Raw genomic sequence first — 72,089 nt, 5'->3', positions numbered from 1 at the left:
TGTGTCCTGCAACTTTACCAAATTCATTGAGTTCTAGTAGTTTTTTCTGTGGCGTCTATAGGATTTTCATAATATCATGTCAACTGCAAACAGTAACAGTTTTATTTCTTCCTTTCCAATTTTTTTCCACATTTAAACTAGATTGAATTTTTTTTTTTTTTTTACTGAAGTATAGTTGATTTACAATATATTATAGTTTCAGGTATACAGCATAGTAATTCAATATTTTTATAGATTATACTCCATTTAAAGTTATAAAATATTGACTATATTCTGTGTGCTGTACAATATATTTTTGTGGCTTATTCATTTTATACATAGTAGTTCATACCTATTGCTCTCCTACTCCTATCTTGCCCCTCTTTTACCTCTTCTCACTGGTAACCACTAATTTGTTCTCTATATCTGTGAGTCTTTTTCTGTTTTGTTATATTCATTCGTTTTATTGTTTATGTTCCATATATAAGTGATAACATACAGTATTTGTCTTCCTCTGTCTGATTTATTTTGCCAAGCATAATACCATCCAGGTCCATCCATGCTGGTGCAACTGGCAAAATTTCGCTTTTTTTATGGCTGAGTAATATTCCATATATATATACCACTTCTTCTATATCCATTCATCTGTTTATTGACACTTTAGTTGCTTTCATATCTTGGCTATTGTAAATAATGCTGCTATGAATATTGGGGTGCATATATCTTTTTGAATTTTTTTTTGTTTCCAGATATATGTGTGTATATATATATATATGTATATACACACACACACACACAGACATTTTTTTAAAAGAAGACATACATATGGTCAACAGGCACATGAAAGATGCTCAACGTCACGAATCATCAGGGAAATGCAAATCAAAACCACAATGAGATACCACTTCACACATGTCAGAATGGCTATTAACAAAAAGACAACAAATAATAAGTGTTGGTGAAGATATGGAGAAAAAGGAACCCTTGGGCACTGTTGGTGGGAATGTAAACTGGTATAGCAACTATGGAAAACAATATGGAAGTTCCTCAAAAAATTCAAAATAGAACTACCATATGATACAGCAATTCCACTCCTGGGTATTTATCTGAAGAAAATTAAAATCCTAATTAGAAAAGATATATACACTCCCATGTTCATTGCATCATTATTTACAATAGTCAAGATACGGAATGGATAAAGAAAATGTGATATATATATGACATGACATAAAAAAGAATAAAATCTTGTCATTTATGACATCATGGATTGACCTAGAGTGTATTATTCTAAGTGAAATGAGTCAGACAGAGAAAGACAAATACTATATGATTTCACTTACATGTGGAATCTAGAAAAACAAATGAACAAAACATAAAAGAAGAGAAACAGTTACAGATTCTCTGTATCTATGACAATAATGGTTGACAGAGGGGAGGGAGTTGGGGGGAGAGAAATAGATGAGGGAGATTAAGAGGTATAAACTTCCAGCTGCAAAATAAATGTTACAAGTATGAAATGTACAGTGTGAAGAATATAGTCAATAATTATGTAGTATCTTTGTATGGTAACAGATGGTAACTAGACTTATCATGGTGATCATTTTGAATTGTATAGAAATATCAAATGTAACAGAAACTAACAGTGTTGTAGGTCAATTATATTTCAGAAACAAACCAACAAACTCATAGGAAAAAAGATCAAATTTGTGGTTACCAGAGACAGGAGTTGGGGGAGGGGGAATTGGTTGAAGGCAGTCAAAAAGTACAAACTTCCAGTTATAAGATAAATAGGTACTAGGTATGTAATGTACAACATGATAAACATAATTAACACTGCTGTATGTTATATATGAAATTTGTTAAAAGAGTAAATCCTGAGTTCTCATCACAAGGAAAAACAATTTTCTAAACTTCTTTAGTTTTGTATCTATATGAGTTGATGGATGTTCACTAAACTTATTGTGGTATTGAAAAAAAAATTAGAAATAAATAAGTAAATTTCTGACATGGCTGAATACATAAAATAGGCATTTAGGGGAACATTAGCAAAAATTTTTTTGAAAATCTAAAACAGTGTGAAATTATGTAGGTTAAATGTTAACCTCTTTGGTTATTGCTGTTGCTATGGATGTTGGTCTTTTTTTTTGATATAGTTTAAAGCATGAACAAACTATTTATCTTTCCATTAGAATTTAATGTTAAAATTTTTACCCATTGGAAAATAAACTTCACACCTGTGTGTACCTAGCTTATTTGCTACTCAGATAAAATAATCTACTTATTTTTTTGTCTTCTTTTCTTGTTCATTTTTTGTATTTTTTGGTGCCAGTTAGTATTTCTAGCTCACGATGTGAACAAAAAATAAGATTTTAGATTTACAATGTTTTGTGACTTTTTGACAGCTTTTGTGAGGTATTTGAACCTTTGGACAAAACCGAGATTTGGCATATTTAGTGAATGTAATTAATTCATGTAGTCTTCGCCTCCAGGTCATTTGGATTTGTACAAAGCTGCTTATAAATGCAGAATATTGGCTTGCCATTCTCAAAGGAGTATGGCCCTAATTAAACTGCAACATAGTGTTATTATTCTTTTTGAACAAATTTTCCCCATGTGTTGAATTTTTCTTTAGTAATTTTGCAGTACTAAAAATCAAGAGAAAGGAAGAGAAATCTAATCTCTTATTCCATTGCATTTCATCTGACAAAGAAGAAATGACGGTACTCCAAACAGAAAGGCAGCCATCTGTTGGAAAGAAATACGAGGAGCTGAATTGTCAAATTCTCTATTTTAAGCTTTCTTCAGCAAAATTGGTCATCAATCATGTTTTAAAATAGAATGTGGGCACAGGAAACATTCGGGGGAAAAATATTTTTCCACATTATTGTTTTCTGTTTTATTCGTGGCACCGTGCCTTACAGGGGTTATGTTCATTCTAACCACAAAATCCAGCATTCTCCAAGCAGGCTACTCTACTTTAAGTGATCGCATATTGGATATCAGATAGCAAGTTGCCAAGGACTATGTTCAATATCTGGATAGATGAAGAGGATAATGTTTCCTTTGTGAAAAGTGAATTCTATTTATTAGTTCATGCACTCATTCATCTACTTATTCAGTCCGAATGCAACAAATATTTTTAGCTTTTATTCTGTGCCAGGCTTTTTGTTAGGTATTGAGCATTTAAAAATGAATAAAATACTATACTTTCCTCAAAGAGATCAAATATTCCATTCCCAGTTACTCTCCATCCAACAGGCTATGCTGAATGTCAAGTGAAAAAGTTACCACAGTTCCAATTATCCATAAAGAACAACTCATTGTTATTTCCACCACTTGTCTAGCTTAATCAGCACTCAAGTCTTAAAGCTGTCAGGCAATATTAATTTCAGTGATATCTAAAAGGAGCACAGACCTAAAAATCCTGCTTGAATATAAAGAACCCCTCTGTTTTCCTACTCCACTATTGGAAAATGCTTTGTTATTGTTGGAAAATGAATTAACTTCATAGAAAACAAATGTCTATTGCCATCATGGAGCCACACTATACTTTCCATTAATCCCCACTTTGGGCCATTAATAAAATTAAGAGAAAACGGATAGAGGTGAATTGAAGAGAGTTAGGTTTTCATTTTCTGGTCACTAAAAAAAATGCTGTGTTTTTATGAGAGTCTATTTATAACTTATATGGCTAGTTTGAAAGTATGACTTAGGTTGCAACCATGGCAGCCGATGCCAAGGTTTTATGCTGGGCGTGTAAAGGATCATGAATTTTGTAGTACTGTAGATTTTTATTTTCAGGCTATAATGCATAATTTTTCGACATTTAACTGAATTTATTTTAAAGTGTTTAGGTTCCCAGAAGAAATGCCTTATCACTACAAAGCGTAATCTACCTCCATTTTTTTCCTTTTGTTATTTTTGTTAAAATGTTTTTTGTTGGATTAAAATGATTAAATGGTCTATTTAGTTGTAGTAACAATACAAAATTGTATAAAATATTCTTTTTAAAAAGTTATATTTTTCCTTGTGGGAATGATATCAATTTCTAATTGTTGCCTACAGAGAAAACAGTAATGACACTTAAAAACTTCTGCTCCTAGACTGGTAAACAGCTTTGACCAAATGTGTACATCTAACCCTTAGAATTAAATGAATTAAAAAAAAAATTAAATGAAGGATTATGGGACGCTGATGAACAGTAACAGAGTAAGAGTAATGACAGAAAGAAACACCTGTAAATAACATCTACAAAAAACCCAGGTGACAAGAATTTCTCCTGAACCTAAAAATACAAACTACCAACAGCTACGACACCATTCAGTATCATCATCTATGAGGTAAAAGCAGCATAAAGGACTCGGTGCCTCATATGGCCCTGACAGTAGAACAATAAAATTGCCGGTAGGTACTTAATGGAAAGTACAACAGGTCAATCTGAAAACACAGACAAATGTGGAAGAAGGGGCTTCAGCAGCATACAAATTTCAAGTTAGTGTGAGGGGACAGTGAAGGATATCTGATGTTGCTGGAGAGTATGGATTTTAGAAAGTGTCAAATGCAATCTTTTTTCTCAGAGGGTAGAAACTGCTGGGAGTTGAACACAGATTGAGCTGGGGAGGAATGATGGTTACTCTTCATTGTTGATGGAGGAGAGTAGATTGTATCCCTCTTGCTTCACCTCTACACTTAGCACATGCTTCTAATATTATTCTGTATTCCTATCACGCTGAATTCCATAGCCTTCTCTTTTATGCATATTTCTCTCAAACTAAAGCACTAAGAACCTCAGGGCAGGGATCATATTTTATGATATTTCCAGTATAATATCTGTGTATTCCACTTTCTAAGATATTACATGTAAAGTCTGAAATCACAAAAAATAACATTGAAATTGGACAAATCTGAATAAGTTTTATATTGTTGCCTACTTATATTTTTCAGCCTGCTTGAGATATTTTTGAACATATTGTAAAAGAACTGTGAATAAAACCATATTAAAGTGATAATGTAACACAAATATTATTGGTTAGCATTACAACTTCATGGACCTTCCCCACCCTCCCTGTGATATATATCCAACCATGTGAAACACCATAATTTAACCACTGAGGTCTATATATCACTATGCTGAAGAAGATCCTTGACTTAAACGAAAAACCACACACACAAAATTATAGCATCCTTTTATATAGTCTTTAAAGAGGAAGCATTTCTAATAACATAATAATAATAGCAATTATTACTTCCAACATCACTTAGATTACTACCACTTATATACTTACCTCTGATTCATACATATGAGTATTTTGATCAGTCAATCTCCTATTTTATAGGAGATTGAACATATTGGGAGCTTTGAGTTAATTACTATAAGAAGTCTGTATGCCTGAGTGTGTTTGTGTGGCCATAATATTGAATATTGTTCACGCATGGATACCATCACCTCCTATAATCAACTCTTGCATTAAATGTATATAAAGCTGAAAATGACGAAGTTACTTTAAGCTTGGCCTCCTGTACAACCTCTACATTATTTGTTCTTTTGAACTTAGGCAGAAGCCCCTGTATAAATGTGAACATTATTTGAACACCATGGAACCTTAAGTTCTTGTTGGTCATTAGCATATTAACTTGAATTCACTATCTAATTAGCATAGTATAGGAAAGCATGATATATGTCTGTAGGCCCATGCATTTATTGAGCAACTTAAGCCAGAGACTCAAGCTCATGGGTTTGGAAGGTGTTCATTCTAAGAGTTGGGGAGTAAGGCTTCTCTGTTCAATACACCTGCATTAGGTTGGCACCTCAAGGCCCCAGGAGCCAACTCAACACAGCAGATTGCTGTTTGGAACACCTAGAGACCTCTGCGAGAAAATTTCAGTGTGGGGCTTCTCTAGGCTTCTCTTTTCCCCTGTTTAACTCCAAAAGAGAGGTGGTTCTATAGCCAAGAGAAAGGAAAGGACTTCCATAGAGGAAAGACAAGCACCGCATCTTTACCATCTCCTTATATCCACATCCAGTGGGATGGCACGCTCTGCAATTGTTTGGTGAATGTGGTAATGGATGCCACCACTTACCTTCAGTCACTGCTCTGCAACTTCAACTTCAATAAGTAATTTCCAATGTTTTGCTTCAAATTCATCTTCTATAACATAGCAGGAATTATCTTGAGGGTCTTTTTTTCTTTTTTTCCAAAAATGAAGAGGACACTTTACAAACTTACTATACAAAGATGAGAAATAAAAGATAAGAAAACAGACTTTGAGTTGTAATATATTAAATAATTTCAGCTATTTACATGCTAGAGGCTAGAAAACAGTGTCAGTTATCTAATACACATAATTTTATTCCATAAAAGGAATAAATCTAAGCTGAAGGAATATATAGTTTTCCCTATTAAATATAATGGAATGATTTCCATTTTTAATAGGAAAAATAAATGTGACCTATAAATATTTCATATTTTTACCTAAGTTCCCTCCTTTGAAGGATGATTTCTAGTGGGACCGTGGAAAGCAAATGGGCTTTGGGGTTAGCTTGGCCTGAATTCCGATTTGGCTCTGCCCCCTAGTGTACTATGTGAGTTAATCAAGAAGCTCCCCAATATTTGGATTCCTTAAAGTATGTGAAATTACTTAGCACATGGCAAGTTTCAAGACTTTTGTCTTTCTTTTTCTTGGTATTTAGCAGAACAAGTGATATTGGGTGACAGAAAGAGGGAAGACTCTAGATGAGACCACGAGGACAGGCACTGCTTAGGAAGAAAACTATAAGCAGGAAAGGGCTCAGGGCAGTTCCTCTCGGCTCAGTGGGCTACAAAGAGGGCTAGAGAGAGGAAAAGAAACGTCTTAACGATATATGCAAAATAAGTGCCTTTCTGTCTCTCCAGGGACGTGTGAGTAGACAGACAGATTGTCATCAATTTTGAGGGTTACTTGGGATGATCTGAGTAATATAGATTCTATGGAATGAGAAAAATCCCCTTTGTAGAGTGTACAAACTGTGTGTGTTTAAGAGCTGGCCCACCAGAGCAACAGCGAACAGTCTTCTTAGAGGCTCTAGGACTTGGTGTGAGGTAGGGCTGTCTGCTCTCTGCTCTCTGCAGACAGGGGGTATCTGCTCTAAGGGGGTCCCAGCAGGGTTCATCTATTTAAGGACACTGGTATTTCCCACAGCCACTTTGTTAGTGTACCATAGGTGTCAGTGCAGCGATGTGATGCGTCGCCACCCACTGCACCCGTGACCCGCGCACGCATCATGAGAACTCGTAGAGGTGGTCAGAAGCTGGGTGGAATAGTGGTGAAGAGGACAGGATCTAGGGACAGCACGCTGAGGAGTGACCCCGACGTTGCCTCTTACTAGCTTAGCCATGTTATTTAGGTCTTCTGCTCAATTTCCTCATCTTTAAAATTGGCAGTAATAACAATTCTTATCTCATAGGGACATTTGGAGGGAGTTCAATGCGACATCAGTGTATAAGTCACCTAAATTTGGTTATCCTTCTGCCATATGTGATCTGAGTCCTATAGCAATTAACACAGCAGAACTATATTTGCATAAGTAACTTTATACTCTCTACTTATATGCTGAGCAGAACTGATTCGTTTCACACATAATTTGCAACTTGTTACAGAGCTTTTTCAATACTAATATCCAAACATGTTAGACAAAGAAAAGAGGATGGACACTTTTGTTTCTTTGATTTCCACTGATTTTGTAGTACTGTATTTTCAACTTCTTAGTGACATTGGCTGTATTAAAGGTCTGTGTCACACACCCTGCAGTTAATGAGAAACCGTTTTTACAGTTGCAATTACAATGAAACCCCTATTTGCCTTAAGAATAATTTTATTGTTCTTGCAATATAAAATTATACTGATAGATCATTTTAAAGTAACACGTTTTTCTTAAAGAGATGAGATAAGGAAATAAAGTGGTAATAATGTGTTTAATTTATAAGTAAACCCTAGGAATACAACTTATTTCATTTTGTTACTATCACAGAGAGTAAAAATTTATCATGTTTTTAACAGAGTATTAACAAATCCCATTATTAACACATCCCATTTATCTCCTGTTTATTCATTTGTCATGTAGATGAAATTCCTTGTCTTCTCCATGTTGGAGACTAAGTTGTGATGATCAAATAGAACAATATAAACAAACAATTAGAAGATTAATTTGCTACAAGCCTCCCCAAGATGTCAGACACATATTATCTAGTCATGTATATTCAAGGCCCGGTTATCAATAAAATATAGGCAGAAGCTATGAAAATGGTAAGAAATAAGATATATTACTGTGTAATCTTCAAGTCCAACTTTTTCTTCTTACTCTCTCACACATCATTCAATTCACTAAAGATTCATTGCTCGTTATATACGAAATAGAATATTTTAGATATAAAATGAATAAAGCAAATTCTCTACCCACAAGGAATTTGCAGCAGAAAAAGAATAACACTGTCATGTGATGCAATCCAATGAATACCATATAATGCAGTGACAATGCTATAAAGGATCTGAAACAGTGCTGTGGAGAACACACGAAGAGCTCCTAACCACTGATTCTCACTGCTGGAGAGAAACAGAAAAGGTCCAGAGAGAAGAACCATCACTACTGACCCCGGAGGATTAAGCTGGGTGCATCCTGTGGAAAAGAGGAGGGCATTCCACAAAGACCATGTGCAAAGGAAAAGAGGTAGAACTGTTTTAGGAGATAAACAGGATTTGGGTTGAAAGGAACACAGAATGTATGACAAGGATTAGTGAGAGAAAAATTTGGAATAAAAAATTGGGGCCGGGCTTCCCTGGTGGCACAGTGGTTGAGAATCTGTCTGCCAATGCAGGGGACACAGGTTCGAGCCCTGGTCTGGGAAGATCCCACATGCCGCGGAGCAGCTGGGCCTGTGAGCCACAATTACTGAGCCTGCGCGTCTGGAGCCTGTGCTCTGCAATAAGAGAGGCCGCGATAGTGAGAGGCCCGTGCACCACGATGAAGAGTGGCCCCCACTTGCCACAACTAGAGAAAGCCCTCGCACCGAAACGAAGACCCAACACAGCCATAAATAAATAAATAAATAAATTTTTAAAAGCTACATTTAAAAAAAAAGAAGGCGTTCGCTATGCAAAATGTGGGAGCGGCAGGGAGAAAGGGAACAGCCGGGGGCTTGGGAAAAGTGTCGGTCCCTATCTTAAAAAAAAAAAAAAAAAAATTGGGGCCACATGGTTAAAAACTTTACATATCATGTAAGAAACTCGGACATGATCCTGGAAGCTTTAGGGAGCCACTGGATAATTTAAAAGGGAGTGTAGTGGTCAGAATTTTATTTAAAAAACAAAATCAAAGCAAATAATAAAACTGAGGGCACTTGGGATATAGCAGAATGTAGACACAAATGGATCAAGCATAAAAGTTGGAAACACGTTTGACCAAATTGCTGAATTGAGCCATGCTAAACAAACAGTCCATACATTTGCATGTATTAAAGAGAGCCTAATGTTCCTGAATTACTATTGTTCACTTAAGCTAGAATCACTACTGTTTTATGCACTCAAGAACAGGTACAAAGACAAAACAGACACATTGAAAGTTATCAGTTTTGTACAAGTAGATTCTTTTATTCTTCAGTCTCTTGTAGACTTCTTAAGATGATAAGAGCACTGTCAATACATGATATATAATATAATATATAAATTCTTAAATCCATATAGAGTGTAAGGAAAATTATACATTTATATATATATAAATATATATTCTTTACTTACAACTAACTTGCAAAATCATTTTGTAAGAGCTGATCCATGTTCAGAAATATTTCTCAAATTTTTATAGTTATTTTTAAAATTAAATGTACCTTGATACACCTACCTGCAAAGAAAAAAAAATTAAAAATATAAAGCAATTTTTGAAAGAGTAAAAAAAAAAAAGCATATTTTACTCTGGGAAGATTTGAAGCTAATTCAAAGTCTTAAATCCATGAAGTTTAAGTTACTTCAAACTGGCCTTGTGTGTCTTCGAACCCTTACTCATTGCAATCCAGGAAAATTGCTTAGAACTAGACTAAAAGTAAAATTGTTTGGGATAGGTTATTCTTTCTTTTATGCAGTAAAATCATAACATCTAGAATACTATGTGCTTCCAATGTTCAAATTATGTTTCTCAACCTTAGTATTAAAATTTATTAAAAAGTAAAGGTTAATGTAATGGTTTTGAAAGGCAGAATATAGGTAAAATGGAAATATATTTTAATGGAGAAACAAAAAGCTTTTAAATAAGACACACATCTCATTGTATTGAGAAAGCAAAACGTATTAAGAATTTGGCATAAAACAGTTTATAAAATCATATGAGCAAGTATTTTGTACATTTCTAAGATTTTCCATTGAGTTATTTAGCAAATCAGTTTGATTTTTCAAAAGAAGCATGAATTTTAAATTTTAGATGCAGACATAGCAAGACCTACAAACTATTTTGACTTTCAAACCACCAGCTGTTTGTGTTGTCAAGTAAACAGTTTTGACTCCCTTCAAATGTTTCAACTTTCTAACACCATTTTATTCATATATTTAGTCATACCTACACTCATTCAAAAGCTACGTATGAAGCATTTATTATCTGCGAGTTATTGCGTGACTCACCAGATACACTGCTGAGCAGGACCAGCTTGGACTTTGCCCTCACAGATTTTCAGTTGTGTATGAGGGGAACCTGGCATTTAAAATGCAGGAAACAGGGCTCCCCTGGTGGTGCAGTGGTTAAGAATCCATCTGCCAATGCAGGGGACAGGGGTTCGAACCCTGGTCTGGGAAGATCCCGCATGCTGTGGAGCAGCTAAGCCCACGTGCCACAACTACTGAAGCCCTTGCGCCTAGAGCCCACGTGCCACAACTACTGAGCCCACGTGCCACAACTACTGAGCCTGCACGCTAGAGCCCACGAGCCACAACTACTGAAGCCCTTGAGCCTAGAGCCCGTGCTCTGCAACAAGAGAAGCCACCACAGTGAGAAGCCCACGCACTGCAATGAAGACCCAATGCAGCCAAAAATAAATACGTAAAAATAAATTAAAAAAATATAAAATGCGGGAAACAGCTGAAGATGGCGGAAGATTCAACTTACACAAAAGCTTGAGCCTCATTATACACTTATCGTATTATAATACATTAGTATCTAAATGACACGCCCACAGCCGCCATGACAGTTCCTGGAAATCCCCTCCCCTTCCCCCAAATAGTTGGAATAATCCTCCCACTTGTTAGCCTGTGAATTGTACCCTGGGGCCTCTCGCCTTCCGAGATGGCCCACACTCTGTCTATGGAATGTGTATCTCCCTGAATAAATCTGCTTTCACTCTAAGCAAATAAATACAATAAAAATAAAATAAAATGGAGAAAACAGCATGGCATAGATGAGTATGTTTGTTCGTGACCTCTCGATCGAGACCGCCTGCCCTGGCCAGGCACGCTGGCATGCGTCGTCTCACAACAGGAGGTCCCAATAAGGAACACGGCACTGACAAGCTGCCACCAAAAACGACTGGAGAATTTCAGGAGGGGCCAACCTCCCAGAAACCCTCACGCTGGAAACCAACTTGACTGAGAGATGTGTGTGCCAGGAAGGGCCCTGAGTTGGACCAAATATGGGCACGAGCAAGATGATTGGCCAGAGACAACCCAGAAACTAGCCCCATCACCATAAAACCTGAGGCTGGGAGCCACGAGGCAGAGCAGTCCTCCTGGGTTCCCTCACCCTGCTGTTCTCCCCTAGAGCACCCCCTTTCAATAAAGTCTTTTGCCTTATATCAGTACGTGTGTCTCCTAGGACAATTCATTTCCAAGTGTTAGACAAGAGCCCACTCCTGCTCCCCCTCGCCCCGTAACACCTCGTGACACACATATTTACAGAATGGAGAGAAGTTGGATGTGATTAAGTACTACAGCTTGTGAACGAGACCAGTAGGATGTGAAACTGAAAAGGTAAAGTTAGAGTCATTCATTCATATTAACGGAGTGGCTCTTATGTCCCAAGGCACTGTGCTAAGATTATAGTGTAAATCCATTAGGTTATTTTATTGGTCCATGAGGGATCTGTTGGTAACTTGGACTAGAATGGTGGTGGTGGATAGAGGTGTGGAAAGCAGAAGAGGAAACAAAATTTTGACCATGGTCTAGAAAAACAAATATTTTATTACATTTCAACCCAGTGTGTGCATGCACATGTAAGTCTATAATGAAAATACATATTTGTGACTTAAAATTGATACTCATCTCTTTCAGCTTTAGTTTACTATATTCCTTTTCATTAAAAGAAAAAAAAATGATGGTCCTGACCCTTTTAACTTATATCAAAACTTGGGACTTGCAGCTTGAGAATCCCTGGATAGATAATTATGAATGATAACTAAATCCTTAATTTACTGGTTAAGGCAGTAGGGGGTGATGAGGGAAAAGTATCGAGCCGTGCTCTAAAGCATTTTGCTTCTCAAAACAGGATAGCAAGTAGCAACTTATATTAAATAGACTAGGCTTTGGAATGAGTTTATGATTTAGGTTGTGGACAAGTTGATTTTGAGGATCTTCTGCAACATTCAAGGACATGTGTCAAGTGGGCAGTTTGATCATAGGGTCCAGGGCCCAGTGCAATGGCCTAGTGTGTAGATGCTGATTTCTGAGTCAACTGTATGTACATGGTCATTGTTCTGTAGATGTGGATACAATCACCTAGGAAGAGATCAGAGACCAGAAGAGAAGGCTGAGCCCTAAGCTTTGAGGAGCTGCCGACCTTTAAATGGTTGCTTGCAACTGAATCAACCCAAGGGAGACAGTGAGGGAGCATCTAAGGAGACAGGGAAACACCAGGCAGAAGTTGTGTCAATAAAAGCAGCAGAAGAAAGTGCTTTAGGAAGGAAAAGTGTCATTGGTGACATTTCAGTACAATAATAAATGTGGAAGGCAGATTGCCTTGTGCTAAGCAGTGAGTGTACGGTAAGAAAAAGGAGAAAGCACAAACAGGTCTCTTGAGAAATCTGGTGTGAGTGGAAAAGGCAATGACATCGGAGGCAGTTGGGTACAGACCCTACAGGGCCTTGTTAGTTATGCTAAGAAAATTGGAATTTGCCCCATTATCATTGGGAGTTAACACATTTTTACATAGGAGTATGAAATAATACTTTTCGTGAAATAGATAATTAACTGATAAGAATGTGAGGTAGATGGGCCATGTTTGGAAACACACTGGCAGTAGGAAAGCTATTTAGAAGTTGATTGCCACAATCCAGGTTAGAGAGGGCAGCAGTTGAGTATCATTTAAACAAGATATGTTATAACTGTAAACTGAAAGTCTGTTTTCTCATACTTTGCCCTCTCATCCTTACATCAAATCAGTTTCTTCATTTCCATTAATATACGGTACTAAATTTAAAATAATCCCTATAGAAAAGACTTTTTCCCCCAAGGGCTTTTAAAATGAAGTGTAATGTTCTCAGTAAAATAATCATGGAAAGAAGTAGAGCAGTTTTAAAAAGAACTAGTGGGAAACAAAAATAATTAACTTTCAAAATTCAAGGCAGGAAAACAACTGACATGTTCTCAATCTACTCAGGATTTAGGTTCAGTTCCCATTAATAAGTCATTTACCAAAGGAACAAAATTATAATACATTTCAGTACATTAAAAAATTAATCTTATCTACTCTAAATTAGGACAATAAAATGCTTTCTTTTAATTGACACAGAAAGCAAGTAGCTCTTAGAATACCCTATGTTTTTCTCATTTTTAATAAATAGTGGAGCAACTAAAAATCATAGTCTAGATAAAATCACGCTTTCCTGTTCGATGAAAGTGTTAAAACTTTGAAATGATTAACCATTATAAGTAATTTTAAAAAATCCACTCCAAGTAACTGTTTTCTGTTTTTTTCCCTTTAGCTTTCCCCTAGACAATTTCCTGTAACACGAGGATATGTCAAAAACACTTTTGAAAATTGACAGTGTTTTAGAATTAATGAACTACATTCCAGAAATACAAATTTGACTTAGCTAAAGGGCATAAAAATAAAATTTTCATGACAAGCCCAAATGATGAGTAATGTAGTTAACAAATAAAGCAGAGAATAAATGGACAAGCTATGATTTAAAATATGAAGGTTATTGTATATTTAATAATTTTACCTTCTTAATATATTGATATGATGCCAGGCCCTGTCAACAAGGCATTTAAGTTCCACTGCAGTAGTGGACATTGATTTTTACTGCTACTCCTTAGAATGGAAGAAAGAAAGGTAAATAGTATTATATTATTCAAGAGACAAAAATGCTTTAAGAATGATTTTTATTGATACTCCTTAGAATGGAAGAAGGAAAGGTAAATAGTATTATATTATTCAAGAGGCAAAAATACTTTAAGAATAGGGAAGGTGTGATGGAAAGAATATAGATTTTGTGGCTTTCTTGTGTGTGTGCTTAATAAGATGACCAAAATATTGAAATCAATTTTGATTAAAAAAATCTACTACCTCCCTCAGGAGTCATTAAAGATGAAAAAAATCAACCATATGGAAGCTGATATTAGAATAGTTGGGAGATTTCTCCTTCTGATTGACAGCTGTGAAGTCAGCAAGAGAAAAAAATTAAGTGGCTGAACAAATTTGTATTGTTAATATGGCTAAATGTTCAATTTCATATATTTGTTTGAATACTCTAAACACTTTTGATCGTAAGTGTTGGGAGAGTGGAAGGTGGAGAATAAAACCAGTGGACTTGGTCATGTTGAAATTAAACATTTTAATCATATCCATAAACACTTCTTATGTTTTGTTACATTTTCTAAAAATTAATTTATGCCGTGTAGTGGAACAACACAATAGGGATGAGAAAAGAGTAACCACCTCGCCCAGTCTCTTAATTACAGAACAGATTCTTATAGGAAATGCAATTACTTTGAAATATTTCTGTTATCAGTATTTTGTGATTATCTTCAAGTTATAAAAATATCACTATTTATTGATGTTCATACATTCCTGTTCCAATAGATAAGAATTTTGTTTATTCAAATACCTCAATAATTCCTCCTTCTACTATTGTATTTTGATTGTTATATTTCTGATCTTAGTTCCTTTAATGGATACCTTTGTAACTACATGGATAATTATGGATAATTTTGTACATTTAAAATTCATCAACACTCCATGGTGTCTTTTGAGATGCTGCTTTTTAAGATGAGAACATTAATTTTCTGAATATAACCTCTCCTCTACTCAAGTTCTACTTCCAAATTCTGTCACATCCTATTTCTGTTCTATAACAAAAATTAAGTCCTTCATCCTGATTCTAAAAGTTGACAGCCAATAAAATGTTTACATAATGATGATCAGGTGAATATTTTTTACCAAGGATGAAGCAGTGTGCTATTGTTACCCTTCCTTCTCTTCAGTTCTGCTGTTATGAGCCTTATGCCACACACAAAAGCTGGTATTTCTAATATCAAAGAAAATTATTTCCCTGTCATTCTTGCCTATCAATTGTTTATATTAAGTCGCATTCTATTTTGTTTCATACTTAGATCATGCTTTTCTTGGACATGTTTTTGTTTTTCCTGGAATTTGAGATTGCCTTCTATTTTTTTCTTATTGAGAGAGAAAATCAATACCACATTTATTTCTAACTTCTTCCAAGTTCCTACAAATTTTAACCTTCTTTTGTACTATACTCTTCTCTTACATTGAAAACATGCTTCTTAGAAGCAACTGGCTTCTAGATCAAATTTGGAAAGATTAATTGTAGGTCTCCAGCATGGCTAATAATTTTTTAAATTGGACTCTTAAGGAAGACCAGCATTTCTTGTATGCAGCATCTTTTTCTTTCTTGTTTCCCAGCCTTGTTTTGCTAGTGTACAACTTCAAAACCTTCCTCATGAAGGATGCTTGTAAGATAAAACTTACAAAGCTTAAAAAAAAACTTTATTCATACTCATGCTTGATGCATGTTTTGGCTAAAAATATAATTTCAATTTCTTAAATATATCCCTCCCTCCATACTTTAAAAAATTCTGTTCTCTATCTTCTAGGATATATCGTTTTTGTGAAAAAATTAGATGCAAGACTGATCTTGTTTCTTTTAAAAGATGTTTTGTTTTGTTTTTCTCTGTGAAACTTTCTAGCATCTTGTTTTGATATATTCAGTACTTTAACAATTGATAATAGTTCTAAGTGTAGGTCTTTCACAAATTCTTGCTAAATGGCACTTAAAGTGTCCTTTAAATATGAAAACATAAAGTAATCTGTTCTATTTAAGATTTGGGGAAATTCTTCCATTATTTCTTTGATAATTTTTTAATTGTTTTTTTTCCCCTACTTTTTTTTCTTGAAAACTAGCTAGTCAGATATTAAATTTTCTGGATTAACACTTTATGTCCTTTAGCTTAAGCTCTTGGAGAGGTCCTCATTTTATTTTCCCAGTGTTCTATTGATCTTTTTGTTGTGTTCTATTGATTTTAATTAATCATCCTTAAAACAAATCCTGACTCTTTTTTCTTATAGTTTTTTGGGTTGTTTCTTACTGTTGACTTTTCTTCCTTCACATATTACTTACTGAAACTTTTCTGAGTAGAGGTGGGTTTTCTTGATTTTTTAAAATGTCCTTTTCATTTCCATGAATACTTGCTTCTTTTGAGGTTAATTTTATCTAGGTCTTCATTTTCATGCTGGAGGCTTGTTTCAAATATCTAGTCATCTTTAATTGTTGTTTTACATTTTATATTGAGAGATGAGGATGACAGAGAAGAAGCCTGAAGATGTTTTAAAAAAAATTGCTTTAGTATGAGTGAGAAAGAAGTTGGCCTTACCCTTGAGGTTCTCAAAGATGCCAGAATTATTAGTGCTTTATTCTAGGATGACAATATCCATCTAAGGTGTCTTAGTTTCCAAAACTCTTTGACAGTTTTTGTAGAGAACAACTCTCCATTGTGCTGCCTGGAGGTAAACTCCTGGTCTGCACAAGTTGGGATGAGGCAGGAATCGATAGGGAATCTATGATTTCCTCTATATTTTAAAGGAATTAATTTATCCTTTAATATTTCACCGTGTTTTCACTCCCACCCTCTGTTCTCTGCATGTCTCATTAAACATGTTTTCTTGTCTATGTAGTCCCCACCTCTTGCATTATAGATTTTGCATTTTATTTCGGTTTAATCATTTCCATCCTTTTATCTACTTTCTATCTTCACCATGAATTCCTTCTTTTTGTTATTATGGATTTATAACTTTTAATTCATTTACTGTTGTCCTTTTAATAGTGTCTCAGAAGAGGTGAGAAAAATGTATATGTCGAGTCAGAGACCTTGAGCTAGAAGACCTCGGCTCTGTAGGGACACTTTTTTAAAACATGATTTTGAGCTTGTAATGTCTCTGTATTTTTGATTATACCGATAGCTTAAATTCACCTGTGAGCACAAATGCAATTTGTTCTCAAAGACTCTATTCACTCAACTGCTTCTCATTGACTTGTACTTTTATTTTGCCTGCTTCAACTTTAGCTTTGATTTGAAGAACTTTGGAGAAGAGAAAGGCATTCCACACCAGGTGATGCTGGAAAAGGTGATATTCTCAGTTAATTCCTAGGGACATAATCTAGTCCCCTATGGCCTTGGAGGTAAGTCTTTTCCCAGCTGCAGAGTTCTCTGGAGCTCCAAAGTGAAGCATGTTCCAGAAGCACTGTGTTTCCAGACAACAGCAGTTATGCACAGAGGTGATGGTCTAGGATAGGAATTCTAATTGCTTGTGGCAGCAGGACTGACAGTGGAGGAGACTTTATCAGTGGTGTTTTCACTGTGTTCACATAAGCCTACCTCAGTGGCTGTCAGCCCTGGAAGACATCACGCTTTTAGACTGGCTCTTATCTAACTTTAATCATCCACCCCAGAAGGGGATGAGTGGAGGCTTTGTGGAAAGAGATAGTCAGATTGCCTTCCTCTCCCTGGCTGCTTCTTAAAGTAACATATGTTAAACACATTTATCAAGGTTGTAAATAAGTAAGCAAGTGCAAACACAGGCCTTCGCCCCCATCCTTTCCCCTCCACCCCTTCCTCATGAAGGGAGAGCTGCAGGCACAGAAGTGTGTGGCTGGATGGAGGCCCAGAAATCTGGAAAGTGTATTATGTGGGATCCCCGTGGAGAAGCACTTGGCTGCTGGCAGCCCTGGCTCTGGTTTCCACACACCATCAATCTGGTGCCTGGCGGTCACTGCTCCCTCCTCACCTCACCTCATGCAGAGAGCAGACAGCTCAACTATTTGTCTCACGCTGCAGCAGCCAAGCCATTTGAGGAAGGGAAGAAAAGGGAAAGGAAGAATGATGGGGGTGGGGAAAAATAACAACCTTCCAACAGGCCACCACTCCTTTTAACTGTCAGCTGGTTCCTGAACAGCTTCAACTCGGACCTTCGGACGTAGACGGTGGGAGGAGGAGAGGAAAGCAGAGGTGACTCACAGTGGAAGGGCCAGTATCTCGACCAACCTTTGGGGTCAGTTCACAGTGGACAGAAATGAAACTTCAGGTGTTCTCGGGAAGCAGGGTGGATTTGGGAAACAGTGCTTGAGGCTACTTTGCAAGAATAGGAGAACAGGAGCTAAGTCTGTCACTAAACCTCTGGAGTTCTGATTTATTCCCTTTGTACAGAACGGGAAACTGAGTCAGGCAGAGGTCGGTTCAGCCATGAAAATCCCACACATATTACCAGGACCAGTAACATATATGTGAGGCATCCTGTTATTCGAATAACAGGTATGTGTTTTCTTAGACTTCTGAAACTGCCTTGACAGTCTTAAAAAAGAAATAAGGAAAAGGGTATTTCTGTAGAAGGAGAATTTTCTCAGGCCTTATGATGTCTATTATTTGAAATGTTCTCACTTCTGGTTTTTCTAGAAGAGTATTATGTATACTTGTACCTTTTTGACTACTGCCCCAGCAGTGGCAGGAAAAAAGCCAGATGATGATTTAGGGTCTTGAGGACATCTAAACTCTCGCTCCTGCTAGCTTCAACTTTGACCTTAACCTCAATCCTAATATTTTCTTGCAATAGGAAGGGACCCAGGCTTGCTTGATCAGTGTTTCCATGTCTGGTCTAAGGTCTGAGAGCTGGATCCTACTTGACTAGTGAGTAGAGTTACTTGTGAGCCATAATGAACGCAAATTATAACAGTAAGAAAATTTGCAATAGATGCCAGAGACTTGTAACAACCAAGGATAAACATTTCTATATTCGCTAATTTCCTTTACTCAGACTGGAAGCTTGTGTGAGAAAATAAAATGTTTTTCAGTGATTTAAAGGAACCACAAAAGCATAGATTTATCCCCGAAATAAACTGTCTCATGTAAATGTATGCTCAGTTTTGTTTTTTTTTTTCCCACTAAAACTCTTGGGTTTGTGCTTTCTGGCCACAGCCTATGAGTGTTTGTTCTCAGTCATGACACCACTCAAGTTTTCTCACTCTTCTGTGAATGCAAACCCTGTCTTCTACTTTGGAGCCTCTCATTTTTATATTGACAGACTTGGGTGAAATTTCAATGTCAGCAGAAAACAGCTTTATTCAGCCAATGGTTATTTAGAATCTCTTGAGATTAGGAGAATTGCAATACCTGACTTAAACATTAAACACTTCACTCCCTGGGCTCAGTGTCTTTGGTTTCCAAGAATATTACAGAAGGTTTATTATACGTTCAAGCTTGGCAATGCTTTATGCACAGGAGCTTTCAAACTGGCAGTGGATCTGGAGGTAATGAAACTGCAAGAACAACACATAGCAGGAAATGGTTCACTGGTTTTGAGGCTTCATTTATTCCAAAGAAAAGAGCAATGTTACTGTAACGAAGGTTAGCAGTATTTGTGTTAGAGCAATTGCAAAAATCTTATCTTCAACATGTGCATAAAATGAGAATGAAAATTAGTTTAACTTTTAAAGGGAAAAAAGTCATTTAACCAGTGAGCCTGTTGTATTTCTTTCATAAAGGTATTTTAATACAACATATTTTTGTGCTTTATACGAAAACAATCACAGTCTAAATGCTCTGCCTTAATCAACTAAAGACAGTAAAACATTATTTCATTCTTTATTATCAAAGGATCAAGGAGATTAGCAGTTCAAAAACGATGAAGATACTGATATTTATTTATTCCCAACAAAATTATTATAGCTGTTTCCTAAACCCTAGTTTGCCATCTCCTTTCCCCTAACTTTTCAAAATCTGAGCCTCTGTTAATATTTTGTCTCATAACATTCATTTTCTTAATTCTTTCCTAGTTCAAGGAAGAGTATTTTTGAAGCCTAATTCAAAAGGATTGCACCCTCCTCATCACACCTGTTGGACTTTAAACAAATCACACCCAGAGAATGAGTAGAAATAATCTCCTTTTTTGTCGTTAGGAGAAGGGGGGTAGATGGATGCAAACTGAAATAAAAAATAAATCCTAGCTCTATAATCTAAAATCTCATTGGCATGATTGCAATGCCAAGATCCCTTTCTATAAAGCTTGCTCTTGGGAATATGTGATTATTATAAAGGTCCATGCCAAAACATTTTATTAGAGATAATTCTGTACATTCTGATTCCAATCAATGGGCTCCTTGAGGCCAAACGTCATATTCCCTCTAGACTGTCTCCTTTATTTCTAAGTGACTAACACCTAGGTCAGAGGCTGTGGCATTTTCACTACTCAGTGACTACTAACTGGTGTTTTTCTGACTGAGAACATTTGTGAGTTTCTTATTTACCTCTGTCACCCAGAACAAGAGTAGTCAGCCAATAAACACTTACTGATTTTATTTATATATTGGTGCTCTTGCAGATTACTGTTAAATTGGCAATACTAGAATTAACTTCAAAGAGTACATTCTAGGTTTGGTTCAGACAAACATGGAAAAGTTCAGTTGTTGATGTGGAACCTGCTGACTTGATGAAGTTTTCCTAAGAAAAACACTTAAATAGGTTCCCCCACTAAACTTTTTTTCATTACTGTTTATTGAAATTTCTACCTCTAATCAGTTCCATTTCAGAGAATAAAAGGAAAACTTCGATTCCTATTCAAGAAGTTCACGGCAAATGGTTAGATTGATTTAAGAAGGTTAATGATTAGAAGTAATTGGGGAAGATTTTCATTTATCCCTAAATGAAGCACCTTGGTCTTCTAAGAGTGGACCCTAGAATTAATCATTCTTTTCATTATTAGGTTAAATAGTCCATTTTATTTGACTGGATTTTCCAAGCACAGTTTTGTCCTCTAGCTAATTGTTGAGCTCAGCACAGGGAAGGTAAGTAACACCCAGCCTGCTCCATATGCAGGTGTTACTTTGGTCTATAGAAATACCTGGTTTAACTTGGCCTGATTGGTTCTTTTATTTGGAAGATCTAGTAAAGAAAGCTGGACTCTTTCCTCAGTTGCGTTTGATTGCTTTCATTAAAAATAAAATAATCACCCTGATACCAAAACCAGAAAAAGATATCACAAAAAAAGAAAATTATAGACCAATATCACTGATGGACATAGAGGCAAAAATCCTCAACAAAATACTAGCAAACAGAATCCAAAAACACATTAAAAGGATCATACACCATGATCAAGTGGGATTTATCCCAGGGATGCAAGGATTCTTCAATATGCACAAATCAATCAATGTGATACACCACATTAACAAATTAAGGAATAAAAACCATATGATCTGATCATCTCAATAGATGCAGAAAATGCTTTTGACAAAATTCAACACCCATTTATGATAAAAAACTCTCCAGAAAATGGGCATAGAGGGAACCTACCTCAACATAATAAAGGCCATATATGAGAAACCCACAGCAAGCATCATACTGAATGGTGAAAAACTGAAAGCATTTCCACTAAGATCAGGAACAAGACAAGGATGTCCACTCTCGCCACTCTTATTCAACATAGTTTTGGAAGTCCTAGCCACAGCAATCAGAGAAGAAAAAGAAATAAAAGGAATCCAAATTGGAAAAGAAGAAGTAAACCTGTCACTGTTTGCCGATGACATGACACTATACATAGAAAATCCTAAAGATATCACCAGAAAACTACCAGAACTAATCAATGAATTTGGTTAAGGTTGCAGGATACAAAATTAATGCACAGAAATCTCTGGCATTCCTATACACCAACAATGAAAAATCAGAAAGAGAAATTAAGGAAACACTCCCATTTACCACTGCAACAAAAAGAATAAAATATCTAGGAATAAACCTGCCTAAGGAGGTGAAAGACTTGTACTCAGAAAACTATAAAACACTGATGAAAGAAATCAAAGATGACATAAACAGATGGAGAAATAGACCATTCTTGGATTGGAAGAATCAGTATTGTGAAAATGACTATACTACCCAAAGCAATCTACAGATTCAATGCAATCCCTATCAACCTACCAATGGCATTCTTCACAGAATTAGAACAAAAAATGTTACAATTCGTATGGAAACACAAAAGACCCCGAATAGACAAAGCAATCTTGAGAAAGAAAAACAGAGTTGGAGGAATCAGGCTCCCCGACTTCAAACTATACCACAAAGCTACAGTAATCAAGACAGTATGGTATTGGCACAAAAACAGATATACAGATCAATGGAACAGGATAGAAAGCCCAGAGATAAACCCACGCACATATGGGCATCTAATTTACTACAAAGGAGGCAAGAACATACAATGCAGTAAAGACAGCCTCTTCAATAAGTGGTGCTGGGAAAACTGGACAGCTAAATGTAAAAGAATGAAATTAGAAGACTACCTAACACCATACACAAAAATAAACTCCAAATTGATTAAAAACTTAAATGTAAGATCAGACACTATACAACTCTCAGAGGAAAACATAGGAAAAACACTCTTTGACATAAACCACAGCAAGATCTTTCTTTTTAAATAAATTTATTTATTTATTTATTTATTTATTGGCTACATTGGGTCTTCATTGCTGCATGCGGGCTTTCTCTAGTTGCAGCAAGTGGGGGCTACTCTTCGTTGCATGGGCTTCTCTTGTTGCAGAGCATGGGCTCTAGGCACGCGGGCTTCAGTAGTTGTGGCACGTGGGTTCTAGAGCGCAGGCTCAGTAGTTGTGCGCATGGGCTTAGTTGCTCCACGGCATGTGGGATCTTCCCGGACCAGGGCTCAAACCTGTGTTCCCTGCATTGGCAGGCAGATTCTTAATCACTGTGCTACCAGGGAAGTCTGAAAGATGTTATTTCTTAAACCAATTTTGGCGGAGAAAGCATAACTTGGAGGATTTATCTTGCTGAGGCTCTCAGATTTTATTTTTCACTTAATCATTTTTAAGCATTTTTAGAGAATATTTGAATGTTAGGAATTGACATTCTCTTCACTGTTACGGTGTTTTGTGAACTAGGGCTTTACTGCTGTTTATTATAACTGTTATAACCATAGAATCCTTTATCTCATGTTCTATATCTTTCCACTCCTGTTATTTGTGTTCTCTTTCACACTACTATGCCAACTCAATATATCCTCTTTCTGTCAAATTCAATAGCAACTTTTCAGTCCATCCCAACGCAGCATCATTAGAGCATCTGGAACTATTGACTATCCTATGAGTTTGGGTTCTGAAACTAGAGCAGGCATCTATGAATCTTTGTTCAACCTCATACTAACAATGTAACCTTGGGAAAGTTACTTAAACTCCATAGCCTCAGTTGCTTTGTCTGTAAAATGGACAGAATTACAGTGCCTACTACAGGAAATTGTTTTAGCATTAAACAAGATGATGCACATAAAGTATTTCTTAACAGATATAAAGTAAGTGCTTAACAGATACTGGCTGTCAGTCTTAAACATCCTCAACAATGGTCTTTGCTGGTCCATCTCCTCCTTTGTCTTCACTTCGCCTCTGCCCCATAAATAGCTCCTCTTCATTCTTAGGTTTCACTACTCATCATTTTACAAATTCTTACTAGACAAGCCTGTGCAGTCAACTTGCCTGTTGATTACTTACAAGTTTCTATCGCAACCCTGGTATGGTTCTTGAGTATGAAGACTTGTTTATTCAATTTTCACAGCATGTTTATTGGTTTTTCAAAGATAAAAACTATCTCTTCATTTCTGCATTTCCCTGCAAAGCACTTCATGCCTAACTGGCTATTCAGAAGTGCTAAATTGATATTTACTGAATGAATAGGCCCATCAAACTCACTCCTTCCCTATTGTTTTTTCTCTAGCTTTTGTCTTTACTTTGGTTTATTGTTCTGGGTAAATTCTTAGGGGCAGACAGCTATTTCTGACTTAGTATTTTGTTTCCTACACAGTTCAGAACCAGGCCAGGGTCCTTGATGTTACCAAAGGCAAAAGCATTTTAACCTCCCAAATTTTCCAGAGGTTTTGAGATGTATATTGAAATGTAAGGATCTCAATAGAAGGATAATCTTAAGAAATATAAAGTGTTAATCAACTGAATATGAAGGAAACGTGCAAGTAAAAAAAATGGGAAAAAAAGAAAAATGAATCAGAAAAAGTAACTGATTTACCTTCTCCACCTGAATCTACAAATGATTAACATTACAATTCTTTCTCTTTATTTTAAAATGTTCACACAGAAAAATAGTAAGATGGTAAATCAACTTACTGACATATTGAGTCCTTGGCCAGAAAATTCACCCATCCATGGAGAATTTAATAAGAATGAAACAGAATGATACCTCATACCTGAAAATTAAACTTTTCTTGCCCCTCATTTATTTCTGAATTCCTGCTTTACCATTTTTGGACTCCTAAGGCCAACATCCTACTGCACGTGTTTTCAGGTATTCCTGATACATCACCTGAGGGACATTGTGTCCTGACATCCTTGGCATTATTGTCTAAGGCAAAGAAATGAATGTTAGGACTTCTTGCCAATAAGCTCAAAAATAAACTGAAAATGATGGCTTGGTCTTGGGTTTTAGGTTTTGGTGCCAAGTTTCAGCATCAAAACCAATTTTGCAGCCAATTTCTAAACCTCTGAAAATTGGGGTCAATGGAAGGGCAAGAAACCAAAATGCTAATTCAGTTTTGGTCCACAGGGTCAAAGCTACACAGATAGATTAAATGGAAAAACCTTCATCTGTATATTATCTTCCTACAGAAAAAATTCGTTTAATAACTAGTCATGCAAAGTATGTCTCACTAACAATTTGATCTACTTAACAATGTAAGTTGTTTGAACTGACTAAGCCATTTGATTTATTTAATCACATACTTCTTAAATCTTTAAAAATAATCTTCAAGAACAAAGCAGCAGGGACTTCCCTGGTGATACAGTGGTTAAGAATCCGCCTGGCAATGTAGGGGACACGGGTTCGAGCCCTGGTCTGGGAAGATCCCACATGCCGCTGAGCAACTAAGCCTGTGTGCCACAACTACTGAGCCTGTGAGCCACAACTAGTGAGCCCACGTGCCACAACTACTAAAGCTTGTGCGCCTACAGCCCGTGCTCTGCAACAAGAGGAGCCATTGCAATGAGAAGCCTGCGCACTGCAACAAAGAGTAGCCCCCGCTCGCCGCAACTAGAGAAAACTCACGCACAGCAACGAAGACCCAACACAGCCATAAATAAACAAACAAACAAACAATTTAAAAAAAGAACAAAGCAGCCTTCTTTAGGAAGATACAAATATGCAATTTTTCTTTTAGTTGTAATTTAAAAAAATTAAGTGTTATTGTAAATAACGTTAAGCATACAGAAAAATTTAAACAATTTTACAGTGAACAATCAATATCTACTCCTTAGATTATACCAATAGTATTAAAATATATTTGCTTTATCATGACATTTTATATCCATCAATCAACCCATCTTGTTAATGCATTTTTGATTCAAATAAGTTACAGACATTATTACACATTCCCCTAAATACCTTAACATACATATCATTAAGAAGAATTCCATAATTATTTGTAGTTTTTTTCTTCTGAGGTAAAACTTATATACAATTGTGGAGAAAGACTGTCTCCTGCCATTTCAATAAACAAAGGGTGTCATGGCCACCAAGCCATCGTCCACTGCAACTGCACCCTCACCCTCTACCCCCCAGCGGGTGTGCCCTCAGAAGAATTCAGGACAGAGGAAAACACGATACTGGCCCTATAGTTAGTTAAGGTACATAGCAAAGGAATAATTTCAATGAGCGCAGACTCTTGCATCTTCCCATGTATAGAGAAGCACTAAAAACATTAACCTGAGATATCTGTTTTTTGTGATTAGCAGTAATCTTTTACCAAGATGTAAATTCAACTACATGTATTTCCATAGCCAAAAAAATAATGTATATACTGGCTCTTCCCTCTACCTCTTTGAAACAGTTCCTCAAAGCTACCTGAGAGGCTTCCATGCCAGGCTATAGTCCTCAGTAATGCCCCAAATAAAACATAATTCTCAACTTTTAGGTCATGCATTTTTTTCAGTGGACACAATAAAAAATCTTAAATGTACCCTTGATGAGTTTTGACAAATGCATACACCTGAACACAAACCCCTATCATAACATGGGGTATTACTATTACTCTAGATAATTCTGTTATGTCTTAATTGTCATTTTAAATTAATAGAATTTTAAATGAATGTTCCATATTGAGGGATCAGAATTTCTGCCCCTACTAACTTTGAACTTTCTAAAAAAAAAAAATTCAGAAATTATTTTCCTAGGGACTTCCCTGGTGGCGCAGTGGTTAAGAATCCGCCTGCCAATGCAGGGGACATGGGCTCGAGCCTTGGTCCCGGAAGATCCCACATGCCGCGGAGCAACTAAGCCCATGCTCCACAACTACTGAGCCCGTGCACACAACTACTGAAGCCCAAGCGCCTAGAGCCCTTGCTTTGCCAGAAGAGAAGCCACCATAATGAGAAGCCCGTGCACCGCAATGAAGAGTAGCCCCCGCTCACAGCAACTAGAGAAAGCCCGCGCACAGCAACGAAGACCCAACGCACCCTAAATAAATAAATAAATAAATAAATAAATAAATAAATAAAAGAAAAGGCATTATTTTCCTAATCAGTAAATAACAGTAGCTGTGCTTGAGGAAGACAATATTGACAGGAAAGTGCAATTCATTCTCCTTGCTGCAAATAGAGAAAATGTAATTGAAACAGTGGACAGTATCCTCTTTCGTGAGGAAAAATGCTTTATACCTGATAATCATCAAAGATGTATATATATATGGTACATATATACAATGGAATATTTCTCAGCCATAAAAAAGAATAAAATAATGCCATTTGCAGCAACACTGAAGGACCTAGAGATTATCATACTAAGTGATGTAAGTCAGACAGAGAAAGACAAATATCATATGATATCACTTATATGTGGAATCTAAAAAAATGATACAAATGAACTTATTTACAAAACAGAAACAGACTCACAGACATAGAAGACAAACTTATGGTTACCAAAGGGGAAAGGTGAGGGGGAGGGATAAATTAGGAGTTTGGGATTAACATATACACACTCCTACAGTAAGTCCCCTATATACAAACGAGTTCCATTCTGAGAGCACGTTTGTAAGTCCAATTTTTTCGTAAGTCCAGCAAAGTTAGCCTAGATACCCAACTAACACAATCAGCTATATAGTACTGTACTGTAATAGGTTTATAACACTTTTCACACAAATAATACATAAAAAACAAACACAAAAAATAAAACATTTTTAACCTCACAGTACAATACCTTGAAAGTACAGTAGTACAGTACAACAGCTGGCATACAGGGGCTGGTAGCAGTACCAGCTACATCACTGCTGCTTTTACACTTGCTTCCAGATATCCTGGGCTTGAAATAAAGATACTGTACTACTCTACTCTATACAGTATTGTACAGTAAGATACACAAAAGCACAACCACTTGTAGAGGATGCACGCGTGTGACAATGTACACCAGACACGTGAACTAACTTATATGACTGGACATGCAAACGCACGTTCGCATATTTGAAAGTTCGCAACTTGAAGGTTCGTATGTAGGGAACTTACTGCATATATAAAATAGATAACCAACAAGGATCTACTGTACAGCACAGGGAACTCTACTCAACATTCTGTAATAACCTATATGGGAAAATAATCTGAAAAAGAATGGCTATATGTATACGTATAACTGAATCACTTTGCTGTACACCTGCAACTAACACAACATTGTAAATCAACTATACTCCAATATAAAAAAAAGTGAAATTTAAAAAAAGAAGACAAAATATTGGCGATTCACTTAAAAAGTATTTTGTTTTGACCTTTGCTGATGAATTCAAAATTGAAAATATTATATTTCCTGAATTGTCAAAAAAATTTTTATGGATAATTCTCTGTAAACAGCCAGTCAATGTTTTTATTTTATTTTATTTTATTTTGTTTGTTTATTTATTTATTTTTGGCCGTGTTGGGTCTTTGTTGCTGCATGCGGGCTTTCTCTAGTTGCAGTGAGCGGGGGCTACTCTTCGTTGTGGTGCGTAGGCCTCTCATTGTGGTGGCTTCTCTTGTTGCGGAGCATGGGCTCTAGGTGCGTGGGCTTCAGTAGTTGTGGCGCACAGGCTCAGTAGCTGTGGCTTGCGGGCTCTAGAGCACAGGCTCAGTAGTTGTGGCACACGGGCTTGGTTGCTCCGTGGCATGTGGGATCTTCCCAGACCAAGGCTCGAACACATGTCCCCTGAATTGGCAGGTGGATTCTTAACCACTGAACCTCCAGGGAAGTCCTCAATGTTTTTAAATTAGTAAAATTAATGAAATAATATTAATCCATACACATACGTCAAAATAATTAGCCTTCATTAGGTTTAGTTCAAGTGCCAAAAATGTTACTGTGAAGATAAAGCCAAACACTTTTTACTAAAACCTCAAGTTTTAAATCAATTGGAAAGTAAAGTGCCTTGTTACTATATGGGTATTAATTCTTACACATTTTACTCAGTTTATTCAGACTTATGAATGGATAATTAAGGTTCTCAGACTTGGGGACTAGCCATTTAGGCATAAATTCTAGATTTCTTGAAGCTTATCTATTAATTAATGAAGACAGCACACCAATACTCAAATTCAGAAGTTTTTTATTGAGATATCCTTTAAGAGACTAGGTGGGTTTTTCCCACCTAGTCTCATGTCTAAAGAATGAGTTGAAGAGCAAGATTTTAAAGTTATCTATATTTACACATATTTAGAAATGTCTACAGATATCTATTTCTCCCCAAATCTCTGAATCACTAGACCACAAATATTAAATCCCTGCTCTTGCAATTGTAGCAAATGTGTATCTAAATGCTATAAATCTCAGTTCAATTATCCTTTAACTTACTATCTTTTTAAAATTATTATGATTTGCACTGTAGGAAGAAACCAAAAACACATAAATCTTGGTATTATTTTCCCTGGCAGTAGGAGATGCCTCAGAATAAAAGAAAGCCATACATACAGAGGAGTCTCGACAGAAAAAGGAAATTTTCCCCCTTAAAAATGTTCTATAGGGACTTCCCTGGTGGTGCAGTGGTTAAGAATCTGCCTGCCAATGCAGGGGACACTGGTTCGAGCCCTGGTCTGGGAAGATCCTCCATACCGCTGAGCAACTAAGCCCGTGCGCCACAACTACTGAGCCTGTGCTCTAGAGCCCGCGAGCCACAACTACTGAGCCCATGTGGCACAACTATTGAAGCCTACATGCCTAGAGCCTAGGCTCCACAACAAGAGAAGCCACCACAATGAGAAGCCCATGCAGCGCAACAAAGAGTAGCCCCTGCTCACCACAACTAGAGAAAAGCCGGCATGCAGTGACGAAGACCCAATGCAGCCAAAAATAAATAAATAAATTTATTTTAAAAATGTTCTATAACTTAGACTCTCTTTATTAACCAGTACTTGGGAGTAGATTTTTTTGAAAAAAAATCAAAATATTGAAAGCAAAGATTGAATAATTAATAAGTTGATGTTATTCAAATGCACTTTTGTGAATAAACAGAAATTGCAAATATTTACTTAGTTCATCTCTTCCTCTGTAGTACACAGAGTTTCTTTGGGGCAAGCCTAAGTCCAGGGTTATCTTTTCTCAGATTTCAAGCTATTGATAATGTCTTCACTGAAAATTATAGGTCACCAAAATCAGCAATGAAAAGTTCCAGGGATGGTGAAACAGAACCTTGTCAATATATTCCATTTCACACTATTTTTCAAAACTATGAAAGTTCTTTTTAGAGGACCTACCAATTTTAAGAATAAATTCCAAGAATTAAGTAGCTAAAAGGCTCCGTATTGCCCTCTTGTATGCAAGTAACATTTACTAAATTCTTCTCCATCATTTTCTATATTTGCCTCCCGGCCACATCCTCCTCAACCTATTCCTTCTCCAAACAGAAAGGGAAAAAGAGGCTGGATAGAAGTATCAGAACTGAATTATAGTATTTAAGAGCTGTTCAATAACTTTTAATGTTCAATATACGTATTTTCACAATTTCTGGATCCATAGAGATAAGTTATTTTAAAATGTATCCTCTTGAATGTGAAGTTCAATGTAGATTTGGGATGTAGATTTCATCTACCTCTTTATATAACATTTATGAACTTTAACTTAGCAGACATTGACTCAATCACTATGCCCTGTAAATAAATACAAGCTTCTTCTTCTTTTTTTTTTTGTCTGCATCAGGTCTTAGTTGCGGCATGTGGGATCTTTGTTGTGGCATGCGGGATGTTTTGTTGTGGCGTGTGGGCTCTTCGCTGAGGTGCGCGGGCTTCTCTCTAGTTGTGGCGTGCGGGTTTCTCTCTAGTTGTGGTGCATGGGTTTTCTCTCTCTGGTTGTAGCGTGTGGGCTTCTCTCTGGTTGTGGTGTGTGGGTTTTCTCTCTCTAGTTGTGGTGCCCAGGCTCCAGAGTTTGTGGGCTCTGTAGTTGTGGCACGTGGACTTAGTTGCCCCATGGCATGTGGGATCTTAGTTCCCCGACCAGGGATCGAACCCACGTTACCTTCATTGGAAGGTGGATTCTTTACCATTGGACCATCAGGGAAGTCGCTGCAAGCTTCTCTTTCAAGTACTATGTTCAAATTTATAGACTACTTAGCTATTTAGTCTAATTTTAAAGCAACTCATTTCAGAATACCTCTATCCACTTGCCCACATTCATATCAGATAATTTTGCCAACAAATGTCTCTATCAAGCACAAGGGCAGAAATTAATCATTGAAATCAAGCTCAAGTGGCATGCTGGCCAAAAAGGTATCTCATTATATGTGTATAGAATATGGGACCAAAGGAATGTTCAGTATTATGCTACAGTCATTGTTCTTTTCTATCTCTAAGAATAAGACTAGATAGCTGAACAGTCTCCTATATGGCAACTCAAAATTTGGATGCATCCATCCACTCTGTGCAACTCAGTGTTTCCTTGTAGGCCCCCCAGTACCACTCTAGGCAGGAAAAACTAGGTAATTTCACAGATTATCTATAAGATTTCCCAAGTGTAGTGTACTTCAATGCATTTTCAATAACTGTGCTTTTAATTACTGTATTATATAAACAGAACACCTGGGGAAGTGCCCTAGTATCAGCCAAGTCCTTTAAAGAAAGTGGAAATCATTCTAAGTATTTCAACTGAGATAATTTAATTCAGGGAGCTGCTTACATAGGCATTTTTATTCAATCACAGAACTACCCACAAAGATTGAACATGACCTCAGAATCCTTGGATACATAGTACTCAGGGCAGCTACCACCAGTTAATTAGAGTTGGCACTGGATAAGCAGAATTTAAATTTCACACATATCTTTCTCATTTGTAAAATTTATTTTTTTCTTGTACTTTGCTAAAAGGTGTCACCCCATAAGTACTACTTACTGATCACAGAATAAACCCAACCCCTTTCTTTATTAAAGGTATGAAAACTTTCTAAAAAGGCTATCATACCTAATACATTTGCATTGTTCTAAATAAAACAGCTCTGTTTCTTCATTCTTACTAGAAAAAAATATGATTGTGCAAGCCTTATTTGGTATATATACGCTAGCTTTGCTATTTGTTTCAACAGTTCATCATGGTGTTTGGAGACCCATATACTCCTTTTAAGAACTCAGTCAATATAAAGACATTTGATTTGGTGTTAAGCTGTCATTTTTCCTTAAACGCTAAGCATGAAAATCTTCATATTTCTGTAAGGGAAAGAAATAAGAAATGAAGGAAAGAGGAAGAAAATAGGGGAAGAAAGAAAGAAAGGAAAGAAGGAAGGTAGGAAGAAAGGAAGGAAGAAAAGGAAAGAAAGAAAGAAAGGAAGGAAGGAAGAAAGAAAGAAGGAGAGAGAGAGGGAGGGAGAAAACAACAGAATAAAAAGTGCTTCAAAGTCTCTTCTTTGGAAGAAGTTGTCTGTAATGAATAAAAATATAAATAAATAAGGATCAAAACATTATTCATTCAATTAATACTTATTGAACACCTTTGAGTGGACAACCTTCATTCCCAAATGATAGAGATGTACGGCTAACAACAAAAAAGCTCTCACTGGGAGCTTCCATTCTTGTTAGGGGGGCCACATAAAAAATATAAACACAAATAAAAAATAGCAGTGACCAATAAGTGTCAAGGAGAGAATCATAATGGAATGAAGTGATATATAGAGTCTAGGGGGAAGCACTAGGTTGGAGAGTCAGAGAATGTCCTTTGTGAGGATATGGCATCACTAGTCACAATTAGTCTTGAAAAATAAGAGCCAGAAGTACAGAAATGAGGGAGGAACGTTTTGGGCAGAGCAGAGTTTGTGCAAAGGCCTGTGGCCAGCAGAGACTGGCTCAGCTTGGGAGTGGCCAATGGGGGACAGCACCGAAGACCCAGTAAGAATTCCAACTGATATAAATGTGATGGGAACATCTTAAGGTTAGAGGTGTAATATGAATTGGGTTTTAAACATCTCTCTCTGGATATTTTATGGTGAAAGAGTGGTGTAATTTACCCTATTATTAGATCTATAGAAAAATATTCTGATCTTCTCCACAAATGCTAAAATGGCACTTGACGCATATTTTAAATATTTCTCAATTCATTTTTCTGGCATCTCATTATATTGCCAGAAAGTCAAGGACAAGGACTTCTATCTTACAGAGGTGTCTCCCAACACTTCCCACAGTGCCTAAAATGTAATATGTGGCCATCAATATTTGCTGAATAAATGAAAAAAATTTCACATGCACAATTCCTGATGCTGTATACATCTTTCTTCAAAAAAATGTGTAAGTCAAATTTCTTCCCCAAATCCAATCTCAAATGTATCTTTGCCAGTGATTTCCTGGCTTCTCTTTGTTGAAACAACTGATTTATATTAGTGGACTTGGAATAAAATACATTGTTGTGAATTTTTCTGAAGAGTATTTAATTGAGAAGAAAGTTCTTTCAGTAATTATTTAAGCTGTGAGTTTTATTTTAAGTGCTTTGAGATCTCTGAAGTTTCCAGATCCAAGTATGGATAAAATATGCTATGTTTGTTGGGGGCCAGGGGGAGGAATGGGAAGGTTATTTATATATTTATAAATATATATTTATATAAATATAAATTCTTTATATATTTATATATGTCTCAGATGTATATGGATCATAATGTCTTACCATTGGTTTTATTCTTTTTAGAGTATAAAATATTTCTTACAAAATGTTACATATTCCAGTCTAACTGCATACACCCTCTTTGCTGTTAGCCTACTTGAACATGTCCACGCTCTCCATGAAGAATTCTAAGGTGAATTTAGGGAGATAAGGTGACTGAACTTAAAAAGTCTGCCATTAGTCTCCTATGTCAGGCTGTGCTCTTCTGGGGAGAGCTTGTGGGGTAGTTCTGTTCTCTTTTATTCCACACGATGTCACTCTGTCCCTGTCAAGGACACAATTATCTCCTGTTCCATTTCTGAACTTCTTCCACTGGATTTTATGGAGGAGAGCATTATATTTATTTTGAATCACAATAATGGGAAAAATACCAACTTTCACTGTTAAATAGTATGGTAAAATTTCCTAATTGCCTCTCATTTCTTTCAAATTTCAAAACAGACAGCATTGAAACATAAGTAGGAAGTATATTATTTTGCTTCCCCTGGCTACTTCACCAAATTAATAGACTTAAAAAGTAATATTCCTTGGCTATTGTAAATAGTGCTGCAATGAACATTGTGGTACACGTCTCTTTTTGAATTATGGTTTTCTCAGGGTATATGCCCAGTAGTGGGATTGCTGGATCATATGGTAGTTCTATTTTTAGTTTTTTAAGGAACCTCCATACTGTTCTCCATAGTGGCTGCACCAATTTACATTCCCACCAACAGCGCACGAGGGTTCCTTTTTCTCCACAAATGCTGGAGAGGTCCAGCATTTACTGTTTGTAGATTTTTTGATGATGGCCATTCTGACCAGTGTGAGATGATACCTCATTGTAGTTTTGATTTGCATTTCTCTAATGATTAGTGATGTTGAGAATCCTTTCATGTGTTTGTTGGCAATCTGTATATCTTCTTTGGAGAAATGTCTATTTAGGTCTTCTTCCCATTTTTGGATTGGGTTATTTGTTTTTTTGATATTGAGCTGCATGAGCTGCTTGTACGTCTTGGAGATTAATCCTTTGTCAGTTGCTTCGTTTACGAATATTTTCTCCACATGTAAAATAGATAGCTAGTGGGAAGCAGCTGCATAGCACAGGGAGATCAGCTCGGTGCTTTGTGACCACATAGAGGGGTGGGATAGGGAGGGTGGGAGGGAGGCGCAAGAGGGAGGGGATATGGGGATATATGTATACATAGAGCTGATTCACTTTGTTATAAAGCAGAAACTAACACAACATTGTAAAGCAATTATACTCCAATAAAGATGTTAAAAAGAAAAAAGTAATATTCCCCAAATCCATTTGCAACAACTTCATTAGACATTCAGATACTTGATCTAATCTTTTCTTAGTGCATTTATTTAAATATGGCTTTATCTTTAAGTATAGATTTTTAGAATTTAACATATAGTTATATTTTAAAATATGCATATATATTTTTATATAAAAACATATTACTGAATGATTTAGGAATTTGTTGAAAAATGCAAAAATAATTGCAAGACATAGTCTAATTGAATTAAAGTTTTAAAAATAAGTAGGAGTTAGGTGATAGAAGTGTGTTGTGTAGTAGAGCTTGTTGGAAGAGTCTTTTGATAATGTTCCCCCTAGCTTTATGGCTATAGAGGCACAAATCCCCTGATAAACTTTGACCATCACAGAGAGAAAATAATAAGCTATATGTTTGTCATTGCGATTGTAGTTACAGTGCACAACTATTCACAGCATCATAGAGCACAGTGGCAGTATATCATTTGGACGGACTCTGGAGCCAAATGGTCTCAAATTTCAATTCCATCTTTGCACACTTGTCATCTCACCTCTTGGTACCTCAATTTCTTCATCTGTACTATTGGGATAATAATGGTACCTATTTTTAAGTCATTGCCAGTATTAGGTACTGGCATTAGGTGAATATTATACATATAAATATATTATACGTATAAAATATCTTGATGAGTAGAGACAGGCCAGAATCTAAGAAGAAAAATTTTATTTTGGAGATATATACACTTGTACATGGTTTCAAAAAGCCAACCCCGCGAGGTGGCTAATTCTTGTCTAGATTTGATTAAGGATTTTAAAATAATAAAAAGATGAGATTCGGAAGCAACAAAATATTTATCTTCAGATATTGTTTGGTCAACAGGCGAAAAGGGATTGGACTTGGTCTTGACAATGTGATTGGAAACTACAGGAGATAGCACAAAGCAGTAAAATCTTGAGAACTACTGAGTTACCATTACTGGGGGTGTTCAGGTCTGAAAAATGCGACCACTTGATGATAATGTTGAAGGAGACATTCAGACAAATAGTATGCTTCTTGAAGTTATTTCAGTTTTTTTAAGTGTAGGATTCTATGCCTCAAAAGGAAGTACAGTGGAGCAGAAGAGATTGGCTCAGAGAGGAGTAGAATGGAGAGGTATTAAAATATATAAAGTCCAACCTCTGAAAATTTTACAGACAAGTATACACACCTCCTGATTACCTGGTAGAAAAACCCTTAACTTTTATCTATATATTAATATTTTTTCTCTCCAAAAGTTTGTAAGTAACTCAAAAACAGTTGTAAAGTCATTCCTTTCTACCATGGCAACAAGTCAAGTGATAACAACATGATAGAAATTAAATATATAATTGAGTATAATTTATGAAATCAAATTAAGGTTCAGTTCCCAGTAGCACAATGCCACTCCAGAAGGTGATATGCAAAAGCACTGGAAATCCCAGATGTGATAAAATTAGGAGTAGCACTTATAATCTCTTTTATGTGACTGTTTGAATTATGCAAGTGATTTATGAATACATTTTTATTATAACTATTATAAATATTATGATATATCATCTTCCAATTATTTTACTAGTATGCCTGTTTATTTGTATATATGTGTTTAAGAGTTTTTCTTGCATATAAATTAGGTTACACTATGGGTAATTTACTGCACCTTTATCTTTTTATCACTCATTTATTCAGTCATTTATTAGATAAACATTTAACGAGGGTTCTTTAGGTCTCATGCTGATTGTGAGGCACAATGGTGACTAGGATATAATCGAGTAAATAGGAAACTCTAGGACAGCATGACCAGTGAGCTGATAATATGGACTGCACAGAGACCTGTGGCAGCATGTAGAAATCTTGCCTTTGGTGATTAGAAAAATCTTCTTGGAGGTCACGACTAAGTTGATATTACAAATGGAGGAGTTATGGAAGATAAAACAGGGAGGGGTAAAGACATTACAATGCCAAAGAGAAAAAAATATGTGAGAAAAAAATAAATAAAAAAGGGGACATGGCATGTTAAAGAGCTATGAAAAATGTGCAGAGCCAATGACAAGTGAGAAGGGGGTAGACCATAAAGTGCTTTCAGTTCCCTGCTGAGGGCTACTCTGAGGGGTATGTAAGGTCACTGAAGGCTTTTGGAAGGTAGGTGACACCATCAAAAGTTTTGCATTTTAGAAAGATCAATTTGGCCGTAGTTTGGAGAATGGATTGGGGCCTGGCAAAACTGAAATTATGGATACATTTAGGAAGTGGATGTAGTTCTCAATCAAAGATAATGTTGGTACCTAAACTAAGGTCTGAGAATAAGTGGAGAGACCTGTGGCAAGCTGGGAGACTACGAGATCAGGGAGAAGAAGGGACGTGTGGTGCTCAGGGATCACGTGGGGAACAGTTGAGATGGTGCAGCTGCTCCTTGGGATGTAGCAGACCCAGCCTCCCCTATCCTAATTCACCAGACAGCCAATGTCATCATAATGTCCACCGTCACTGGTGCTGGTACTTGGGCTAGTCAGAATCCAGGCTAAGAATGTCTTTGGATCACGTTTTCTCCTTATATTTTATAAAGAAAGAAAAAAAAGGAAGGGGAAGGAAAGGGGGGAGAGACTGAGAGGAGGGGAAGAAGTGAAAAAGAAAAAAAAAAAAGATAAAGAATAGAGAATATTAATATAAAGGAGACAATGAAATGTTTTCCTTCATATAAGCCTGGTTTTTAATCTTGGCTTGACCACTTGAAGATATGCAAATTTTGACAAGTTGCTTAATGTCTCCATACTCAGTTATCATTTGTAAATGTAATTTCCTAGGGATTTTACTAATCAGTGTGATAATATAGTAAGGTACTTAAGAGTCCCTGAAACATAAGTAAGTTCTTTAGAAATATATTTGTCTTCCTCTCTCTTAACAGTGTATTGATTGTCTATTATCCAGACACAGCCGGGCATTAAATTATGTATAGTAATTAAGAATGCAGGCCAAGATGCAGAATAGTGTGTGTGTGTGTGTGTGTGTGTGTGTGTGTGTGTGTATGTGTGTGAGTGTGTGCTTGAAAACAGCAGAGAGTTACCAAATTAGTGAACACCTGTGGATTGTGGGGATGAGATTCTGGAGTCCAGTTCAGAGATGTGAGCCTTACATTGTGTTGCTTTTCTTCCTGAGATATTGAATATTTTTTATTTTTGATGAGGCTGCTGAAAGACTCAAAAGCTGGCAGTGCTTTCAAAAATCATATGGAGCTATAAAGACAAAAATTGGTGTTCACAGCTCAAGAAGGAGAAGGGAACATTTTAACACCCCAGGCTATCAGCTGGGACCCCTCAAAGGACTATATGCAACTAAATGAGGTGAATCAGCAATAGATCAGTTCTTACAAATTTGGAAGCCCTGCTGTGGATCAGCGCTCATTAACCTTAACTTAATCTGCCCCTAACCCTAACTGCTCACCAGAAGTGACAGTGAATCCTCTATGGAAGAAAACAGCATTATTCAGATCTGCATATTATAATGTTTTCATTGACAATGTCTAGAGTTCAATAAAATTACCAATCATGTCAGGACACAACTTCATATGATTTAAAACCAAGAGAAGAAATAGATAATACAAACAAACCTAAAACAGATCAACAGGAAATTCAGACATTAGAATTTATTGCACACAGACTTGAAAATAACTATAATTAATATGTTTAGGAAATTAAATGGGGACTTCCCTGGTGGCACAGTGGTTGAGAATCTGCCTGCCAATGCAGGGGACATGGGTTTGATCTCTGCTCTGTGAAGATCCCACATGCCGCGGAGCAACTAAGCCAGTGTGCCACAACTACTGAGCCTGCACTCTAGAGCCCACGAGCCACAACTACTGAGCCCACATGGCTAGAGCCTGTGCTCCGCAACAAAAGAAGCCATGGCAATAAGAAGTCCACATACCACAATGAAGAGTAGCCCCCACTCTATACAACTAGAGAAAGCTTGCACGCAGCAACAAACACCCAACGCAGCCAAAAATAAATAAAATAAAATACATAAATTTATTTTAAAAAAAGAAATTAAATGCCAAGATAGGAGGTATAGAAAACTAGAAAGTATAAAAAAGAATCTCATGGACACTTTGGCGCTTTCAAATGCAATAACTGAGCTTAAAAACCCAGCATATGAATTTAACAGGAGATTGTACACAGCTGAAGAGATAGGTAAACTCAGAGATCAGAAGAAATATGTGGGCTGAGATTCAGAAAGCCTAAAAGGTAGAAAAATTTGGAAATAATGTAGAGATAAATGAGACACAGTGAAAATATTTAGCATATGTGTTTGTGGATCTAAAGAAAGAGAATGGGACAGAAAAAATATTTGAAAAGTAATGGCAGAAAATTTTGCAAAATAAATTAAAAACAAGAACCCATAAGTTCAAGAAAGACTTCACAACCAAAACAGAATAAATACAAAGAAAATTATACCTAGACACATCATAGAAATGGTTAGATTAATTAATTTCTGAAAAGGCCTTAGAAGAGTTCCTGGAAAAAGAAACAGCCAACTATCGTAGTTATTATTATTATTTATATATTAGCATTGTTACTTATAATCAAGTTTCTCTTATGTAAATTAACTGGATTACCTGTGAGCTAATTTAGGAAAAGTGTGTGACAATGTATCATTCTTCTAAGATACTGACATTGAGTAATAGCCCCTTACAGTTATGTATTGTTATGTGTTGCTCCAAGTTGTCCGTGTGTGTTAATGTATATCATATGTTTTTAAAGTTCTTTAAAGCAAATTGATTGAATACTTCTCAACAACAACAATAAAAGTGAGAAGATAATGGAATGGTAAAACTGAAAGTGCTTACCACCAGCAGAACAGTACAAAACTTCTAAGTCATGTATTTCAGGAAGAAAGAGAAAGAAAGAAAAGGAAAGGAAAGAAAGAAAAAAAAGGAAGGAAGGAAGGAGGAAAGAAAGGAAGAAAAGAATGAAGAAAGGAAGGAAGGAAGAAAGGAAGGAAGGAAGGAAATGAGGAAGAAAGAGGCAGATTTAAGGAATAATAGCAAAGCAAATGGTAATGATAAGTAAACCTAAGTAAATACATTCACACAAAATAAGATTATAATGTATAAATTGTTACATTTTTAAAAATACATAAAAACAAGCAAAGCAGAATCAAGAAATAACAAAAAAGAAAGACGCAAAAACAAAATTAAAAAAATAAATAAAGCTAAGAAAAGCGAGACATATATAAAGCTCAAAGTAAGTAAAGATAAATCTATCAGTAGTCACCATAATTGTTAATGACAAAATTTGCCAGTTACAATACATAAATTATCAGATTTGTTTTTAAAAAATTCAGCAACATGCTATTTATAAAAGATATATCTAAAACATAACAAAGAAATGTTGAATATTAAATGATGAAAAAAGACACACAAACAAATACAAATCAAAGAAAACTGGGGAAAATACCTTAATTTAGTGAAAAACAAATACTAAGACAAAGTAATCATAGGAGTAAATAGGAGGCAAACATTTGGGTTAAAAGCTCAGAACATCTGAGATACTCTGGCCTGATTTCAAATCCTGCAATAGCATTCATGAGCTTTGTGACTTTAAATAAGTTAAAGTTTGTAAATCCTTTTTTACTTATCTGAAAAAAAAGGTTAGTCATTCCATCCGTGTCAAGGGGTTGTCATGAAGATTAATTGAGTTCATGCATGCAAGTTGCTTAGAACCTTGCCTAGGGAAGGGCAAACCCATGTATGTGCTTCTTAAAAGGAATAAGACCATTAATAAAGTGAATTGATAATGTAACAAGTTCACTTTTGATGACTTAAAATTTGGTCTTCATCAGTAATTAGAGCAAAACAGAAACTCCAACAGATTTTTGTTTCATTCTGTTTTATTTATCTCCTAAAAATGGCAGAATGGCTGAATAGCTAAGAACAACAAATTCCATAGAAAATGAAAACCTAGATAAGTAAGAGTTGACTAGTAGAATATTGGTAAATGAGAAAAATATTCAAAATTAATATTGGACCAGTCATTTTAGAGACTTTATTTTGTACTGAGATATTCAAAACCATTTGCCAGCAAGAGGGCAGATTTGGAGTTTGTGGTCTTCATCCCATGTCTTTGTTGAAAGTATCATTCGAGTAACTGGATGTCCAGATAAGAGAAAAATCAAGAGTTCTTGCTATCCTGATTGCTTTAGAATAGACACATGGCTACCGAGACCAATGGTAATTGATATCTTCCTCTAAAACAAAATAAGAATACAAGCACTTTGTTGGTAGAAAGAATTTGAGTAACATGGACGGTCCCTGCTAAAAGAGCCATTTGTTGCCTGAATGAAGGGAAATAATTAAATACTGTCTTTAAAGATGACAAGTTAAGTTCAGACATCTGCTGTTTGGTCAGCGTTTGCTGGAGCTTTTGAGATGGTCCAAGGGACCCATATTTCCCTGTTATAGGGAGTTAATATGCCCAGAACGACAGTGCTGTGTGATTCATTCCTGTTTTTTCTCCATCTTTTCTAAAGATGAAGACTTTCAGCTGTTCTTTATTAGTCTCAAAATAAGGTTTAAATATGCCAGAAGGTCCATTTCTGCGAATAGTGACATTGTAAAATTAAAGACACATATCTGTGTCCCAAAGTAACACAAGACACTGTATCTTCATTCTCAGTGTCACTTTTGTGTGGCTCAACAGGGTTAATAAAAACATTGAAATCACTCGCGAATTACCAGCACTTGTGGAAGCTTCTGAGTTTAGTGACTGTTCTCTTTATTTGGACCAAGTGTGAGAAACAGGTCACGGACACCCGTTCCAAACAAATACATGACAAACACCATGTGTTTTTGTTTTTAAGGAACTTACTGGACTGAGTGGAATTTTGTTCATTTTTATGGTGAGAGCATTTTCAGGCCCTCTGGGAAATGAAACTAAGGAAATCTCATGTAACACAGTGGTTTTAGCACCAATGCTGTTAATACCCTGCAAGCCAGGGACATCCCCACCCTCGGGTAATGTCATCTTTTGAGATGTGGGTAAAAGTGTGACCATCTCCTCAGAAGAAATGCACTTAGACAAATATTCACTCAGTGTGGCTCACTATTCAAGGGTTTCCTCAGTCTCTCTATCCACCTGTGGGTCTCTAGGACACTGGTATCCTCTGTAGAAGAATTTGATGACTTGTTCTATTGGGAGAAAATGAACCTCTGCAAATAAGAGTGGGACATGTGACGACCTGCCACTGGTCATTCCTGGTGCTTCCTTATTGTTTTCTTCCTCCTTTTGTGCAAAATGATGTCATTATTTATTTATTTTTTAATTTGAAACCCAGTCCAGGAAATTTTTCTTTCCTGAAGAGAAAGGGCCCTGAGAGATACTACTAAGGTGTATAGATAGACAGGGTATAGCTAGATAAGCACCACTGAGTCACTAGCCTGTCTTCTCCCTCTCATTGTGGACAGTGTGCTTTCCTCAGGCATTGTGACACTGTCTTTGTAGTTAACTGTCTTTTACCTGTGCATCCACATCTGTAGACTACCCTGAGTACTTAACATAGGCTTCTTTTTTCCTATATGGAATATTACAAAAAAGTAGGACTGTTTGAACTTCATGGATTTACAAAATAATAGTGCAATGACTCTCCCCCAAGATGTACAATAGCACGCAGGGGTGGGCTTGGCAGTGATTAAACACAGGTTTTTCCCACTTCTCTCGGCAGTTGAAATCCCCAAGGTATGTTTGAATCCCATAGGAATGCAGGCTTGAAAACAGTAAGCAAAGCTGAGGGCGTGGTGGGAGCACGAGAGGAGGCTGGTCTGTCCGCCACACTCTACAATGGGGGCTCCCTTGGCCCCTGCCCAGAGCTGGATGCTTTTGAGTCCCAGCCTTGAAATGATAGTATCAGCCTCCTAGACACTAAAAGCCACTCTTCACTAAAAGTATCCATTTCTATCCCTCTTTACAAGAAAACCATCAAGATTCCATCGAGCAGATCAAAACCTTCAGAAATAATAGGAGTCCTGGCTCCCCCCACCCCCACCTGAATCTCTGCATCAAACACGACTTTTTCACAAGGTAACATCTGATCCCAGCTCATCTACGTGAGGAAAATGACCTTTTGTCTGGCGCATTTCAACAACTATAGGTTGTCAACCCTAAGGGTCCCAAACACTAGAGAAAAAAGTAGAAGAAACTGGTGAAGAAGGAAGAATTTTAAGACTTTTGTCAAACGTCTGAAATACTATGATCCTGGTGTCATTTAAATTTCTGAAAAGATTTAGGGCAATTCATACTTAAGCCCTAGGACTAATCTACTCAGAAACTGAAGTCATTACAAGTCTCATTTCTTTATAGATTATCTGATAGCAGACAAATCAGAACTGAATAAAAGTGTATTCTTCTGAAACTACTGTAGAGTCAAAAATTCTCTGAAGACCAATGTGGTACCTCTCAAATAACTCACTTGGATTAAACGTGTATTATGTAATCATCACAGTGGTGCAGATAAGTTTATGCGTGTGCTCATATTTCAAGCAGAACTATGTTGTAAGGGAGACGAAGAATTATTAGCAAATTCATTTGGATTCTTTTTCCTGGATCAGGAAATAAATAAATAAGTATGGTCTCTTAGAAATTTACATGTAACAGACGAAATACAAATGTGCTTAGAGATGGATTTATGACATTGACTATGGAATTTTGAGGTTGGTATCTGACTAGTGTACCTCTAAACAAATTGTTCATGACACTGTAACACATAAAGCTCACCAATGGAATAAAAAGTCCTACCTTAATTTTTTTTTAAATTAGAAATATCGATTTACATATGCTGTATCTAAAATGAATTATCCTGAGTTTTGTGAGGCATTTATCTGAAGACTTATATGAACATGAGAGATAATTCTTTCATGATTCTTTCATTCAAATAACATGAAATAGTTCGCAGGGACACCATTTTACCTTTTCTTGGTCTGTTTTGTTTTTTAAATGACTGTGGCCTACTTTACTGACATTTAAACACAGAAATCACATGCAATTCTAGACTGAATAAAGATAATTCCTTGTATTTTGTTACAAGAACTTTTGAATTCACTGCTTTCCCTCCCCTGAACTTTAAAGGATGTTAAAAATAGAGGAAAATATAACCTTACAAAAACTAGTAGCTCCTAAATGTCAGTAGAAAGTCTGATGTGATAATTTCCTAGTAAATGAAATTACTTCATACTGTATCAAATGTGTTTCCAAATGGAAAGCCAAAACCTACATAAACTCTATATTGCCAGGGAATTTTCTGCCGTGGTTCTCATTGTTGACATAGCGTCTAAACGAAGGCCTCAGATGCAGAGGGAAAGTGCATCTTTACATCCAGCCTTCTTGGCAACAGAAGAAAGTGCTATATTGTTCTTCACACAAACCATCCCCATTAGCGCTCAAGATGTTCTTTTCCTTCTAATCCTCATTTGTCCCCCTTAGCCATTTGTTTAGAATTAAATTAACTGCAATTTGGAAAATGTGGATGAAAGGTAGTGCATTGAGTAGATATCACATGTTTCCTGAATGGTGCCTGTTCGGCCTCTTTCACGGCCATTCATTGTGCTTGAAAGGGTGTAGTGTGTGAATTGTTGGACTGTCACTCTGCAGAGAAGTCTGGCAGCCAGTATTACCATGGAAACAGCAGGAAAAAGACAATTAACAAAATGGCTTTGATTGTTTTTCCTATTTCTTTTTCTACTCTTTAGATTTAGAGAGGATATTCCGCCTTTAAAATACACACACACACACACACACACACTCAGATGTATACACAGATACACATGCACACATAATAAAAAAAAGCAGTATTTGAAAATCTGCTTATACTTCGTTTCCTCCATTGAGGGTATCTGTGAATTTTTTTTTAAATCACATTTCTAATATAAAATATTTATAAATGATTCTTTCAACTTATTTCTCCCTCCCCCCTTCAGTTTTTGTTCTTTTCAGACATGGAAAGAATTCTCTGGAAATTCTCTGGAAATAGGTAAACGACTGTTAATGAGCAGAGTCTGTGATTTTAACCCTGGCACATTCATCGGACTTTTAATTAGTCCCTCTTACCATCACTCCTGTGACAGAAACACAATGTAGGCCCAAGAGCTTAAACCAAAAGGAGGCTCTCTTTAGATTTGTCAACCTTAGTTTAGGTTAGCACATCAGGAAAAGAGGGTTATGTATTATGGCCATTAAGGCTAGAATTTGTGACTGAAGGGTTAACAGGGCATGAAGAGTAAATGTTTGATGTCACCATTAATACTAAAAAAGCATTGCAATCTAAACTTTGTCAGACTTTGATTCCCTTTAAAAAAAGGCTATTTATAAATAAAGGAAATGATTGCACATTGTAAGCATCATAATTAAAGTAAAATATGAGTGGGAGACCTATTGAGCCCATGTGTCAAATATTCCATTGAAATGAAACACTGTGCTTTGCAGATAAGCACTCTAAGTGCAAAGAGATACTTCGGAATGTCAGAATGCAGGTTTCTTTTGCGTACTGTATTTAAAATCTGTTCTCTTTCCTAAGCCTTATGGAAAAATATAACTCTTGTGAGAGGCCTAAATCCAGCAGTGACCTTGAGCTTGCTCTGACTTTGGTATAGATTTAAAAAGTTTTCTACCAGAATGAAATGGAGTACCTACTATTTTACAGAACATTTATTGGCATCCCTAAAATTCTAGGCAAGCCTCCAAAAATCATTCTCAAAATTTCCCAAACCAAGAAAGGCTTAACCAGTGCTGAATTATGTGTTCTTTTACTTTTCTCCAATATTCCATGCTTCCTCTGTTGACAATATTCACTTCTAATTATAAAAAGGATAATTTAAACACAAAATTCCAGGAAAGATTTTCAGGCAAGGATGAAATCTGTTTTTTCCAAATTTTAGAATCTGGCTGAATTGTTAAAAAGCCCATTAATTTTTGCTAAAAGCTTTAGGTTATACTTTAACATGGCTGAACAGAAAATTGTCTTTATGAAGTAATTCTAAAACAGATCCTTAGAAAATGGTAAGGTGTTCTAGATTTGGACATTCCCGTAATTTTTGAGGACAGTCGTTTACACTGTGCAAAAAAAAAAAAAAAAAAAAACTAAAAAAAGTATTGGCATATTAGGAAGGAAGTATTTGAGAAAAAAAAGTCATGTGAAATTTTGAAAAATGTATATGGTTTTGAATTGAAGTCAAGCAAAACTTGGCATTTTTAACAAGAGGAAACCACAGACAAAGTAGCGACTTTCAAATTCCCTAATCCTGTGCAGTTCTGCTGTTAGCCACATTTAACTTATTGTAAACTGTATCATTGAGATGGACACAAATCCCTATAGAAGTATCTATGAGGCATATAAGAAGATTATTTTTAATTCACAGTGTAGGACTTCAGAGTAAAGAAGTTGAAAACCTAATGTTCTAAAATGAAAAAATGAAACAACTCACTTAGCCATTATTATGACATATATTTCATTAACAAAATCTCATATAGCATCAATTGTGTGCCAGGTAGTATGGGATGACAAATTTGGGCAAAGGTCAATAAATTAAGTTTGGGATTCATGAGATTCACTGAGATAGCAGCTTCATCAACATATTTATAACAGTCCCAAAGAATGTACAATTAATGAGAACAGGGACTTCATTCTGCTCACTGCTCTACCCCCAATGCCTAGACCAGTGCCTGACATGGACTATGTAGTTCAAGACACATTTGTTTAGTTAATTAATCTCCTTTTGTCACTTTGACAAATCAAGGGGTCCTGACCCATTCATCTGTCCATGCATCCTTTAGTATGTATACTTTCTTATTTTAGATTTTCTTCTTCAGTAAGTTTCATATAAGGCTTATAGATGGTGGGTTTATACATCTCTAGAACAAATCTAACATATGTTTCAAATTTTTGCCCATTTCCCTATGTTTTCTGTAATCTTTTACATTCTTTATAGCCAATATGTTATAATAGTAAGTTATAACTAGCATAACCAGTTATTTACAGAAAATATAACTAAAATTAAATATGTTAATATCATTTCCTCTTATGTTTTCCTTTTTTCCATTTTAAAAATAATCTTACATTTTCACCATATCATACTATATGGCATCAAATAAAAAGAAAAAGGAAATGAAGAAAAGATGAGAAGGAAGTAGAGGAACAGGAGGAGAGTGAAGGAAAGAATTTTATTAACTCAATAAAGAGCAAGAAAGAGTAATGAAATATATCATTCTATACTTTGCACCATAATTGAACAATGTTCTCCCTGATTATATGATAATTATCTTATAAATCAGTCACTAAGTACATGTCTAAGTGATTTTACCTGTTTCCCTGAAATGATGAGTAACTAAGCAATGAGTACTTTCAAACTCTGTATAAGCAAATGACATGGTTACAAAAAAAATAGAGAGGAATTTGAGAATATTGAGATATCACAGAAATAAAAGGACTCAATGAATTTTTAATTTTCCAAAAATAAATGTAAAGGATTTAAGAACTTGTATATCAAAGGGGCCAATAAAGCTAATAAGCCATTGATATCCTGATCTGACTTTGAAAAAGAGGTGCGTGTCCTAGCCCATCACCTGAGAATGTTGCAGCCAGGAGATTCTTGAACGTGATCAACATGTTTTTCTGCTGATGCACTAGAAATTGACACTGGATTCTTACATTATCAATTTACAGTTTTTCCTCATATATATTGTTTCTTCCACTATATGTGTGGAAGAAACACACACACACACACACGTTTATTTTGACTATTTGGAAAACTACTGAGAAAACTTGAAAATAAAGTCATTCATAAGACCATCCCACATAGACAATCACTGTAAACAATTTGCTGTTTATCTCTTGTCATTAATTTTCTGTGATTACCTACATGAAGTTTAGATAATCAGAGAAAAGAAAATTGAACCTACATTCTGAACCTGTGTTTTCCACCAGCCATAGGAGATGGAAGGAGCTATAGTCATGTCAGCAGCAGCACTGATACCACCCATTCTGTGGGGAAGCTCTTCAATCACATGCTGCATTTTAGATTTAGGTGGTAGTTTACTGTGTTTTACATGAGTTTACTAGTGAAACAATAGCTACCTTTTACACACATAATTAAAAACAAGTATTTTCTTTTTTGCTAAAAACCCAGAGAATTGCTGATTTTTCTAAGCTCCTGAAATGATACATCAGTTATCTCACCATTGCCCAGTTCTACTTCCTTCTGTATGTTCATGCACTGTTTTTTTTTTTTATTCAGATGCCTTAGATGAAAATAGAATCACCATTAAAAGTCTATCTGGTTTATAGAAAATGCCTGTTACTTTACCTAGAGGTGAACCATTCAAGATTCCCCTTCCATTTTCTTCAATCTTTTCCCAATTTAAACTATGCCTGCATTCACTCCTTTGAACTGTTTGCCTTGCATTATTCATTAAGGTAACTGCAGTTTTTACAAAATGCATTTATTTTTTCTTAGGCTGAACCCTTGGTCCTAATACTCTCATGTTCAAACATCTTGCTTCTTGTTTATCTTAACATCTCAGTGTTTAATTTCATTAAGAGTTTAGAGAAATTCTTGTTAGTTTCATTACAGACCACTCTGTCAGTAAGCTGTATAATTCACAATGTGAATCTTTATGTTGTAAAGAAAAAGGAAAGAAAAATGTTTAAACATGTATTTCAGAATCTTGATAAAACAGATTTTTTTTTTCTACTAGTAACAATATCCCAAGATGGTGAAAAGAGTTCCAAAGAAAGTCAGAGGATATAACAAATGTTTACACGAGCAGAAATTACTCCTTTAAAATAGTGTCCTAGAATTTAAAATTCCCAATTGTCTCAAGTATTTTTAGTACAAGAAGTACTGTAGACGCCCTCCCACACATTACAGATTTCAATGGGTAGTGCTTTATATGTTTATAAAACATATAAAACCCACGTTAGCATGGTGTTATGTGCATAGTTATTAAGATTATTCTCACTTAGTACATTAACAATCAATTTTGCAACCATGCATTTTGGCACATGTTAGAATACAATCTAATACTCCTTTCATATGTTAGGAATACAACTGGAATCAGTATTTTGTATTGCATTATTTGCCTTTTTTGACTACATTTGCCAACTTCACAGGGAATAACAGAGACTTCTATTCATGAAATATGGGGTGCTGAATTTGTCTCACTCAACCCTATGCCTTTAGCTCCCAGGCTATCTCCATGCCCTGTTGCCAGTTCGAGGAAACAACTTACTCTCCGTACCCTCAATTTTTGTAGTCAACGCTTTCTATTGTTTGCCTCAACTGATTGCACATCTGTTTTCTAACCTGTTCTTCTCTTCCTGGACTCTGGTCTTCTTTTCTCATCTCAGCTCAGTGGAAAGGCTCTGCTGGTCCAGCACGTTCTCAGGTCAGAGTGGGTCCTACTCTCGGCCATTCTCCACTCCTCACAAGGACCTCTTCAGCCACAAGATAGTACCTGATTTTGTGACTGATACATCTCTAGCTTCCCCCTATCTTCAGCACAATTTCATTTCAAAACTTAATTATTTTTCCCTGACACTGTACCACGGTTAAGTTTATTCTGGGCTATCCCTACAAACTTGAATTTCAGGAGGCTAGTACTGGAATTTTATCCCTTCCCACAAAACAAGTGTCCTATTATAATTTGGAGGAGCAGGGAGTATCTTTTGTGACTCCATGGAGGCTACCACTTCCAGAAAACTCTGGAATGCAGAAACAGAATTAGGCTGAAGGAGGAGTAGTTGTATCAACTTATTTTAGGAGATTTTTCAATCTGATCATCAGAGTGATTTTCTAAAAAGAAAAAAAAACAAAGCCTTTAACATCAATCCTCTACTGAAACCTAACAGTGGTTTCCTAAGGCCAACAGGATAAAATCCAAACTCCTTCTCACGTACACAAGACCAAACATGATTTAACTCCTAACTAAGTCTGCTTTATGTTGGTTTACTGCACAAGAAAATGTTAAAAAAGAGAAAACCCCAAAGAATTTATCATTTAGTTTCATATCATTAAATTGATGATTTTTCTTTTCTCAAAAATGTCTCTCATGTATTGGCTGAGAATCATCTTACTGCCGAGGGTCTGCACTGTGTTTATCACATTTGTGTGGTGAACACAGGTCACAAGCAGTACAGGGAAATGGAAAGGTACAGTGGCTTAGGCATCTGAGTATTTTCTCAACTCCCAATTCACAAATAAAATTGGCATTTGGTGAAAAGTTAAGTGTGAGAACACATCACAGATCAAACAACTACAGAAGTGCTTTTCCTCCAGACAACCAGCACACTCTGGGAGGCAACGGTGCTTGATGCACACATTCTAAGAAGGTGTCCCTTCTGGCTCAGGTATTACCGCATCCCACTTCAGCACCGTGGACTCCCACAGGTGGGGCCTCTTGTCACCTCTCCAAAGGGCTTGGGAGTCTCCCTTTTCAAATATCTCAAGAATAAGACATTATCTTTTCAGTAACTGCTGTACACAGACTGTTCTTGCTTGAAATCCCACACAAGCCTTCCCCTGGCTTGAACCAACATGCCCCCCAGCTGCCCAAGGTCAAGATAAGTCTGAAAGAAAAGACCATGTGGCCCTCCCTGCCCCCAGCCACCTCACTCTGGGTCATTTCAGCAGCCGAGGCTACACAAACAACCCTGCAATCTCAAGTTATAATTTTCCCTGATCTCTAAACTCTTCAGACAGTTTAGATAAAGCCATATATATTACAGGAAGATTCTTAAAGAAAGTGAACAATAGGAATATTTTTTAAAATAATTAACTTTTGTAAGGCAGTGCAATGTGACAGAAAGAATGATAGCTTTGAAATCAGAGAGACGTGCTCCCAAAGCTGGGAAGACTGGCTGTGTGATTTTGGGCAGATTACTATTTTTTTCAGTATGTCGGTTTCTCATGTGCAATTCTGAAGTGGGGTTAGTTATCTTCAAAGTTTGTCATAAAGTAGGCAACATGAATAGTGCTGTACGTGGACCATGAACGTCCTTAATAAATTGAGATTGTCATTATTATTATAAATTAAGTGCTTTAAATTTAGTTTTGTTCTCTTCTTTGTCAAGAATTCAGTGCATAATTCAGGTAAAGATCTAGACATTCTTTGCTCAACTTGTGTGAGGCCATTGAAGTTTCCTATTTCCTCTAGATTTCATTGGTTGAAGTTGTCATCTCTGTGTCAATGTTCCAAGAAGGCTGCTTGAGAAAGTGACATTTTAATAGTTACTTCAGTAAAAGAAGAAACAGTACTTAATGAAATCATAGGATGTGCCACCTGATAGAGATTTACCGAAATTTGAGAGAAATTCAAAACTGGAATTTGTGAGATTATATACATATTTAAGAGAATTTTAAATACAAAAAAGCTATTGCTTTGCATTTTATATCTTTATACAGAGAAAAATAATGGCTTTTAATATAAACAAATTAATATTCTAAATTTAGGCAATTATAAGGGCTGGCATTTTGATGAGATATTGGATTTGGGTATGTAAATGCAATGTGTGTGTGTGTGTGTGTGTGTTTAATTCTGACAACTCCTTCTTAACTAAAATTTTAAAAATCTGTATACATTAAAGTTCACTCTGTGCTATAAAGTTCTTTAGCTTTTGACAAATGCATAGTATCATGTTTCAAATTTACAGTATCATACAGAATAGTTTCACTAACCGAAATAATCCCTAGACTTTACCTATTAAAACTCCTCACTGAATCCTTGACAGCAGTTTAAACATACTTCATTTTATCTCTTCATCTATTGTAAAATATCCTGGTTGCTTCCTGTTTTGGCAATTATGAATAAAGCTGTTATACAGAGTCACATGCAGGTTTTAATGTGAACATAATTTTCTAATACAATTGCTATATTGTATGGTAAGGCTCTAGTTTTGTAAAAAGTTGCCAATTTGTCTTCTAAAGTGGCAGTATCATTTTACAAACGGTGAGAGAAAAGAATCCTTGCTTTGCTCTTGATCTTTGGGGGAAAGTATGCAGTTTCTCACTATTAGGTATGATGTTAGTGCTAGTGTTCTTTTAGATGTTCTTTATCAAGTTGAGGAAATTCTCCTCTTTCTAGTTCTCTGAGTTTAAAAATGATGAATAAATTTTGTCAAAAGCTTTTTCTGCATCAGTTGATATAATCACATGATTTTTTCTTCCTTAGCCTGTTGATTTGGTGGATTTCACAGACTCATTTTCTAATGTTGAACAAGTCCTACCTACCTGGAATAAATCCCACTTGGTTGTGATACACTTTCTTTTTTATACATTGTTGGATTGAATTTGCTACTCTTTTGTGAGGGATTGTTAAAGCCATCGCTCATGAGAAATCCTGATCTGTAGTTTTAATTTGTTGTAATGTCTCTATTGAGTTTTGGTATCAGAATAATGCTTACCTCATAAAATGAGTTAGGAAGTATTCCCTCTGTTTCTATTTTCTTGAAAAGAATGTGAAAAATTGGTATAAATTTTTTTCTTTAAATATTTGACAAAATTTACCTGGACTTGGAACTTTCTTTTTGGAAGGTTATTAATTATTGTACTGAATAAATAATAATTAATTGTTCCTTCTATAGGTATAAGATTATTTAGATTACTTATTTTTCCCTGTTTGATCTGAAAAGTTTGTTTCTTTCAAGGAATGTGTTCTTTTTATCTAGGTTATCAAATTTGTGGGCATAGTTTTTCACAATGTTCCTTTATTATCCATTTTTTTCTCCTTAAACCTGTTTTTATTTTTTTTTATTTTAAAAATTTTATACAGTTTTTAAGGGTTACTTTCCATTTACAGTTATTACAAAATATTAGCTGTATTCCCCGTATTATACAATACATCCTTGGGCCTGTCCTACACCCAATAGTTTGTACCTCCCACCTCCCACCCCGTTAGTGCCCCTCCCCTGCCTCCCCACTGGTAACCACTAGTTTGTTCTCTATATTTGTGAGTCTGCTTTTTTGTTCACTAGTTTGTTGTATTTTTTAGATTCTACATATAAGTGATATCATACATTATCTGTCTTTCTCTGTCTGACTTATTTCACTTAGCATAATGCCCTTCAAGTCCAAGTCTTTTTCATGTCCACAAAATCAGTGGTCATGACCCTTCTTTCATTTAAAATATTGGCAAGTTGTGCCCTCTTTTTTGTCCTTGGCTTGACGACATGTTTTTCATTTTAATTGATCTTTTCAAAGAACTAGCTTTAGGTTTGATTGATTTTATTGTTTTCCTGTTTCCAAACCCACTGATATTTGCTCACTTTTTTATTACGTCTTTATTCTGCTGCTTACTTTTTATTTTCTTTTTTTCTAATATCAAGGTAGAAATTAGGTTATTCATTTTATATATTACTCCTTTTCTAATATACACATTTAATGCTATAAATTTCCCTCTAAGTACTGATTTTCCATAACCCACAAAGTTTGGTAAGTTTTAATTTCATTTTCACTTAGCTCAAAATATTTTTATTGATTCTTAAGACTTCTCCTTAGTCTAATGTGTCACTTGGAAGTGTTGTTTAATCTTCAAATATTTGAAGATTTTTCTCTCTTCCTGTTATTTATTTCTAATTTATTTTGGTCTGAGAGTATGCTTTGTTTTATTTTTATTCTTTTATATATTTTAAGGTGTTTATGGCCCACAATTTGGTGTATCTTGGCTCACGTTCCATACAAGGTAGAGAAGAATGTGTACTCTGCTGTTATTGAGTGGATTATTCTGTAAATATCAATTTAATTTACAGTGCTGTTCAGATCAGCTGTGTCCTTATTGATTTTCTGACTTGACTCATCAATTACTTATAAGGGCATGTTCAAGTCTCAAACTATAATATTTGTCTATTTCTCCTAGCAGTTCTATCAGTTTTTGCTTCATATTTTGATGCTCTGTTGTTAGGTGCATACACACATAGTTTTGTTATGTCTTCTGGGAAAACTGACCCCCTTATTATTATGTAAGGTCACTCTCTCTGTTTACTCTTTTGTCTGAAATCAATACAGCTACTTGAGCTTCCTTTCAATTTGTATTAGCATATTTACTTTTTCCCTTTTTTTTTCCTTTTAACCTATAAGTGTCTTTATACCTAAAGTGGTTTTCTTGTAGACAACATATAATTCAGTATTGTTTCTTTATCTATTCTGACAATACTTGTCTTTTAATTGGTATATTTAGATCATGTACTTCCAATACAATATTGAATAAGAGTTTTAATAGGGGACATGCTTGCCTTGTTTCTGAGCTTAGCAGGAGAGCATCTAGTTTCTTCCCCCCCACCCCCTTCCAGGATCTTAGTTCCCCAGCCAGGGATTGAACCTGTGCCCCCGGCAGTGGAAGCATGGAGCCCTAACCACTGGACCGCCAGGGAATTCCCGAAAGTATCTAGTTTCTTCCCATTAGGTGTTATTTTACCGGTGGGTTTTCTGTAGATATTCTTTATCAAGTTAAGAAAGTTCCCTTTTATTCCTAGCATGAATGGGGGTTACATTTTATCAGATGCTTTTACTGCACCTCTTGATATGATCATGTGATTTTTTTTTTTTTTAAGGAAGCTCCATACTGTTCTCCACAGTGGCTGTATCAATGTACACTCCCACCAACACTGCAAGAGGTTTCCCCTTTCACCACACCCTCTCCAGCATTTACTGATAGTAGATTTTTTTATTATAGCCATTCTGACTGGTGTGAGGTGACACCTCATTGTAGTTTTGATTTGCATTTCTCTAATAATTAGCAATGTTGAGCAACTTTTCATGTGCCTCTTGGCCATCTGTATGTCTTCTTTGGAGAAATATCTATTTAGGTGTTCTACCCATTTTTTGATTGGGTTGTTTGTTTTTTTGATATTGAGCCGCATGAGCTGTTTGTAAATTTTGGAGATTAATCCCTGTCAGTCACTTCATCTGCAAATATTTTCCCTCATTCTGTGGGTTGTCTTTTCGTTTTGTCTATGGTTTCCATTGCTATGTAAAACCTTTTGAGTTTAGTTAGGTCCCATTTATTTTTGTTTTTATTTCCATTACTCTAGGAGACAGCACAAAACAGATCTTGCTGTGACTTACATCAAACAGTGTTTTGCCTATGTTTTCCTCTAAAAGTTTCACAGTATCCAGTCTTACATTTAGGTCTTTAATACATTTTGAGTTTATTTTTGTGTATGGTATGAAAGAATGTTCCAAGTTCATTTTTTAACATGTAGCTGTCCAGTTTTCCCAGCACCATATACTGAAGAGACTGTCTTTCCTCCATTGTATAGTCTTGGTTCCTTTGTCATAGATTAATTGACCATAGCTGCATGGGTTTATTTCTGGGCTTTCTTTTCTTTTTCTTTAACATCTTTATTGGAATATAATTGCTTTACAATGGTGCTTTAGTTTCTGCTGTTTAACAAAGTGAATCAGCTATACATATACCTATATCCCCATTTCTCCTCCCTCTTGTATCGCCCTCCCACCCTCCCTATCTCACTCCTCTAGGTGGTCACAAAGCACTGAGCTGATCTCCCTGTGCTATGCAGCTGCTTCCCACTAGCTGTCTATTTTACATTTGGTACTGTATATACGTCCATGTCACTCTCTCACTTCGTCCCAGCTTACCCTTTCCACTCCCCGTGTCCTCAAGTTCATTCTCTACATCTGAGTCTTTATTCCTGTCCTGCCCCTAGGTTCTTCAGAACCTTTTTTTTTTTTTTTTTTACATTCCATATATATGTGTTAGCATATGGTATTTGTTCTTCTCTTTCTGATTTACTTCACTCTGTATGACAGTCTCTAAGTCCATCCACCTCACTACAAATACCTCAATTTTGTTTCTTTTTATGGCTGAGTAATATTCCATTGTATATATGTGCCACATCTTCTTTATCCATTCATCTGTCGATGGACACTTAGGTTGCTTCCATGTCCTGGCTATTGTAAATAGTGCTGCAGTGAACATTGTGGTACATGACTCTTTTTGAATTATGGTTTTCTCAGGGTATATGCCCAGGAGTGGGATTGCTGGGTCATCTGGTAGTTCTATTTTTAGCTTTTTAAGGAACCTCCATACTGTTCTCCATAGTGGCTGTATCAATTTACATTCCCACCAACAGTGCAAGAGGGTTTCCTTTTCTCCACACCCTCTCCAGCATTTTTAAAAAAATTTATTTATTTATGGCTGTGTTGGGTCTTTGTTTCTGTGCGAGGGCTTTCTCTAGTTGTGGCAAGTGGGGGTCACACTTCATCGCTGTGCACGGGCCTCTCACTATCACGGCCTCTCTTGTTGTGGAGCACAGGCTCCAGACGCGCAGGCTCAGTAATTGTGGCTCACGGGCCCAGCTGCTCTGCGGCATGTGGGATCTTCCCAGACCAGGGCTCGAACCCATGTCCCCTGCATTGGCAGGCAGATTCTCAACCACTGCACCACCAGGGAAGCCCCCTCTCCAGCATTTATTGCTTACAGATTTTTTGATGATGGCCATTCTGACTGGTGTGAGGTGATACCTCATTGTAGTTTTGATTTGCATTTCTCGAATGATTAGTGATGTTGAGTATCCTTTCATGTGTTTGTTGGCAATCAGTATATCTTCTTTGGAGAAATATCTATTTAGGTCTTCTGCCCATTTTTGGATTGGGTTGTTTGTGATTTTGATATTAAGCTGCAGGAGCTGCTTGTAAATTTTGGAGATCAATCCTTTTGTCAGTTGCTTTGTTTGCAAATATTTTCTCCCGTTCTGAGGGTTGTCTTTTCATCTTGTTTATGGTTTCCTTTGCTGTGCAAAAGCTTTTAAGTTTCATTAGGTCCCATTTGTTTATTTCTGTTTTTACTTCCATTTCTCTAGGAAGTGGGTCAAAAAGGATCTTGCTGTGATTTATGTCATAGAGTGTTCTGCCTATGTTTTCCTCTAAGAGTTTGACAGTGTATAGCCTTACATTTAGGTCTTTAATACATTTTGAGTTTATTTTTGTTTATGGTGTTGGGAGTGTTCTAATTTCATTCTTCTACATGTAGCTGTCCAATTTCCCCAGCACCACTTATTGAAGAGGCTGTCTTTTCTCCATTGTATATTCTTGCCTCCTTTATCAAAGATAAGGTGACCACATGTGCATGGGTTTATCTCTGGGCTTTCTATCCTGTTCCATTAATCTATATTTCTGTTTTTGTGCCAGTACCATACTGTCTTGATTACTGTAGCTTTGTAGCATAGTCTGAAGTCCGGCAACCTGATTCCTCCAGCTCTGCTTTTCTTTCTCAAGGTTGCTTTGGCTATTCGGGGTCTTTTGTGTTTCCATACAAATTGTGAAATTTTTTGTTCTAGTTCTGTGAAAAATGCCGTTGGTAGTTTGATAGGGATTGCACTGAATCTGTAGATTGCTTTGGATAGTATAGTCATTTTCACAATGTTGATTCTTCCAATCCAAGAACATGGTATGTCTCTCCATCTGTTTGTATCATCTTTAATTTCTTTCATCAGTGTCTTATAATTTCCTGCATATAGGTCGCTTGTCTCCTTAGGTAGGTTTATCCCTAAGTATTTTATTCTTTTTGTTGCAATGGTTAATGGGCGTGTTTCCTTACTTTCTCTTTCAGATTTTTCATCATTAGTGTATAGGAATGCAAGAGATTTCTGTGCATTAATTTTGTATCCTGCTACTTTACCAAATTCATTGATTAGCTCTAGTAGTTTTCTGGTAGCATCTTTAGGATTCTCTATGTATAGTATCATGTCATCTGCAAAGAGTGGCAGTTTTACTTCTTCTTTTCCAATTTGTATTTTTTTAATTTCTTTTTCTTCTCTGATTCCTGTGGCTAAAACTTCCAAAACTATGTTGAATAATAGTGGTGAGAGTGGGCAACTTTGTCTTTTTCCTTATCTTAGTGGAAATGGTGTCAGTTTTTCACCATTGAGAATGATGCTGGTTGTGGGTTTGTCATATATGGTGTTTATTATGTTGAGGTAAGTTCCCTCTGTGCCTATTTTCTGGAGGGCTTTTATCATAAATGGGTGTTGAATTTTGTCAAAAGCTTTTTCTACATCTACTGAGATGATCATATGGTTTTTATCCTTCAATTTGTTAATATGGTGTATCACATTGATTGATTTGTGCATACTGAAGAATCCTTGCATTCCTGGGATAAACCCCACTTGATCATGGTGTATGATCCTTTTAACGTGCTGTTGGATTCTCTTGAGGATTTTTGCATCTATGTTCATTAGTGATAGTGGCCTGTAGTTTTCTTTTTTTGTGACATCTTTGTCTGGTTTTGGTATCAGGGTGATGGTGGCCTCGTAGAATGAGTCTGGGAGTATTCCTCCCTCTGTTATATTTTGGAAGAGTTTGAGAAGGATAGGTGTTAGCGCTTCTTTAAATATTTGATAGAATTCGCCTGTGAAGCCATCTAGTCCTGGGCTTTTGTTTGTTGGAAGATTTTTAATCAGTTTCAGAGCTTGTGATTGGTCTGTTTATATTTTCTATTTCTTCCTGGTTCAGTCTCAGAAGGTTTTACTTTTCTAAGAATTTGTCCATTTTTTCCAGGTTGTCCATGTTATTGGCATATAGTTGCTTGTCATAATCTCTCATGATCCTTTGTATTTGTGCAGTGTCAGTTGTTACTTCTCTGTTTTCCTTTCTAATTCTATTGATTTGAGTCTTCTCCCTTTTTTTCTTGATGAGTCTGGCTAATGGTTTATCAATTTTGTTTATCTTCTCAAAGAACCAGCTTTTAGTGTTATTGATCTTTGCTATTGCTTCCTTCATTTCTTTTTCATTTATTTCTGACCTGATCTTTATGATTTCTTTCCTTCTGCTAACTTTGGGGGTTTTTTTGTTCTTCTTTCTCTAAATGCTTTAGGTGTAAGTTTATTTATTTGAGATGTTTCTTATTTCTTGAGGCAGGATTGTATTGCTATTAACTTCCCTCTGAGAACTGCTTTTGCTGCATCCCATAGGTTTTGGGTTGTCATGTTTTCATTGTCATTTGTTTCTAGGTATTTTTTGATTTCCTCTTTGATTTCTTCAGCGATCTCTTGGTTATTTAGTAGTGTATTGTTTAGCCTCCATGTGTTTGTATTTTTTGCAAATTTTTTCCTATAATCAATATCTAGTCTCATAGCATTGTGGTCAGAAAGGATACCTGATACGATTTCAATATTCTTAATATTGAAATTTACCAAGGCTGGATTTGTGACCCAAGATATGATCTATCCTGGAGATAACATGGAGAATGTATTTTCCGTTCATCACTTTAAATACGTCCTGCCACTTCGTTCTGGCTTGCAGAGTTTCTGCTGAAAGTTCAGCTGTTAACCTTATGGGGATTCCCTTGTATGTTATTTGTTGCTTTTCCCTTGCTGCTTTTAATATTTTTTCTTAGTATTTAATTTTTGATAGTTTGATTAATGTGTTTTGGCGTGTTTCTCCTTGGATTTATCCTGTATGGGACTCTCTGCGCTTCCTGGACTTGATTGGCTATTTCCCTTCCCATATTAGGGAAGCTTTCAACCATAATCTCTTCAAATATTTTCTCAGTCCCTTTCTTTTTCTCTTCTTCTTCTGGGACCACTGTAATTCAAATGTTGGTGCATTTAATGTTGTCCCAGAGGTCTCTGAGACTGCCTCAATTCTTTTCATTCTTTTTTCTTTATTCTGCTCTGCAGTAGGTATTTCCACTATTTTATATTCCAGAACGGTCACTTCTCCGTTCTTCTGCCTCAGTTATTCTGCTATTGATTCCTTCTACAGAATTTTAAATTTCATTTATTGTGTTGTTCATCATTGTTTGTTTGCTCTTTAGTTCTTCTAGGTCCTTGTTAAACATTTCTTATATTTTCTCCATTCTATTTCCAAGATTTTGGATCATCTTTACTATCATTATTCTGAATTCTTTTTCAGGTAGACTGCCTATTTCCTCTTCTTTGTTTGGTTTGGTGGGTTTTTACCTTGCTGATTCATCTGCTGTGTATTTCACTGTATTCTCATTTTGTTTAACTTACTGTGTTTGGGGTCTCCTTTTCGCAGGCTGTAGGTTCGTACTTCTAGTTGTTTTTGGTGTCTGCCCCCAGTGGGTAACGTTGGTTCAGTGGGTTGTGTAGACTTCCTGGTGGAGGGGACTGGTGCCTGTTTCCTGATGGATGAGGCTGGATCTTGTCTTTCTGGTGGGCAGGACCGTGTCCGGTGGTGTGTTTTGGGGTGTCTGTGACCTTATTATGATTTTAGGCAGCTTCTCTGCTAATGGGTGGGGTTGTGTTCCTGTCTTGCTAGTTGTTTGGCATGGGATGTCCAGCACTGTAGCTTGCTTGTTGTTTAGTGGAGTTGGGTCTTGGCGTTGAGATGGAGATCTCTGGGAGAGCTTTCACCATTTGATAGTACATGGGGCTGGGAGGTCTCTGTGGGACCAATGTCCTGAACTCAGCTCTCCCACCTCAGAGGCTCAGACCTGACACCTGGCCGGAGCACCAAGACCCTGTCAGCCACTTGGCTGAGCACCTGCGTGCGAAGCCCACTACAGCTTCGGGTGTGGTGCCGGCACAGTCCGACGGTACCAGTGTAGTGTTGAAAGCTTCCTACCTGAACCAATCCTGGTGTTGAACCCAGTGCTACGTCTGGTGCCACACTCCCCTCCCTCCTCACGCTTGCGGCTGTTCAAAAAACCCGGTGTGGTGGAGTTCAGGCTGCCAGCTCCTCTATTTCTGGGTTTTCTATACTGTTCCATTGATCTATATTTTTGTTTTTGTACAAGTACCATACTGTTTTGATGTCTATAGCTTTGTAGTATAGTCTGAAGTCAGGGAGCCTGATTCCTCCAGCTCCGTTTTTCTTTCCTAAGATTGCTTTGGCTATTTGGCGTCTTTTGTGTCTCTGTACAAATTTTAAGATGTTTTGTTGTAGTTCTGTGAAAAATGCCATTGGCTTTAATTTTTATTGTTTCTTTTCTCTGCTTATTTTGGATTAATTTACTCTTCTTTTTTGTTAGGGTGAAAACTTAGATCAATGATTTTAGATCTTTCTTCTTTTCCACAATATGGTTTTAGTGCTATAAAATTTCCCCTAAGCACTGCTTTCCCTGCATCCCATAACTTTTGATGAATTGTATTTTCATTTCCATTTAATTCAAAATATTTTTTTAAAAGTATCTTGAGGTTTCTTCCTGACCCGTATGTTATTTAGTGGTGTGCTATTTAGTATCCAAGTATTTTAAGATTTTCTATCTTTGTATTATTGATTTCTAGTTTAACTCCACTGTGGTCTAAGAACATACATTGCATTTTTTTAAAAGTATATGAAGGTGTTTTTTATGTTGTAGAATATGGTTTATCTTGGTGAATGGTCCATGTGACCTCAAGAAGGATGCTTACTCTGCTATTGTTGGGTAAAATAATGTATAAATGTCACTTAGATCTAGTTCATTAATGGTGCTGTTGAGTTCAACTATAAACTTACTGATTTTCTGTATGACGAAACTATCTATTATTATTGGAGGCACGCTGAATTCATTCTTCAACTATACCAGTGGATTTGCTCATTTCCCTTAGCAGTTTTTAGTTTTTGTGTCACATATTTTGATGTTCTGTTCTTAGGTGCATACACATTAAGAATTGTCATGTCTTCTTAGAGAATAGCCCCCTTTTATCATTACGTAATGCCTTTCTTATCTCTGATAATTTTCCTTGCTATGAAGTCTGCCTTGTTTGAAATTAGTATAGGTGTTCCAGCTTTTTTCTTTATTAGTGTTAGCCTGGTATATCTTCATTCATCCCTTTACTTTCAATCGATGTGTGTCTTTATTTTTAAAGTGGATTTACTGTATACAACAAATATCTGGGTCTCTTTTTTTCATCCACTCTCATATTCATTTTCTTTCAATTGGTGTATCTAAACAATTGATGTTTAAATACTTCAATGATGTTACAGTTATTATTTTCTATTCATTGCCCTTCTCTTTTTCTGTCTTCCTTATTTAATTTTTAAATTTTATATTGGAGCATAGTTGATTTACAATGTAGTGTTAGTTTCAGGTGTACACCAAAGTGATTCATATACATATATCCATTCTTTTTCAGATTTTTTTCCCTATATAGGTTATTACAGAATTTGAGCATAACATACGGTTCCATTTTGTCTCTTTCATTAGCATATCAGTTATGCTCCTTATTTTGCCTTCTTTAGTTGTTGACCTAAAGTTTGCAATATACATCTACAACTAACCCTTTCATATAACACTATACCACTTCAGGGACAGTGCTAGTATCTTATAACAAAGTATCCCTAATTCATCTCTCCTGTCCCTTATAGCTTCGCTGTCATTCAGTTGACTTATTCATGAACTATAATCATTGAATACATTGTTGCTATTATTATATTGAACAAACTGTTACGTTAAATCAATTAAAAATAAGAAAAATAAAAGCTTTTCTTTTACCTTGACTTATTCTTCTCTCATATTTTTCCTTTCTAATGTAATTACAAATTTCTGACCTATATATTCCTTTTCTCTGAAGACCTTCTTTTACTATTTCTTGCAAGGTAGGTCTATTGTGACAAATTCCTTCAATTTTTGGTTGAAAACGTCATTTCACTAGATACAGAATTCTAGGTTGATGAGTTTTTATCTTCCAACACAAATATTTAATTCCACTCCTCTCTTCTTCCTACATCATTTCTGAAGATAAGTCAAATGTAATTCTTATCTTTGCTCCTCTATAGCTAAGGTATTTTTTCCTCTGGCTTCTTTAGATTTTCTCTTTGTATTTGATTTTCTGAAGTTTGAACATGATATGCCCAGGTATAGATTTTTTGACATTTATCTTTCTTGGTTTCTCTGAGCTTCCTGAATCTGTAGTTTGACATCTGACATTAACATTGAGAAATTCTCAGTCATCATTGCTTCAAATATTTATTCTATTTCTTTCTTTTCCTTCTGGTATTCCCAGTAAATTTATCTTCCACCTTTTGTAATTGTCCATAGTTCTTGGACATTTTGTTCTACATTGGGTTTTTTTCCCCCAGTCTTTTTAGTCTTTGCTTTTCAATTTGGGAAGTTTCTACTGTTATATCTTCAAGTTCCTCAGCCATTTCCAGTCTAATGCCCATCAAAGGCATTCTTCATTTCTGTTACAGGGTTTTTGTCTTCTAGCATTTCTTTTTGATATTAGAATTTCTATCTCTCTGCTTACATTATCCATCTGCTCTAGCACATTGGTTTCCATTAGAGCCATTAGCATATTAGTCATAGTTATTTTAAATTGCCAGTCTAATAATTCCAACACTGCTGCCACGTCTCAGTCCAGGTCCGATGATTGCTTTTGTCTCTTCAAAGTCTGATTTTTACCTTTGAAAATGTCTTTTAATTTCTTGTTGAAAGGCAAAAAATACTTTACAAAGTATACTACATGGTAATATAAGCAGAGCGATGGACATCCTAATATCAAAAAGCAATACTAGAAAATAAAAACACTGTTCTAAGTAAAAAGAACTGACATTAGCTCCATCAGTGGTTTCTGGGCATTTCTGCTCTGAGTAAACTGTGCATCTTTGTATCTGCCTGTGTCTCCAGTTTTCAGTGTGGTGGCTTGTCCTGTGACGTCAATTGTCTGATGGATCTAAAAAGCTGTTGATTTTCAGTTTTTCAGCTTCTTTCTTGTTGTGATGACTTCTAACTTTCTTACATGTAAAGCTGGAAAGCAGAAGACTATACTAGTGTTTTTGACTTGTGGCACTTAAAAACTTTTTTTCCTAATGTTTCCATTTCTCTGCTTATATTATCCGTATGTTTTTGCATGTTGCTAATTTTTCCAGTAAAGCCCTTAACATATTTTAGTTATTTTAGGTTCTCTGCCTGATAATTCCAAAATTTGTGTCATATCTGAGTATGCTTCTGATGCCTGCTTTATATTTTTAGACTGTGCTTTTCTTTGCCTTTTAGCATGGTTTGTATCTTTTGTTTGAAATCCAGACATGATTTACTGGGTAATAGGAACTAAGATAAATAGGTATTTAGTGTGAAGTTTTATATTAATCTGGCTAGGAGTTGGGTGCCAGTTTTTACTGTTTGCTATAGCTTTAGCTGCCAGAGATTTCAAATTCCTCTAATGTACTTGTTTTTGCCTCCCCTGTTGTCTTTGAGTTTCCCTAAGAACTCATCCTGAGATAGAGCATGAAATGTGCAGCTCTCTCAGCTGTAATCCACTGTTTTTACACTGTAGCCCTATTGGCATGGTGATAAAAACTCTATAATCTTATGATTATAACTCAAGTCTCTTAGTGGGCATGTGTCTCAGGGCTGTGACCTTCAAAAGTGTTTCTTTAATTCCCCCTCCAGCCCTCTAGGTAAAATCAGAAGCCTAAAGGGGGCTACAGTCAGGGAAATGCCCTTCCCCCAAGTGTGGTGGGGAAGTCTTCCCCTAGAGAATGTTCTGGAAATATCAAAATGTTTAATTTTCCCCTTTCTCTATTAGAGCCATGAGGGCATTTTACTTGGCTCTTCCCCATGAGAATCAGGTAGTGTTTCTGGAGGAAAAAAACCTATGGAGGATGGAAACCCCTTCCCACAAGACTCTTCCTCAGGAGTCTTCTTTCAAGTTAGTACACTCTCAACTTCCATCAATTTGTCAAAGTTACCATTTAAGTCTTCTTACCACTTTCTGGCTCCAGTGATTTCTTCTTCACGTAAGCATGTCTTGGTTCTGACTCTTTAATTCACCTGTCTTCTCCAGATTTGGGGATGGTAGTTTTCACTATGACCTCAATTCTGTGATGGGTACTAGAAAAGTGATTGATTTTCAAGTTTTTCAGCTTTTTTTTTGTGGTAAGGATGAGATTGATAGTATCCAAGTTCTTTACATGTTGTGGCTCTAATGGTGGCTTTATATCAGAAACTCCAGTATTCTATAATAATGGATGTTTTGGGGATGGACTTCTAAACAACTTTAAATATCAAATTGTGCATGGAATCAATTTAACCTTCACACAGAGTAGACTCTACTGTTTGTTACTTTAAAATGTTCTTTTTATAAAACATTTCAACCAATAGCACTTCATTTTCCTTAGTCATATTTTTTAAATTAGTCATGACTCTTGAGATGTCTGCATAGCTCACCATGACTGCTCTTCTCTGATAGTGACAGAGTGAGCTGCCGGTGGCCATGCCCCTCTTGGTGATTCCCCTTCACAAAAGGAGACATTTCATTTAAATAGGCCAATCAGGGGGGATTTTGAATTTGGAACAGAGAAGTCCATATTCCTATTGCCAGGCACATTGACTGACACTTGTTCTTCCTGAAACTTAGATATTTAACTGTCCCTTGAATTATATGAAACTCTATAAATTTCTTCACCCATCCCCTTTTGTTCTATTATTAATAATAGCATTCTTCATGTGGTACTCTCTTTTTGATACCTTCTAATATATTTGATTCTCATAACCACCTTGGAAGCTAGTTATTATTGTTTTTCCCGTTTTACTGATGAGGAAATTAAAGCAGACGGACATCAAATAACTTTCCCAAGTTCTCACAGCTAGTAAGTTGTGAAGATGTCAAATGAGAGTCAATTGAAGATCTCATAGAATATAGGATAGATTAGTATCAAGTGAAAAATATTTGGAGACAGTTGATATCCAGGTGAGAAAAGATGAAGGCTTCAATTCGTAAAAGCAGTGGTAGGGGAAGGGATAGGCCAGTTTGAAAGACATTTTTTAAATGAAACTGAAAAGACTTTGTAAATAGTTCAATGACTTTTCTCGGCATTTGTGAGGATAGAACGTGATGATAACTCAAACTTTTTATTCTGGAAACCTGAGTGGACAGTGACATCATTATCTGATATAAGAACAATTTTAAATGCAGAGAGAAATATAAAGAGATGAAAATGAGTTCAGCTTGGGGCCTGATATCTTTGGGATCTTTTAAAATACTCATGGAGATGTCTATGGCTTTGAAGTACATACTCATTGCAGAAGAAAATTTAAATCTGAAGATACAGGCTTGAGAGTCACTGGTTAAACTAGTTAAATTAGGTTTTTGTTACACGAAACAAGTGGACATAATTTTCTAGACAGGAAATATATTTAAAAGAGGCAGGAAGCTTTAGGATAGAAGTTATAGTAATTTCTATTTGCTTAGAAAGACATATTGATAACGTCCTCTAAATCTCATTAGCTGGTAACAATGAGCGCACACTTGGAATGCGTTCTTACCATGTAAAAGGCCTTGTTCTAAGAATTTCACAGGTATTAACAAATTCATTTTTCACAACAACCCAAGAAGGAGTTACTAATTTTTGTTTTTCTTTTTAAGAGACCTCACACAGACAAAAATATATTTTAAAATGCATTCTTCCAAGCACCTGCTAAAAATGGATCAGAGTTGGCTCCTGGGTTTAAAACCCTTTGTCAGGGAGGATTGTTAATGATGGTAGACCAAATTTGGCCTGTTATTATTTCATTAGACTGGTGGAAATCTTTGAAGATATTTATTACAATCCAAATTAAACAAGATAATGCTACTTTCAGAAGTAATATCCTAGGAAAAAATGAACTTTAACTTTTAAAGAGTCTGGTTTTCTCACTTTGTTATACTGAGGAAAGAACTGTTTATTTTCCACAATCTTCCTGTTCTCTCTACTCATTTCCCAAGTTTTTTATCCAGCATGTCAGCCATGCCCACAGTAAAGTCTCTTTGGGCATTGTGGGGATGGGATTGAGGAGCTCTGTAACTTATTCAGTAAACTCTTCTCTGAATTACAGAGAGGAAAGAATGTTTATACCTCTGTACCTAAGGGACAAATTAGGATTAGACCAACCTCTACCTGTGTTTGGGGAATTTGGTAGAAAAAAGATATTGAAAAGAATTGGGGTAATTTAGATTTTGGTTTTCTTAGAGTTATCTTAAAAACGGATACTTTAAAAAAAAAAGTCACAGTATGTCATAAGATTAAGTTCAGTAACCCAGATCTGTATAACCCCAATGCCCAAGTCCATTCACTACATCCCTGATTTAAAAAAAAGAAATTCTTCTCATATATTGGGTTTTGTGGGGGAGAACATCTCTAAGGGTGAAAGGGAATTAACAGCTAATATGAAAAAAGAAAGTAGGATTTACTTTGGGGGTCTTCTTTATAAAAACTAAGGAAAATACAAGATACATCATTGAGCCAGAGACATGGCCCGGAGCAGGAGAGAGGCCATGTGTGGAATTTTCCTTTATACAGTGAGAGGGATTAATATTTTAATTCGCTCTTTTTGTATATACAAGTCATCTCCTATAGGCATCCAAGTACTGTAATAATGAATTGCATTATTTCCCCATTATCAAATATAGGCCCACAACATTTTTGAGGTGAGATTCAGAAATTTATATTTTAGAAAGATACTGCTGTGCCCGTGTTCTTCAGTGTGATCTGAGTACCTTGTAAGCAGCATATTACTATTTTTGCACCAAATTACATGAGGTCACTTCAGGCAGAGGCCAGGTCAGGATTTTTCCAAAGGAGTTCAAGGCAGGACAGTTTCAGATTTGGACTCTGGAAATTATGCACCCTGCAAAAGGGGACCCGTTTTCATAGCACGGAATAGAAAAGGAGCATGGCCTCTAGATGTCTAACTAGTAAACACTTTTCTCTGTCAAATTTGCCTACTTGAGAAGACTGGAATACAGTGAAATTCTATCTTCAATTTTGTAGGAAATTCTTGCATTATACTTAACGACTACATTCAATAAAAGGAAGGAAGAAAAGAAGGACGGGGAGAAGGAAGGAAGGAAGGGAGGTAAGGAGAATGAGAGAATAATTTTGAGGAGCTTGCAAATTGCTGAATTAAGACTGATGTAAACAGAAAGCTGTTTAGATTCATGGAATGGACAAAGTTATACTTTGTGTCACGACAGACTCCCTATATTTAACTTTGCATAGATCAATAGCTTTTCAACTCTGTTCCTTACAGCCTTAGGGTTTCTTTGAAAGTGTGGAGGGGGATGTGTGTGCATGGGGTGGGGGCGGGGCAGATGATATCAGGGATTAGAATCTAGTGAGAAGGTTGGATTGCCTTTGGGCTTTTTCCTGATACTTTTATCAAGAGGGTCTTAAAAAAAAAAAAAAAAAAAAAGAGGGTCTAGCCTTCCCCTGTGGGCACTGATCTGAACAGTGTCAATAATATTTCTCCTTCTTTTCTCTTCTTCTCTAATGGAAAGTCACTGGCCTGATTCAAGTTTATCTAAGCCCTCTAACTACTTAAAATACCAAAAAACCTGAAAAGCTTAATTACCGGCCAGTGTATATAATTACAAAACTTTAAGAAGCTCAGCTAATATCAGAATTTTAAAAAATCTTAAGAGCCCAAAAATCATCTTGATCTCATCTTCATTTCAAAAACTGAAAAACTGTCTCAGAGGAGAAGTGATTTGAGTAATGACGATGAATGAGTGATTAAAAGACTTTTAAGATCTGGAATTTTCTTCAAACTTAAGCACTATATTATACTAAAAACATCTCATGTTTCTTTTACAATTTCTTTCACAAAAAGGAAAAGTATCCAAATCTTGGAAATAACGCAAAAGCGGGGAGACCTGTCTTTTCGTGTTATGATCAGGAATTATTTCACAGCCCAATTCAAGGACTATTTAATTAACTAGGAGGATTAGATTAGAGCCCAGCAACATAGAAGTTATATATTAATTTGCAGATTTCTGTTTGGTAGAAGACAGTTGCAAAACTTACAGTTTTGCTATCCTGTACAAACAGTTTTTTATCCAACCTAGCAATTTTATTCTAAATTTCTAATTTTTTTACAGAAAGGTTAATAAATACCCATTTCTTCATATGCTCTTGGCACTAGGTTTACCATCTCGATGCATGGTGAATGATTTATTAAATACATTAATGTAACATGGGCTAATTTTATACTTACATAAGAAGTGTACCTCTTGTGCATTCTATTCCCAGGCCTGTTTACTCGGCCCTTGGAGGGAATCCCAGCTGTGAAGTGGAAATGAAACGCTGCCTTCTCTGACTCTCTCTCTTCCTAACTGTATGTGGGTTTTTGGTTTGTTTCTGTTTCTTGGCTAAGTTCAATTCTGCTTTCAGTTGGTACACAGCCTATGAGTTTTCCCCGCTGGTAGCAGCAATGACTGGAAATCGGATGGTTTTGGTCTGACCCTTCGGCGACACCTACTGAAGACACGGGTGCTCATTCTAGACCTCATTCATCCTTTTGTTTGGTTGTCTACATAAAATAAGGAATTATTTATGCCCACTGGGAGACAACAGCCTTTTGAGGCCTGGAAGGGTTTTTGTGTTCTGTGCTGTAACTTTTTCTGTATCTGAGACAGTAAAACTGAGATTATGAAACTGCAAACTGTGTTCATCTATCATTAGGAAAATCTTTCAGCTCTCCTTGTGTTGCATGTGGAATATTTTCCTACTCCCAGAGAATATTAATAAATTAACTTATAATGTCTCTTACGCTGAAAGAACCTGTTCTGATTAATTTATAGAGATTAAGGAGCAGCTATACACATATAATATTCTTTCGCAGCTACCAGAAAATTGAGACATAATTTTCCTATTTAAAAAAAAAGCCTTCTCAAAGAAATTGCTAACTCAATCCGAACTTATAGGATCAAGGTGATTCCTTGGACTAGTAAGAATGGCTTAATAATTTTGGTTTAAAAAGAAAAGCTAAATATGGGTCCTCTGGTTTTATCAGGTTGGGCAATAATACAATTTTGTCCTTTTAAATATATAAGATTTGAGTTTAGTTCTTCATTAAGATAATAGTTAACTTGACCTTTCTTAACCTCATATTCTGTTTAATGATAGGTAATTTAATATTACTCCACATGTTTAAGATAATGAGACACAGAAAGATATAAAACTTTGTTCAATTTAATTATTATTCTGCCAATTTTCATATCAGCAGTCATTATGTTTTGAAAAGTATTAGCTTAAACATAATTTCCAAAATGCTTAATTTAAAAATTTGAACGAATACTTGAGTTAATTAACATAAAATTTTTGAAGATATAACACCAAAACCTTGCTATAATTGCAGAGTGACACAATTATATTATTTCTGAAGTTATAAAAGGTATGTAGATAGCTTTAGGGGATTACTTCATCACTGGTATGCAGTAAGTATGACAGGCTTCTTAACTCTCTACCTCCCTGTTCTCTCTGTGAAGGACAGATATTTTGTTTAAAAGTTATAATAGGAGTAGTTGCAATTATACTAGAATATTTATGGCAAATAATTGTATTCAACGGAATAGGATGTATTTTTGCTTTCAAAAGATAAAGTGGCTTTGTAAGGATTCAAAATATGAAACAGCATAGCGAAGGAAAAAACTTGAATGTTTATAGCAAGTTGTAGAAGGTTTGAGGAAATGATATTTATTCTCCTTTGATTATAATAGCTGCAAATGACGAGTGTAAAAGACAAAATGATATGTGTTATAATGTGGCTAAAATGGCTTTATTTATGAAAACATTTTGAATTCTCTGGTGCCAAATGTCATATTAAAGCAAGACTAAAATTTAGATTTTTCCCTTTATTTGTTAAAATGACAAATTAATCTGGTAATATTCATTCTGCTGTAAGAAGTAATAAAAGATCATTATTTACCATTTGGGAATCTTCCTATAGGAAATATGATATTTTAACATGCTTGAAACAGCCCAAATTTCTCACTTTGAAGGGGATAAACTTCCTTACAATTCCAACATCTTCTGTTTGGTTTACATGCTGTCTTATCACTTTGAGCATTAGATAGCTCAGCTCCCATTCATTCTCAGCATTTACCTCCTGTCTTAATCAGGTGACTAAATATCCTCTGATAACATTTTTTATTTTTGCCTACCCAAAATTATATATAGAATTCAGAAAAACAATTTTTTAGGGTGTGTTTTAGGACAAAAAAAGTATCTTTTAGATTTCTAGAGGACTCCTGGAAAAATCATAAAGATTTTCACCCTATAAAAAGTGATGCTAAAAGAAGCTAGACTTGTTTGGCGTATTTTTTCACTAGCTTCACACATCTTTATGAGTTGCATGAAGACAGTTGTCAAATCTAAAAAGCTCAGCCTTCCTGGTTAATTTTACAGAGGTAAAGTACTATTGACATAAACGTTTCAGAGACTGTATATATTACCTAATAGATTGGAGACTGTCAAGGCCATGATATGTTCATGCCCTCAGGTGAAACATTGATGAAATCTTTATAAAGTAATGAAGTACTGCACACTAACGCAGAACTTTACTCTCCTCTATTGTCATATTCTTGTTACTGCAGTAAACGAACCACAGCCATGTAGTCTCATCTCTAGGTGGTTTTTGCTTCCCTCTAACACTTGTTTGAACGTTCTGCTATAAAATAGTGACCATACTAGTTATTTCTAACCTTTTTTATTTCAAGGGTTTCTCTTTTTGGTTCAGAAGCAGATGACTTTATGAAAGCAGAGGAATGAAAGAATTCATGAGGGAAGTTATGTGTGGATAGCAATTGTTTATAATAGCGATGTGGTTTCAGTGTTTTCTTTTCTGATGGATATATGACAGGGCCCTTTCCTTTTCCTAATTTATCTCTGATCCTAAATTTAGTAGACTGTGTGTTATAAGAACTGAAGTGCATTATTTAAATGGTATCTGATTTTCAGTGTTCTTTGAGAATTCAAAACAATATTTTTTATAGCACCTCCTTCCTTTTAATGGCAACATATTATTTGCATAGTTTCATTAAGAATGCGTCCTTTTTCTCCTGTGATTTAACTGGACATCCAAGCCTACACATCTCCTTTATCAGATATGAAAACTCACCATTAACGGACAAGGATTGCACTTTAAATGCTGATCCAATGCCTACCAGGTCCTTCCAGGAAGGACCTGTTCTATGGTTCCAGCCTCAAAGGGATAAGGAAGTCACTTCTAGAAAGCCATGAATTCTTAGTATACTTGAGAACCTTGAGGAGGGAAGGCTTGACCCGCAAGTTTGACAACCTCTTTCTATACCCAAGTAAATAATCAAGGCCTACCATAGTAAGACCATTTTTTTTTTGACCAAGAGTAACGTTTTGTTATTTTGATGATCAAAATAAGGAACTGGCAAGAGGACTTAGTTACAAATTAGTATTAACTAAAATAATTTTGTGATAGAAGACTTTTAAGGAAAATTAACCAAAACTTTGAAATGAGATATGTATTTTCAGTGTTATATTGGGGTAATATTTAACAGAGC

The sequence above is a fragment of the Balaenoptera physalus genome, assembly GCF_965194825.1.
Source record: "Balaenoptera physalus genome assembly, chromosome: 2".
Taxonomy (NCBI): Eukaryota; Metazoa; Chordata; class Mammalia; order Artiodactyla; family Balaenopteridae; genus Balaenoptera; species Balaenoptera physalus.
The sequence above is the reverse complement of the archived record's forward strand: the minus strand, read 5'-3'. Positions refer to the sequence as shown.